Raw genomic sequence first — 72,089 nt, forward strand, 5'->3', positions numbered from 1 at the left:
ATAAAGTGTAACCCCCTTAACATTTGCTGGGCTCCCCATGAGCTACCTGCTCATGACTGACTACCGGAACGTGTGCAGAGCACTCACCATGTGCACTGAATACGCTCTCTGAAACCACAGAGCACATTCCGGCTCTAGCTCCTCCTTCGCTTTATTTCTCCTGCTCAGAACCTCTCACTTCTCCCGAACGCGATTGCTCATTGTTATGTCCGAAACCGTGGTTCTGTGCTTTTATGTAATTGTAATTTCCTGTTCTCTCTGCTTCCTCTCCTGCCGATCTGCACATCTTTTGTGGTGACGAGGGCAGTTTTTGTTTAGTTCACATTCTGTCTGGAGCAGGGCTTTGCCTTCGTTGTGGAGTCGAGCTCTGGTTATAGCGGTGGTTGTAGCTCTGGTTATAGCGGTGGTTAGAGCTCTGGTTATAGCGGTGGTTAGAGTTCTGGTTATAGCGGTGGTGCTGCCAAATGTGAAATCACAAGACCCAACAGGATCATGTCGTCTTCAAGGTAATTAACTGCATTCTGGAATAGAGAACAATAATAAAGGAGCAAAAGATATTGTATAAAAATACAATATCAGACAACAGTATAAAAATAAAAATGTCTGACATCAAAAAAATGAAAAGGGGGCATATACAGAAACAAAAAAAATGCAACTTAGAATAAAGATAAAAATTAACCAATTGGAAACAAGCCAAACGACACTGACATACTGCTTTACACCCACTTAATGACCAAACTTAAAAAAAAAAAAATCTAATAGCCAGATAACACATTTTTAAAAAATGGTGAAAAATTGAAACTTTTATGTACTACTGGTGGGGATATAAAATAGTATAGCCACTATGGAAAACAGTCTGCAAGTTCGCTAAACAATTGTGATGGTTTGAAGGAGAAATTCCCCTAGTAGGCTCAGGTATTTGAATGCTTACTCTGGAGAAATAACTGGTCAGCAATGGCCTTCACAGGCAAAGCAATGTTCTGTGTCCCATTTCCTTTTTGAGTTCTTATTCTGAATAATACACATGATCATTTCTTTGTAAATTAGCCCATTTGTAATGATGGAAGCTCTTCCACATGTAATTTTGGTGGACTATCTGCGGCAATATTAGTTCGCACACCTTATTTGCTACTTAAGTGGAAATGCAAACCTTCTGTTTAGTTCTCTTGCCATTAGTCACCTACTGCAAGGGAGAAAAAAAAATCTAGAAAAATATAGTCTTCCTGAATCCCAAGAGTTCATAGTTTGATAATCATAGAATCCTTTCAGGCCCCTCTGAGAACTTCAGCCTCTGGGTTTTTCCCCATCAGCTACTGTGCCTCATCACCACAGAGGGAAATGACCAGCAACACCATGAAGCTCATGGCATCTGTAACATCTTGACTAAGTTTACATAATCTTGCTATTTCAAAAAGCACTGAAATACACCATAAAATACTTCTTAACTCATTTAAAAAATAATTTATTTGTAAGGATAAAAATGTTACTAAATAGTGACCTGAAAAGCAAAAACAGAGAAATCGATTGTTCATTATTGATGCAGAAATAAATTTAAAAAAAAAAAAAGAAAAGAAACAATGATTCTGCCAGGCATGGTGGTGCACACCTTTAATTCCAGTAACCAGGAGGTACAAGCAAGAGGATCAATAAAAGTTCAAGGTTATCATCAGCTACATAATGATATCAAGGCCAACTGTGGCCACTTAAATGCCCTGTCTCATACACACACACACACACAAATCTAACAGTTTTTATGTTGTGCTTTTTCCTATTTTTTATAAAAAGAGTTTTGTTTTTATAATTTTATTTTATTTTTACTTCTAGTAGATTGAAATCTTTGCTGGGCATAGTAGTCTGGGTTGGCATCTGTGGTCCCTTAGAGTCTGCGTGACGTCTGCCCAGGCCCTTCTGGCTCTCATAGTCTCTGTTGAGAAGTCTGCTGTGATTCTGACTTGTGGGCCTTTATATTCACTTGGCCTTTTTTCCCTTGCTTTTAATATTTTTTTCTTTGTTCCATAGGTTTAGTGTTTTGCCTAGAATGTGACATGAGGAGTTTCTTTTCTGGTCTAGTCTATTTGGTGTTCTGCAGGCCTCTTGTATGTTAATGGACATCTCTTTCTTTAAGTTGGGAAAATTTTTCTTTTATAATTTTCTTGAAAATATTTTCTGGACCTTGGAGCCTGGAATCTTCTTTTTCATCTATTCCTATTATTCTCAGACTTCTTCTTTTCATGGCCTCCTTGAGTTCTTGGATGTTTTGTGTTTGGAACTTTTCCGATTTTACTTTTTCTTTGAGAGATGTATCAATTTCCACAACTGTATCTTCAGCACCTGAGATTCTCTCTTCCATTTCTTGTATTCTGTTGGTGATGCTTACCTTTGTGGTTCCTGATCTTTTCTTTAAGTTCTCCAGCTCCAGGGTTTTCTCTGTTTGTGTTTTGTTTTTGTTTTTTTTTTCATTGATTCTAATTCTGTCTTACACCATTTCCTTCATCTGTTTGAATGTGGATTCCTGTTTTTCCATGATGGCATCTATTTTTTTATTCATTTTCTCTTTATGTGTCTTTATCTGTGTGGCTACATTTGCCTGTAATTTTTTAAGAGCTTTGTTCATTTACTCTTTATTTGCTTCTATTTGTGTGGATATTTCTTTGAAAGTTCATTTCCTCTTTATGTGCCTCTAATAACTTGATAATCATAGCTTTAAAATAATTTCCTGTGTTTATGATGAATTAAAATATCCATTGATTTTGGGAGTTGCTGGTAAAGCCATGATGTCCTGATTTTGTTGGATGTGTTCTTATGCCAGCCTTTAGCCATCTGCTTATCAGTAACCTTCGTTGTTTGTTCCTGGAGTCTGTGCTTCTCACTGGGTCAGTCTGTCTCTGGGTCTGGGGTATTCTTCAGGAAGATGAGAGAGGTCCACCATTTCGAGAGTGGATGTTGGTGTTTTAGCTGTAGTTAAGGGAGGAAGGTTGCAGGCCCATGTGCTCAAGCACTGGTGTATGTGTGGAAATGTGCCTTGAGGGAGAAGGTGCTAGAGCATGTAGATGCCTGGAAGGGTGGGGCTTAAGTGCAGGAGGGAATGCTGGCACTGTTCATGGGCACAATGCACATGCACAGGTGCTCTGAATACCTCAGTGGCCTACGAGCCTGGCATACTGTCCTCCTGGTATTCAGATCTGTCTGGGCTCCTGGAATTGTTTGCCTGGACTCCACTGGTAGACCCACAGAACAGGGGCTTCAGTGTTGAGAACACTGTCCCAAGGATCCCTATGTTGCCCACAGTGGGGGTGTGGGTGAGAAGGATCCATGTCTGCCTGCTAGTGTAGAGGGACCTTGGATCTGGGGCTCTGCACACACTCACTTGAAGGTATTCTCACTAGCTTGTGAGCATAATCGGAAAACACAGGGCTTCCCCCATTCTCTACTCTCAGATTTGGGCCCACAGGGGCAAATGAGAGTGTAGGAGATCCATCAGCTCAGTGGTGTCCACTGTTTGCCCGCTGGACAGGGAGACCCATACTTGGGACAGCCACCTTTGCTATCTCAGTCAAAATACAAGTATCCATAGGTGTGTGTGTCTATTTGTGGGTCTTCTCTTTGATTCTATTGATCCACCAATCTGTTTCTATGCCAATACCATGCAGTTTTTATTACTATACAGTTTGAAATCAAGGATGGAGATACCTCCAGACAATCTATTGTTATATAGGATTGTTTTACCAATTCTGAGTTTTTTTCTTTTTCCATATGAAATTGAGAATTGTTCTTTCAAGGTCTGTAAAGATTTGTGTTGGTATTTTGATGGGAATTGCATTGAATCTATAGATTGCTTTTGGCAGAATGGCCATTTTCTCTATCTTGATCCTACCAATCCATGAGCACAGGAGATCTTTCCATCTTCTGATATCGGCTTCAATTTCTTTCTTCAGAGACTTGAAGTTTTTTTTTTTTCAAACAGGTCTTTCACTTGCTTAGTTAGAGTCACACCAAGGTACTTTATGTTATTAATGGCTATTGTAAAGGGTGTTGTTTCCCTAATTTCTTTCTCAACCCTTTTGTCTTTCATATACAGGAGGACTGCTGACTTTTTTGAGTTAATTTTGTATCCAGGCACTTTGCTGAAGGTGTTTATCAGCTGAAGGAGTTGAATTTTTGGGGTCACTCATGTATACTATCATATCATCTGCAAATAGTGATACTTTGACTTCTTCCTTTCTGATTTGTATCTCCTTGATCGCCTTTAGTTGTCTTATTGCTCTAGCAAGGACTTCAAGAACTATGTGGAAGAGATACAGAGAGAGTGGGCAGCCTTGCCTTGTTCCTGATTTTAGTGGGACTGATTTAAGTTTCTCTCCATTTAGTTTGATGTTGGCAATAAGCTTACTATGTATTGTCTTTACTATGTTTAGGTATATGCCTTGTATCCCTGATCTCTCCAAGACTTTAAACTTGAATGGGTGTTGAATTTTGTCAAATGCTTTTTCGGCATCTAAGGAGATATTCATGTGGGGTTTTTTTCCTTCTGTATTTTAAAGGTCTATAAATATTTCTAATTTTAAATGTGCAAAGATGCTAATACAGTAATAAATAATTGGTAATTGTAAACATTGTTCTGAAAAATGTACATTTTCAAAGTAATAATTTTTACTCGTTTAATAGTTTTAATTCAAGCCAGACATCTGTATTCTAGCACACAGGGAGGCAGAAGCAGGAGAATCTCTGAGTTCAAGGCCAGCCTGGTCTACAAATTGAGAATAGAATTATTTTCTTCTGATTCAGAAATCAAATATTTGACCTGCTTGTAAGACTTTTACTCATAAACATTTATTGTAAGTCTTAAAAGAACTCTTCCTTCACACTTGAACCAAAAATTTTACACTTATCTGACTAACTCCCTAAGGCCAACTTGTAAGAAAAAAATTTTTTTCTGATGAACTTGAAACATAGATATATTCATTCACCTCAGCATCTGAACATATCCATTTGAAGAAGACTTCAGAAATATGAAAACAAAGCAATTATCAATCTAAGACCACTTAAGAAATACAAAGTAATCACAATAGAAGATATGAGCTATGGGAACACACAGAACGGGTTGGCATGCTAGTAGGTGGGGCACAGTTCTGTGCCTCAGTTCTCTGCCTCTGCAGTAGGAAAAGTAACAGGCCTCTCTTGTGGTTTGAGTAAGAATAGCCCCCATAGGCTCATATATTTAAATGTCTGGTTCCCGTTGGTAGACCATTCAGGAAGAGATAGGAGGTGTGACTTTGTTGGAGGAGGTGTGTCACTGCGGGTGGGCTTTGAGATTTCAAAAGCCCTCACCATTTCCAGTTAGCTCTCTCCCTGCCTCTGACTTGCCAATTGGGACTTAAGCTCTCAGCTACTGCTCCAGCGCCATCCCTGCCTGTCGACTTTCATGTTCCTAGCCATGATGATCATGGACTGACTCATAAAACTGTAAGCAAGCCCCCAGTCAAATGCTTCTTCTATAAGTTGCCTTGGTTATGACATCTTTTCACAGCCACAGAAGAGTAGTTAAGACACCTCCTTGCGCTTACTCTGAGAAACTGATATACTTAGATAAGACAGGCAACTTGATAATTGATGTCCACTACTAGGATACCTTCCTAGTCCTACTGTTAGAAGAGATGAATGGCTATGTAGCATGCAAGACATTCAGTACAGTGAATGAGGAAAAAATGTAATTTTTTTTATTGTAGCGTTATCCTCATCTGAACTTCTATTTATAGTCTGCCAGCTGGAAAATTCTGATCCTGAGATTAGATAAAGGAAGCACGATGGTTCCAGTACAAGCCTAGGAACTACTATTATGGAAAAACACCCACACAGAAATAATAATTGCTAAGGCCCCACACCAGAAAGGTTGCTGTATGTTCCATCTGTCTCTTCTGGGCACAGAATTGAAATTGAGGACTATCTTTTTTTAAACAATGCTTAGATTTAATGATTTGTTATTTTATAAAAATACACAATGACAAGGTAACTGCTGAGTGAGAGATAGCACAGTTAGGCTTTCTATTGTTGTGATAAAATGTCATGACCAAAAACAACTTGAAGACTGACTTCCACTTCCACTTTCACTGGTGGAATTGAGAGCAGGAACTCAAGGTGGGAACCTGGAAGCAGGAACTGAAGCAGAGGCCTAGAAGAATGTTGTTTACTGGCTTGTTTCTCATGGCTTGCTCAGTCTTCTTTCTTACATGATCCAGGACCACCTGCCCAGGGATGACACCACTCAAAATGCTTCCCCCAATATCAATCATCAGTCAAGAAAATGTACAACTGACTTATCCACAAGCCAATTCTCATGTATGCATTCTCTCAATTGAGTTTCTCTCTTTACAAATGGCTCTAACTTGTGTCAAGTTGACAAAACCTGAGCCAGCACACAATCAATAGGCCTACATAAAAATGTTCTACCACTAGTTTTCAAATCTTAAGAATCAGAAACTGTTGAACAGTTGTGACAAGAGATAGTGTGTCTCATTGACCTTATCAAGTTCATTCCTGTCTTCATCCAGATTTTGAAGAGTTGTCTACTCTCCTCTTCCTTTTTTCTGTAGTCCCATGCCACTCTGTAATAGAGTGCCTGATAGAATAAGGTCTTTAGTATTGATTGCAGCCAGTGTGTGGCACTTTACCACAAGTAGCAGTTTTAGCATTTCAGGAAGATGATTTCAGACCATCAGTGATAGAGACTGCAATATTCTAAGCTGGTTAGAAATTGGGGTGTGTGGTGTCTTAGTTAGGGTTTCTTTTGCTGCAATGAAACGCATGACCAAAAGCAACTTGGGAAGGAAAGGATTTATTTGGCTTACCTTTCCATACCATTGTTCTTCATTAAAGAAACTCAAACAGGGCAGGGGCCTGGGGGCAGGAGCTGATGCAGAGGCCATGGAGTGTGCTGCTTACTGGCTTGTTCATCATGACTTGCTCAGCCTACTTTCTTTCAGAAGCCAGGACCACAAGCTCAGGGATGGCACCATCCACAATGAGCTGGGCCCTTCCCCATAAATCACTAATTTTAAAAATGCCCTACAGCCTGATTTAATGGAGGCATTTTCTCAACTGCTGTTCCATCCTTTCAAATGACTCTGGCTTGTGTAAATCTGACATAAACTATCCAGCATAATTGATCCCTTGTTGACTTGACAAACACACCACTGGAGCCACAACCTTTCCTTCCTCATTCAGCCCCAAGATCTCACATTAAAAACATAACTAACTTTACAAGGTCTTTACAAATTCAAACACTTTAAAGATTCAGTCTTTTTTAAAATATGCAGTCTCTTTTTAAAATCCAAAATCTCTCTTAAAAACTCAAGGTCTTTCAGCTGTGGGCATCTATAAAAAATCAAAATTAAGTCAAATACCTTCTCACTTCAAGGGGGAAGAACCAGGGCACACTCACAATCTGAACCAAGCAAAACCAAACTCCAACAGCATAAATAACTCAATGTCCAATTATCTGGGATCTTGGCCTTCTCCAAGGAGCTTGGGTCATTTCTCAAATTTTGCTCTATGCAGCACACACAACTTGTTTTCTAGGCTCTACTTAACTCCACTCCGTTGCTGCTGCTGTTTTTGGTGGTCATCCCAGGGCACTGGCATCTCCAAAACTACTGGGGTTCTGTGCTGCAACAGGGCTGCACTTTCACCAACAATCTTTCCTGGGCTCTCTTTAGGGACTCCAGCCCTACGACACAGTGCCAAACCTCAGCTGCAAAATGACAGGACTTCATGTATTAAGCAATATATTTTAATCTCTCTAGCTCATTTCTTCCAGCTGTGCAGGAGTCATAACGTGTGAGAATTCTATTCTTCATTATGTAAATTACAGCATGAACTACCACAGCATCCTAAAACTTCTACAATGTTTAACGTCTGTTTCAGTTAAAATGTGGAAAATATAAATGCTTAATTCGGTAAAATATTAAATGTAGATTTCATTTTTTATTATTCCAAATCAAATATCAAAAATATAACCTTAATTTTATAAAAGTTTGAGGGTTTTTTTGTTTTAAACAGGCAGATCTCTGTGAGTTTGAAGCCAGCCTGCTTTACAAAGTGAATTTCAGGACAGCCAGAACCATTACACAGAGAAACCCTGTCTCAAAAATACAAACCAAAAATAATGAAATTATTTTTCGTTTCCTGAGGTCCCATTTTTACTAGTTGATATTAGTGCCTGTACTAACAGTTTTCTGTTCAGAAAGTCTTTTCCTCTGTCAATGAGTTCAAGGTTATGCCCCACTTTCTCTTCTATCAGATTCAGTGTAGCTGAACTTATTTTGAGTTCTTTGATCTATTTGGAGTTGAGTTTTATACAAGGTGATAAGTACAGACCTGTTTGCATTTTTCTACATGCAGCCATGGGGCTGGAGAGGTTAAGAGCACAGGCTGTTCTTCCAAAGATCTTGAGTTCAATCCCCAGCAACCACATGGTGGCTAACAACCATCTACATGCAGCCATTTAGTTGACCATCACCATTTGTTGAAGATGCTGTCATTTTTTGAATATATATAGTATATTTTGGCCTTTTATCAAAAATCAGGTGTTCATACATGTGAGGACTTATGTCTGGGTCTTCAATTCAATTCCATTGATCTAAGCATCTGTTTTTATGCCAATACCATGCTGTCTTTATTACTATAGCTCTGTAGGACAATTTGAAATTAAGAATGATGATGCATATCTCCAGTAGTTTTTTTTTATTATTATTATTCAAGATTGTTTAGCTATCCTGGGTTTTTTGTGTTTCCAAATAAAGCTTTTGTATAGCCAAGGACACTGTAATTTGGACAAAGAGGCAGGCTCCAGAATGGGGAACAATTTTTGCAAACTACACATCGAATAGAGGGCTAATATCTAAAATATATAAGGAACTTAAAAAAAAACTGAACATCAAGAAAACAACCCAATGGATACAGATTTAAACACGGTGGTCTCAAAAGAGAAAAGCAAAATGGCTGAGAGGTACTTGAAGACATGTTCAACATCCTTCCTTAGTCATCACGTAAATGCAAATCAAAACTGCTTTGAGATTCCACATTACATCAGTCAGACTGGCCAAGATCAATAAAATAAATGCCAGTTCATGCTGATAAGGACATGGAATAGGGGGAGCACTCCTCCATTGCTGGTGGGCGTGCAAACTTGTACAGCCTCTATGGATATCATTGTGGAGGTTTCTCAGGAACCTGGAGATTGATCTACCTCAAGATCTAGCTATACCACACTTGGAGACTCGAAAGGCTACATCCCATAAAGAGGCCCTTGCTCAACCATGTTCACTGCTGCTCTGTTCCTAACAGCCAGAAACTGAAAACAAAGTAAATATCGGTTGATAAGTAAGTGGATGAAGAAAATGTGGTACATTTACATGGTGGAATATTACTCAGCTGTTTTCTATTTTAATGAATTCAACCATGAAATTCACAGTTAAGTTGATGTATATAGGGAAAAAAGAATAATCTTTTGTGAGGTAACTCAGGTCCAAAAAGACAAATGTAATGTATGTTCACTTGTCTGTGGATGTTAGATGTTAAGTCACTGATAAGCAGGCTATCGTCCATAAAACCACAAAGGTTAGGTAGAGATCACCTTTGAAAGGGAAAATAGAATAGATAGTTATGAATGTATGGTGGAGGAACTAAAATGGGAGAACCAAATAGAAAAGAGGAGAAAAGAAGGGCTGGGAGAAGGAATATGGGGGTGAGCAATTAAAACGAAGGGCCATTTGAGGTGTGGCATGGCAACCTAGCACAGTAGACACCTTCTACTGTGAAGGTGACCTAAATGGAATGGTCAAATAACCATGGAGATGAAGCACCAACTGGACAGCTCTCATCGCTAAATGAAGACTCAAGTTCCAGGAATGGGTTATAGGTAATCAAGTTGATGGCCAAAGGGGCCCACATGGAAACTCCCAAACAACCTTGGCTATTCCCAAGGCTATTGGTTGCTTTCCAAAAACACAAAAACAAAGACAACTGAAGATGAGGGCTGCACAACTCATTGAAGGTGAAGAAATCAAGCTGGTACCTCCATAGAGCCTTCACCCCTACTGAGTAGCGTTCACAGTACTGGAAGGTGCTCTGCACACCTCCAAAGAGCTGAGAGTGAACGTGATCACACGCTTCTAATCTGGAAGCTATCTCTAGTTGATGATCATTCACAAATAATAAAAATAGTTTTTTGTAAGAGTCACACTGGGGTACAAACAATTCTTAAAGCCCAACTAACACAAAACAAACTCAATGGTATTTGGGGGAATTTCTTTTTTCTCATAATGCTTTGTCTGGACTTTTTCTTTTCTTACCCTACAGGTCTTTCACTTATACATTATAGTTTTCAGTTATGCGTTTTATGGGATTCCTGTATTTGCCAGTGTGTGTGTGTGTGTGTGTGTGTGTGTGTGTGTGTGTGTGTCTGCATCCATATGTGTTTCTTATGATTTTTCTTTGGCTCCTTGTTTTCTTGTTTGTTTGCTTTGTCCTATTCTGGTTTGTTTGTTTGTTTGTTTTCTTATTTTATTTTATTTTTTAGATGGCTGTTTGTTTTCAGATGAGAGAGAGCAAAAAGGTATGCGGAATCTGGTGGGTATGGAAGATCTGGGAGGAGCTGGGAGAGTGAGAACCCTAATCAGAATACACTGTATGAAAAAAAAATGTTTTGGGTGCTAGAGAGATGGCTCAGCAGTTAAGAGCACTGACTGTTCTTCTAGAGGACCCGAGTTCAATTCCCCCCACCCACATGGCAGCTCACAACAGTCTGTAACTCCTGTTCCATGGGATTAACACTCTCACACAGACATACATGCAGTCAAAATACCAATGTACATAAAATAAAATAAATTAATTATTTATTTTTTTCAACAAAAAAGTAGGGAAAAGTTTGATATTTTATCACTGTTAATACATGTTGTAGTTATGGGCAGCTACCTTTTTCTTGGTGTTAACAGAATGATAGAAGTCATGTTCAATTTGTCTCTCATGTTAATTGAAGTACCAATAGAAAACCTTGAGAAAACTCATTTAAACCTGACTTCATATTGTCACACAGGTTCACAACAAAAAGAAAATCCGTAGCTATTTTCTGCTATGTGTCAGTTATATACTAATTTTATCTCATACATTTAGTAATACTTTTGTATTCCCTTTGTCTTCTAACTTCCTCTCAGCTCACAAAGGTTTCTATCTATTCCAGTGAATTATTTTCCCTAACCAAAAATGAGTACAAATACAGGTAGAAATCTCAGTTTGGCATCTACCATGCAGGGATGAAGCAAGAGAAAATTCCAAGTTTGGGTACGTCAGCAAAGATCCTATAGAATTTGCATATTTTGCTTAAAATGTTATCGATTTTCTGGTTATTATTGTTCACGATATATTACATGTTATCATATATATTATATATATATATATTTCACCTTTACCTCACTGCACTCAGAGTCACACTTTAAAAGCAAGAGCAACAGTGTTGTCAAAGCCATCATTTGCTTTAGACTAAAGCACTATGCCTTCCAACAGCTGAAGTCTAGCTCATAGAATGAAGACATTTTCCTTGTATTGGGTAGGTGCACTTTGATGTACCTGAGAATTACTTATAAAGAAGATCTTTCTAACTGAAAGGTACTGTCAATAAAGTTTAACTTTTCCCTAAAAAATATTTATGAAAATGATAGTTAATTACTTCTCCTGCATATCTCATCCTAAAATCTGGTTTATGGAGCAATGTGAACAAATATTCATAAGAAAACTGTCTAGCTGTATGTTTCACATAACCTAAAGCACTTTCATTTTCTACTTACCTATTTGATCTCCATATGTGAAAGACAGGCTTTCCTTAAAATTTGCCACTAAATGAGAAATCTTCATATCGGTAGAATGTCATGTTTTTCATTTACAGTTTAGAAAAAGCCAAACAGGGAGGGAGATGAATAGGGAGGAAGACTTGAGAAAGAAGCATAGAAACACAACTATTTGTCTGGCTGCACTTTCTAAAATGACCCTTTCATCTGCTGAAGATAAAAGGAAGGCTCTCCTGCCTTCCTTTATTTGCCCAAATGCGTGGAAGACAGTTTCTTTCACCGCAATTGCTATTTGTGTTTTGTTTGAGCTTCTTCAACAAATGCAGTAAGCCCTGACATTTTCCCATCAGTAAACAGAGTGAGCCTGGCAAAAGCCTCCCTTTCAGGTTGACTCCCGGGCATGTTGTTTACAGTATTTGGAAACCTGGTAGGGCCTCACTCCAGGAGGTAAGCCTCTCCTTTTCAAACATACATAGGAACACACTTTGTGATGGCCACTGGCTTTTCCTTCAAGCAACAAAACCATTCGCACAAATGTTGCTTGCAATTCCCTACAGTCAACCAAGTAATGGTTTTGTCACTTTCTGTCTGTGGCCAACAGTTTCATTATGTTCCATAATGGCATTGGAACATTAATCGCTGCTTGGCCCAGTTTTATTTTAAATGACACAGCAGAACTGTTACATGAATGCCTGACCTCAATCCACCCAGTCTGTGCCACCTCCATTCAGTGGGGCCTAATGTATTTCGGTTGAGGGTACCAAAACATTGTCTCAGAGGGATCTTCTGCTGATGCTTCTGTTAAGTTTGAGCCGTTGGCCCGCCTTCCTGCTCAGTGATTTTTCTCCCTGCATGCCTCTTCCTGCTCCTCGTGTTCACTGCAGCAATCAAGCTTAGCAGCACAGCATACTTTGTTATATTTCCTTCTTTTCGGAGATTTCTCAAGTAGCTATTTAAGAATATTAATTTACACTGATAAAATCTGTTTTGACCAAGCATAGAAATTAGGTGAAATGATTAGACTAGAGAATTTTGTAAAACCAAAGCTAGAGTCATTTAAGAACAAGAAATGAAGACTAGCATCATAGGAGATACCAGTAACTCTGGTCACCTCCTTACTCTCTTTAGCCTCTGCATTTCTCCACATCAACTCCCTTTCCTTCTCTTAATATCTGACGTCATGAAGTCATGCCATATGTAGCTCACTGGGTACTTACAACCAAATTCCATTTTCTGAGGTGTTTCCACCACCCAAGCCCATTCTGTCCATTTGATACCCAGGACATCAACTAAAAACAAGAAGTTTCAGTAACCAAGGTTCTGTCTTGATGACAGAGGAAATTGTCAGAGAAATTAAATGTGCTAGAAAGATCAAAAAGCTATTTCTACTAAGATATAGGTTCTGTTACCCCCTATGTAAACCCAAAACCACATCACATTATAATAGTCTTGTCACAGAAGACTGGAATTTAGCCTCCGCTTTGACATTAACATCTGTTTTAAAAGGAGCAGAAAGGCAACATTTTAAAATTAAGAAAGTGTGCTGAAAAAAAAAAAAAAACAAGAAAGTGTGCTGGAATTTTTGTTTTGTTTGGGGGATTGTTTGGGTTTGTTTTGTTTTGTTTTGTTTTGCCAACGTGACACAACTTAACATAAGCTAGGTCATTTAAGAAAAGAAAAATCAGTTGAGAAAATGCTCCCACCAGGTTGGCCTATGGGCAAGTCTACGTTAGTTTTTGTTTTGCTTTGCTTTGCTTTGCTTTGTTTAAGGGTTGGTGGTGGAGGGCCCATCCCCTTGTGAGTGATGTTGTTGCTAGTCAGGCGTTGTGTGATAAAGCAAACAGAGCAAGCTATGGGGAGTCGTCCAGTAAACAGTGTTCCCAAGAGTTTCCGCTTCAGTTCCTGCCTCCAGTTCCCACTTTGAGTTCCCGCCCTGATGATTTCCTTTGATGATGGACTGTGATGTGAAAGCATAAGTGAAATAAATCCTTTCCTCCACTGAGAAGTTGTTTTGTTGTTGTTGTTGTTGTTGTTGTTGTTGGGTTTTTTTTTTGTTTTTTTTGTTTTTTTTGTTTTTTTTTTTTTTTTTTTTTTTTTTTTTTTGCTCATGGTGTCTTATCACAGGAATAGAAAGCAAACTACGAGAAATCCAGCCCTACTGGGCTAATTTTGAAAGCATCCCAGGGTGCTGAGAAGAGATGCCTCTCGCTTTAGCTCAAGATACATGAGCATATGTAGCTAAGATGTTTTTGCAGTTACTATGGATAAGCAAACATTGATAGTTACCTTGCTTAATACATTTACAATTTATAATTCTAAGGGCATATTCAGCCTGAATATGCTGAAAAATAATATTGCTCTTTCCCCCCAAAAGACCCTTGATAAGTCAGCAAAGGAAGTTTGCACCACACAGCAAACACATCCCTAAAGCCCTCTTACACTCTACACACTTGCCTTTGCATCCCCTCACCCACAGCCATTCCTTACACCATTTCCCGTCAAGGGCCATCTTGCCTTCCCTACACCTTCCTTGGCTCTTCCTATTCTGGTAGGTCTACACTCTCCAATCTGTTTTGTTTTTTTTTTTTTCCTCCACATCCTGTTCAACAAGCTCATATGCCTCCCCAGTAAATTTCTAAAATGTAAATTCTATGGACATAAGTACTCAGCTTCTATGAAAAACTCTTTCCTTCCAGTCCAAATAACATGGAGAAAATGACTGTACGGTGCTTTTGTTTCCCTGTGACTTTCTCATTCATCAGCTGCCACACACAGGGATAAAAGTGGCCCTCCACATTTCTGGGTTTAAATGACAAGAAAGGCTTCAGATTCAAGACATGACCAATACTTTCTTCAGACTCCAGTTTGCTCTATGTGAAATGCAGCTTTCAAGGCAGCACAGAAAGAGCATTAACAACCAGCACCTGTGCAGTCCCATGAAGTTCGGTCAATCCTGTGACATGGTGTTGGGATCATATCAGTTCTAAACAATGTGTTTTTGTAAGTGGTTGTTCAAAAATGTTATGTTTGGGGAGACAAAAATAGTTTATAGAGAAGCAGAAAGACACATATGGTATAAGCAAATATTAGCCATATAATATAGGATAAACATACTAAAATCTATAGTTCTAAAGAAGCTAAACAATAAGGAGGACCCTAGGGAAGAGGCTGAAACCTCACTGAGAAGGGAAAACAGGATAGACCTCAGAAGTAGGAGGAAAGAAGGAACAGGACAGGAGCCTTCCGCAGAGGACCTCTGAAAGACTCTACCCACCCAGATATCAAAGGAGACACTGAAACTCATAGCCAAACATTGGGCATAGTGTCAGAAGCCTTATGGAAGAAAAAGGAGATAGAAAGACTTGAAGGGGACAGAAAATCCACAAGGAGAACAACAAAGCCAAAATACCTGGGCCCAAGGGGAGCCTGCAGAGACCAATATTCCAACTAAGAACCATGCATGAAGAGGACCTAGACCCCCTGTTCAGAGGAAGCCCATAGGCTGCTCAGTTTCCAAGTGGGTTTGCTAGTAATGGGTACAGGGCCTGCCTCTGACATGAATTCAGTGGCCAGTTCTTTGATCACCTCTCCCTAGGGGTTTCACCCTTGCCAGGCCACAGAAGAAGATGATGCAGTCAGCCTTGATGAGACCTGAGGAGCTAGGGTCAACTAGAAGGAGACCCTCTCCTCTCAGGGCACTAGGGAAAGGGCATATGGGGAGAAGAGGGAGGGGACTGGGAGGAGACAAAAGAGGGTGCTGCAGTGGGGATACAAAGTGAATAAATTTTAATTAGTTAATTAATTTTAAAAGAAATAATAAACTCCACTACAGGAGAAAAAAAAGTTCACAGAAGGAGATGAGGGACTTAACCCTCTGCCAGTCTTCATACATCTTTTGCTGCAGTTGGTTTGGAAACAGTCTTACCTTTAAAATGAAGGCATTTTACTCTGTATTGAAGGCTGAGTTATTCCTGACTTTACAATATTTTAGTGCCTATCACAAAGTCACCATCCTTTCATTCACTACTTTCCTCTGAAAGCAAAACACTTTCTGTTTCTTGAATATTTTACTAATTCCTATAATTAAAAATTCTTATTTCCCCAGCTGACTCATGGCAACATCTTCCCTTTTCAAACATCCCTCTTTCTTGTTCCCAAATTGCGCATGGGGGAGGTGGGGTAGAAGTTGAATAATATTGAGAATTTAAGTGCATCTGTTGCCATAGGAACGGGCAGCCACTGAGTGTGGAGAACCACTTGTGGCTGCGATATATGCAGGAGACCTATTACCAACCCTGGAAACTAAATCCATAAACAGTGATAAGAGTGTGCCCATTCGGAGAAAATTACTTACTTTGTAGGGAGGAGGCAGGAAAGCCAAATGAAGGACAGGATCGTGCCTATTGTCTAACATGCCTATTTCATAGAGGTCGTTGGAAACAATGTGAAGCAACCTTGACTCCAAGAAGATTGTCAAATGATCATCTCCTAGTTTTCTTAGCCTGTTTCCCTGCAGGCCAGGTAATGAGGGCAGGGTAAATATGGTGCCTCCCTTCCCTTTAGCAAACCACTGCCAAACGGCTGCCTCTTTTGCACCACAAAATTCTGAGTGATGGGCAATTCTAGTAGTTCTTGGCCACTTCAAAAACAAGCAAACAAAAAAAGCCTCCATTAAATTCTTGGCACCATGGAAAGAAAGCTGTTGCTACATTTCTCATTCTTCTCATTAAACAATTCAGTAATCGTTGCTTGTCCTCTGGGTGAAAAAGATGGGAGAGTATCTTTAAGAGTGTTGTCTTCCCGTCATCTTAACAAAAAAAAAAAAAAACTGTTAACAGAGAAAGTTGGTCACATCCACACTCTGATTTTAAAAACAAAAAGCAAGAGTAGGGAACACCATACACAGCAGCAATGTGGCTGTGACAGTGCTGGCAGTACAGAATGTGACAAAAAGGCAGTGAAAATCTGAGAATTTCCAAAAGCAGCCTAGAGTGACAGGCCTGAAGAACAAGGGTTCTCTAGAGAAACAGAACCAATAAAATGAAAACACACACACACACACACACACACACACACACACAATTTATTAGTGTGGCTTACAGGCTGTGGTCCAGCTAGCTAAGAATAACTGTTTTCCTGAAGAAAAGTCTGAAAATCCAGTAGTGTTTGGTCCACATGGCTGGATGTGTCGGCTGGTCTTTGCTATTCATCAGAATCCTGATGAAGTAGACTCTAATAATTCCAATGAAGGGATGACCTTGCCATCGAGAGTGAGGGAAAGCAGGCAAAAACCAAAAGCTTCCTCCTTCTATGTTTCCTATAGGCTGCCACCAGAAGGTATGGCCCAGATTTAAGGTGGGTCTTCTGACCTCAAATGGTCTAGAGTTAAGGTGAGTCTTCCCATAGGAAAAAATTCCCTCTCTGGTGTGCCCATCTGCTTGGGTTTTAGTTCATTACAGATGGAGCCAAGTTAACAAGCAAGAATAGCCATCACAAGTCACAGCACAGGAACAAAGCTGTGCTGGACCTCTATGGCCTTCCAGATCCAAGTATTCTCAGGTATGAACTGGGCCATCGGTGAATAAAACAGTCAGAAACCCAGTCAAGGAAAGAACGCACAACCAGAAAAAGCAAACACAAGGATGTGGTGCCTCACAAACAGCCTCCAGGCCCCAGACACTGGTGTCCCTACAGATGGGGGTCTCAGAGTGGGAAACTCTACAGAACACTGAGTTGCACAGAGATGGGCAGCAGCCTTCCTTCTATGGAGCGCTACCCGCCTGCACACTCAACCACACAAAACAAAAGAGGAAGCGGGAAGTATTGTTCCTTTTGTTTTACCTTGCATCTGTCCTGTCCTTTCTTTTTTTCACCCCTAAAGGGTAGACCCCATAGCCAGCAGTAGATGGACAATACAAAATGAACTCAACAACATCTTTGGAGGTTCTTTGTCACATAATATTAGGTCAGGGTGGTTTTTTTTTTTTTTTATGTTACAGATCCTTTGCATATTTGGTTTTGTGTTTTTATAAGATTCCTGTGGGACTCTCTATGTCTGCATGTGTTTCTTATGCTTTTTCTTGGCTCTTTCATTTGTTTGGTTGTTTTGTCTTATTCCAGTTTGTTTGGTTTTGTTTTATCTTATTTTAGTTTATTATTATCTTTTTATGCCTGTTTGTTTTCTACTGAGAGACAGAAAGGGTATGGGTCTACATGGGAGGGTGGTGGAAAGGAGGTTAAGTAAAAACTAAAGGCATAAAGCATCTATTCAATAACATATCAGAAATCTCCTAAATTTAATAAAAGAAATAGCCATACAAACAACAAAAAAGAGAATCCTCAGGTAGACATGATTAGAGAATAACATCTCAAAACATACATAGTCAACACGTCAAAGGTACAAAGTAAAGGAACAATATTAAAAGCTGTTAGGGAACAGCACAAACTCACCTTAAAAGGGCAGACATACAAAAATAACACAAGATTTTTCTTCAGCAAGCCTAAAATCCAAGAAAGCAAAAATGATAAATTCCAAGCCTTTATATTAATTTACTACCAACACCACTCAAAATTGTGAAGATTACACTTAAAATTAATGGAAAAATAAAGACATTGAAAGACAAGTACAAACCAAGACAATCCCAGACAACTAAGACAGCGTCATAGAAAATGTGCATTATCTATGGAGGAGGTCAAATGGCAGTCATTGAGAACATAGCAAAAATAATTTAATGCGAGAAAAAGATGAGCATAGGCGAGCTAAGAAAGAACTCACCAGGTCCATTGTAGAAAACTAGCCAACCGTTCATACTAATAGAGTTTAATAAACAGAACAAACACTAATATAGCCAATGGGAAAAATAACTCCCAAAACACAGGACTGACTAAGTCTCTCAGTAATAATCTAAAATGCAAGTGTCTTCAGTGCCAATTAAAAGACAAACTGTTTGACTGGATATAATACAAGATCCAACAATCTCTTATTTCCAAGAATTACAACTCACTGAGAATGAAAAAGAAAATAGCTTAGTAAGCTAATAGGAACAAAAATCAAGCTGACATAGCTATTCCGATAGATAATAAAGTACACTGCAAATCAAAATTAGAACATAAAAAGGACACTAATCAGAAGAAGGAGAAAAGAGGGAACAAGTCAGGAGACTGACACAGAGGACCTCTGAAAGGTCTGCCCTGCAGACTATCAAAGCAGATGCTGAGACTTATGGGCAACCTTTGGGCAGAGTGCAGGGAATCTTAGGAAAGAAGTGGGAAACAGTAAGATCTGGAGAGGACAGGAACTCCACAAGGAGAGCAACAGAACCAAAAAATCTGAGCACAGGGGTCTTTCCTGAGACTGATACTCCAACCAAGGACTATGCATGGAGATAACTTAAGACCTATTGCACAGATGTAGCCCATGGCAGTTCAGTATCCAAGTGGGTTCCATTGTAATAGGAACAAGGACTGTCTCTGACATGAACTGATTGGCCTGCTCTTTAATTACCTCCCCCTGAAAGGGAAGCAGCATTACCAGACCACAGAAGAAGACAATGCAGCCATTCCTGATGAGAGCTAATTGACTAGGATCAGAAGGAAGGAAAAGAAGACCTCTCCTATCAGTGGACTTGGGGAGGGGCATGCATGGAGGGGTGGAGGAAGGGAGGGATTGGGACAGGAGGAGGGAGAGAACCATGGGGGGGGTGATACAAAGTGAGTAAAGTATAATTAATAAAGAATTTTTTTAAAAGCCACTAATAAAAAAAAAGCAGCAGTTCATCAAAAAGAAACAACAATTGTAAATCCATATCATCAAATGATTGGGCTCCTATTTTCTTTTTTTATTTTATTTTTAATTACACTTTATTTACTTTGTATCCCCCCTCTAGTTCCCTCCCTCCTCCCCTCCCAACCCCTCCCTTCCTCTCCCTTCTCCACACATGCCCCTCCCCAAGTCCACTGGTAGGGGAGGGTTTCTTTTTCTTCCTTCTGATCCTAGTCTGTTAGGTCTCAATGCAGTGGCTGCATTGTCTTCCTCTGTGGCCTGGTAAGGCTGCTCCCCCCTCAGAGGGAGGTGATCAAAGAGCAGGCCAATCAGTTCATGTCAGAAGTAGTCGCTCTTCCCATTACTATGGAACCCACTTGGACACTGAAGTGTTGGGCTTCTATTTTCATTAAACATGGTCAAAGGGGCATGAAATGTCAGATAGGTCCTGATACAATGAGACTTGGACATTCCTTTTTTTGGTTTTTCATTGATTTATTTATTTGTTCATTTTTCATCCCAATCACAACCCCACTTTCTCCTTTCTTCCCAATCCCACTCTCCCACCCACTTCCCTCATACCCTCTTCTCCCCACCCTACTACCCCATCCCCAGGTACGAACCTACCCTGGCACATTAAGTCACATCAGGATGAAGTGCCTCCTCTTTCACTGAGGCAAGACAAGGCAGCCCCGATAGTAAAATGGGATTCAAAGGGAAGCAATAGAGTCCAAGTAAGAGACAGCCCCCATTCCAGCTGTTGGAGGACACACTCGAGCACTAAGTAGCCCATCAGCTTCGTATGTGACGGGGCCTAGGACCAGTCCATGCATGTTCTTTGATTGCTGGTTCAGTCTCTACCAGCCCCCATCGGCCCAGGCTAGTTGCAGGTCGTCTTGTGTTGTCCTTGACCCCTCCAGCAACCTCCACCCCTCCCCTAACTCTTCTACAAGACTCCCTGGGTTCTGCCTAATATTTGGCTGTGGATCTCCAATTTCCCTTCTCTCTCCCGGTCCTCTCAGTCCCGTCGCTGCTCTCATTTCAAGACTAAACTCTGCCAAAAAACACAGGCTGAAAACCAACGTAGAGACTGCGGAATTAATCAGTACACCAGTCGGATTAAACAAATGACTAAATATTCCATCCTACAGATATGGAATACATATCCTGCCAAGAAACAACGGCACTTTCTCTAAAATAGATCAGTTCCTAGATCACAAAGCAAATCCTAATAAATACAAGATAGTCAAGATGATTTTTGTGTCTTATAAAAGAATGGCAAAATAAAGCTAGAAATATCAGCAAGAGAAACAACAGAAGTATAAAAACACTTGGAGAGAGAACAGCACACACTTCAATGTAAGTAAGTCATAGGCCATGATGGTGTATGCCTTTATTCCAGCACTTGGGAAGCAGAGACATGATTTCTGTGAATTCAAGGCCAGCCTGGTCTATAGAGTTCCAGGATATCCAAGGCTACACAAAGAAATCATGTCTCAGATAAATAAAAAAAAAAAAAAACAATTAAGTGGAAAGTAAGTTATTAAAGACATCAAAAATGAAATTTTAAAGTACTTAAATAAAATTAAAATAATAGCACCCTTAATCAGAACCTCTGGCTTATGGCTAAGTCTGTTCTAGGAGAAGAGTTTGTAGCTATAAGTGCTTATAGTAAAAACATAACAAAATACCATAGAGATATTTCAAATAAACAAACTAATACAAAACAAGAAAAAAATCAAATACAAAAGAAGTAAATAGCAGCCAGGAATAATAAAGAATAGCATAAAATAATAAAATAGAAACAAAATATAGAATCAATCAAACAAAAAAATCTTGATTTTTGAAAATATAAACAAATTTGTCAAACCTTTGCAAAACCAGCAAAATAAATAAATAAATAAATAAATAAGACTCAAAGTAATAAAAGTAGAGTTCCAAAGGAATACAAAAAGTACTTTGAAAATTATATTTTAAAAACTGACAAATGCAGAAGAAATTGACAATTTTCTATGAATATGTGACTCATCAAAATAATTCAAGTTTATATAAACAACTTAGATATGTAGCAAATAATAAGATAAAGTAGTAATAAAACATCTTCCAACAACAACAACAAAAAATGCCCAGGACTGCATGGATTCACTTTTTTTTTTTTTTTTTAATGCAGTTTATTCAGGAACCTTGAACAATCTTCTGACCCTGGGGAAAGCCAGCCCACAGCTTATATAGCCTCTGGGTAGCCAACCCCAGCATGCCACGTGGGCAATGCAGATAGGTCCACATACATGGAAGCAAGCCAGATCCTCAGCCTTAGCCAAATGTGGAGTTGTTTGTGACAGAGAGCACTCACCATCAGGAAGGTGGATTCTGTAAAACCTTTAAAGAAGAGCTGACACCAGGGTTCCTCAAGGTGTTCCAGAGAATAGAAACACTTCCCAACTCATATAATGAAAGCCATATTAACCTAACATCAAAACCAGATAAGGATGCCAAAACCACAAAAAAAAAAAAAAAAAAAAAAACTGCACACCAACTTTCTTGATAAACACAAATGAAAAATATGTGCCTAAAATACTGGCAAACTGAATTCTCAAACAGAGAGATCATACACCATGACTACATTGCTCTCAGCCTAGGGATGGAAGGCTGATTCAACACACATCAATAAATATCAATAAATATAATGTGGTATATAAATAGCCTATAGGGAAGAAATCACACAAATACCACAATAGAGACAGAAGGGGCCTTTAACAAAGTTCCAGATCCTTTCGTGATAAAATACCTAAGGGAAGCTGGCACTAAAAGGAAAACATCTCAACATAACAAAGACTATGTACAGCCAACATATAACCAATGTTGTACTAACTGGGAAAAATAGAAAGCATTTCCTGTAAAATAAGGACTGTAACAAGTATCTTAGAGCAGTAAGGCAAAAGAAAGAAAGAAAAGAGAAACAAACAGAAAAAGAAGACGTCAAATTATCCATATTTTCATCACAGAGATTTGTTGTTGGTGATAAAATAGGTGTTTATCATGGTAGTATTTTTTAATCCACTATCACAAATAATAAGACACAGACACCTGTTAGATTTTTTTTAATTTATTTACCTTTATTTTGCGTGCATTGGTGTTTTGCCTGCATGTATGTCTATGTGAAGGTGTCATTTCTTGGAGTTACAGACAGTTGTGAGCTGCCATGTGGGTGCTGGGATTTGAACCTGGGGCTTCTGGAAGAGCAGTCAGTGCCCTTAACTAACACTGAGCCATCTCTCTAGCCTTATATTTTATAATTGCCTTATTTACCTTGGGCTGGGCAGGTATTTCACGCACACTGTCTCAATAACCTCCCCATCCACCTCCCAGCCCCCATCTGCCTTAACCATTCTTATCTGCTGTTCCTTCCATCTATTATCTTATAAAGGCTTGCTTATATTTTTTGTCTTGGTGTTTTCTCCATCCACGCCATCCTGAGAGTCCTTCCTCCCAGCCCATGTGGTTCCATAACTCGTTGTGTCACCCTCCTTCCTCCTCTCTTCCTGTCTGTCTGTTTCTCATGATTCTCCTCAACCCAAAGACGGGGAACCTTAGCCACCCCTCCCCCATTCTCCTCTGCCCAGGTTTTAGGCCTTTAACCAACCAAGCAGGAATGATGTCTTAGGCAGGCTTATACAAGGATAGGTGTATTCAGGCAGTAAAGAGATCTTGGCAGCCAGTAATTAGCAACAAAATACATCATACCAATCCACAAGAGAGATTCTATACTTAAAGACCTTAGATCAATGGTTCTCAATCTTCCTAATGCTGTGACCCTTTAATACAGTTCCTCGTGTTGTGGTGACCCCCCCCAATAAAATTATTTTGTTGTTACTTAATAACTGTAATTTTGCTTGAACTGTAATTGGCTATGTGACCTCATTCTAGAAAAGAGAACACATGTCAGCATCAGGAACAATAAAGGCCATGCTGAGTGGGCCAGGGCAATTTGCTAAGAACAAAACCAGTGAGGTCAACTTTAGAGAGAAGTACACATGTATTTTTACCCACAAGGTCTGCTATACCACCAGCTTCAGTGAGGTAGGTTCCTGAGTTCCCGATTGCACCTGTTAATTGTGCTGGAACTGCTGATGGCTCCGAACTTCCTAGATTGCTAAATAAAATAAATTACAATAAACTGTTAATTTTTTCAGTAAGAAAGAAAGAAGGAAGGAAGGACGGAAGGAAGGAAGGAAGGAAGGAAGGAAGGAGGAGGAGGAGGAGGAGAAGAAAGAAAGAGAGAGAGAGAGAGAGAGAAAGAAAGAAAGAAAGAAAGAAAGAAAGAAAGAAAGAAAACCCTTTTGAAAATGTTAGAAAACCGTTAAGGCTTCTGACAATGTCTGATAAACTTATTATAGTCCAGTGAAAGAATCCACAATTGAGCCCATATGTGCTCATGCATGCCCATATTCTCTGAACTCAGGACCCTGAAGGAGGAGGTTAGAGGGTTCAAGACCAGCCTGGGCTTCATGTAAGACCTGTAGTGAGACAAAAACAAAATAAAAACCAAAACAAAAAAAGAACCTGTTTTAATCAGGACAACGGGAGGGCCATAGTCCCTGTGAGGAAGTGCTGTGACACGGGCGGGGGGGGAGATCAACAGATGGTTTTCTGGCCTCAGTTCTGCCTCTGAGGTTTCAGATAGGAACTGTCTGCGCTGCCAGTTATTCTTGAGCATGGATGGGAGGGGGCAGTGCTGGGCACACTGAAAATATTTTTATTCTTCAGTCTGGACTCGTGTTGATCCTTCTTTGTTAGGGATGGGAAAACACACCATTGATGTACATCGCCTTTATCTTCACTCTCAATGACGCTTCACCAATATCTTACACATTAACACTTTTAGTTGAAGTCTATAAAAGAATGTTGTTTTCTTCCATTTTTTTTTTTTTTGTAATTAGTTTACAATGTACCAGGTTTCTTACTTAGGTTGGCTATTGTCTCTTCCTTGAAACGATGCCAGCGTTACATGAGCAAGCCTCAGTAAAATTAATTAGTCATAAACACGTCTTGTCTCTTCAACAAATTTTAAAACCAAAACGTCGTGTCACCATTTCTCATTGTCTACTGTGCTATTTTTAAACCGGCTGTAACACAGTCTTCACAAAGGGGCTGTAGGAAAAGAAGTGAAAAATTCAGTCTTGATCAGAATCAAAATAAGGCCAAGCGGGATAAAAATAAAAGCGCTCTCTCTCTCTCTCTCTCTCTCTCTCTCTCTCTCTCTCTCTCTCTCTCGGAGGTCTGTCACAGATGGTTTTCCCGCTTACCCACTGCTGTCAACCTTTATATTGTCATGATCATATACTAAGAAGAATTGCCCTCAATTACCCAGTCATTCATGATACAGGAGTGCACCGCATCTGACAGCCATAACATAAAATCAACCAGTTTTGCCTGGATTTATGTCTGCTGTTCTGTGTCTTTCCCCAACAACACACGTTTATGAAATAGTTACCAATTAAATGCAAACATTCAAGTAGTTTCAGCCCGATCAATGATTTAAAAGACAATTCCATACTGTGTACTCAAATGACAAAAAAAAAAAAAAAAAAAAAAAAAAAAAAGACTCCCATTCAGCCCAAGTTCAAGTGCTCTAACATACACATATATGACCATACATGCATGTGGTCATATAAGAGCTTCAAGGTGAGTGGTACCCTGGTTTTCCTTTTGAGAGTTTCCCCTCGCTCTTACCAAAACCACTAACTGACTTACGTTACCAAGTAGAATTTACAGGTGTGTGAGACCTTAACTATCACCCGACCAAGCACTGCCGTGTGTTTTTTGCCGTGTGTGGTTTTGGGGTCTGTAAACACACTGTGTGCTTGTGTGTGTGGAAGCCAGAGTTTGATTTCAGGTGTCTTTCCTAGGTTTCTTTCTACATTATTTTTGAGGCAGGGTCTCCCACTGAACTGGATAAAGCTGACCAATTAGGCTAGGTTGACTGGCCAGTGAACTTCAGGCATCCATTGCTCCTCCCCACACCAGAGCTTTGGCAGTAGATAGGTGCCTCCGTGCCATCTTTTTACATGGATGTTGGCCACCTAAACCCTGATCCTTAAGCTTGAGCTGAGGGCACTCTACCAGCCTAGCCTCCAATAACATATTTTGAGGATAAGAAATAAACAAAATCCAAAATGTCATCATTTTAAATATTTCCACCACCACAGAAATATTTCAGAGATGCAGTAGGTATTTCTAAGGATTCTTTTCACTTGGAACGAAGCCTGCAGAGTGATTCATCCTTGTCTGTCAGCAACAGGGAGCATAATGTTAAGAAGAAGAATATATGTGTGCCTAAGACACAGCGAACGCTTCAAATAGGCGAATTATATCCTAAAATAACTGTACATTTAATGATGATCATCAGTGAGGTAATACCAAATTAAACAGGAATAAAAATTATTATTCCACATGTGAGATGTACCAAATGTACTTCTCATCCTACTTCAAGAAATATTTATCAGCTCTTCCACAAAGTTTTTTCCACTTAAGGGATCAATAGCAGAGTCCAAACGTCATATGTAAATTACTGGCAAAATAACTTAGTAGTAAGAGTGCTTGCTGTACAATCTGAACAGCCTGAATTTGACCCCAGACCCACTGTAGAAGGAGAGAACCTTACATAAGCTTTCCTCTGACCTCTACCTGTGCATCATGGCATGTGTGTGACTCACACACATATAAAGTAATAATAATAAAATAGTAATGTAATGTAAATAAATTTAAGTATCAGCATGCAGGAGACAGAGGCAGGCAGATTACTGTGAGTTCAAGGCCAGCCTGACCTGTATATCAAAGTTTCAGGCCAGATAGTATGAGCCTGTCTCAAGGAAGGAAGGAAGGAATAAAGGAAGGAGGGAGGGAGGGAGGGAGGAAGGGAAGAAGAGGAGGAAGGAAGGAAGGAAGGAAGGAAGGAAGGAAGGAAAGAAAGAAAGAAAGAAAGAAAGAAAGAAAGAAAGAAAGAAAGAAAGAAAGAAAGAAAGAAAGATGGCTCAGCAGTTAAAACCTCCTTCTCTCCCAAAGGATCTGAGTTCAGTTTCCAGCACACAATCAGAGGCCTCACAACCACCTGTGACTCTGACTCCAGGGTATCTGACACCCTCTGCAGACGTGTGCTTGTCAACACACACACACACACACACACTTAAAAATTTTTTTTAGCAGCTGCGGTGGTTTGAATAAGAATGACGCCCAAAGGTAACCTTTCATTTGATTGGTTGGTAGTGACTCGGGAGGTTGCAGCGGGTTGGGGTGGGCAGGGAGAATTTAGGATTAGCTAAATATTTAGGAACTTTCCAGAGTTGCTGAGGACTTTTCCTCAGGTTTGCTGAGTCATTATATTTAGCCCACGTGTTAACCTTTAAGATGAATGGCTGCCTGCGAGCTGTGGTTTTTCCAGAAACTGTTTTTCTATGTTCCGAAAAACAGAAACTTAGTTAGGCAAAGTTTAAAATGAAGCCTGTCATGGAGTCAGATTAGCCAAAAGATTGGGGCCTTCTGGAGGTCTCTTGGGAGCTTTGGAGTTGTTAGACCAGCACTCAAGGAGGCAGAGGCAAGCAGATCTCTGTGAGTTCGAGGCCAGCATGGTCTACAAAGTGAGTCCAGAACAAAGGCTACACAGAGAAACCCTGTCTCAAAAGAAAGAAAAGAAAAGGGGAGGGGAGGGGAGGGGAGGGAAGGGGAGGGGAGGGGAGGGGGAAAAGGGGAAGGGGAAGGGGAAGGGGGAAGGGGGAAGAGGGAAGGGGGAAGGGGAAGGAGAAGGGGAGGGAAGGGAAGGGAAGGGAAAAAGGAAAGGAAAGGGAAAAAGGAAAGGGAAGGGAAAAAGGAAAGGGAAGGGAAAAGGAAAGGGAAGGGAAAAGGAAAAGGAAAGGGAAAAGGAAAGGGAAAAGGAAAAGGAAAAGAAAGGAAAGGAAAGGAAAGAAGGAAGGAAGGAAGGAAGGAAGGAAGGAAGGAAGGAAGGAAGGAAGGAAGGAAGGAGAAAGACTTCTACAGGTGCATATATTTGAATGCTTAGTCACAAGGAAATGGAACTCTGATAGAAGGGTTAAGAGGTGTAGCTTTATTGGAGGGAGTTCACCACCAGCTGTGGGCTCTGAGGTTTGAAAAGTTCGTGCCAGGCCCGATTTCTTTCTCTCTCTGACTCTCTGCCTCTTTACCTACAGATCAAGATGTAGCTCTCAGCCACGGCTCCAGTGCCTGCCTGTAGGTCACTATGCTCCTCACCATGATGATAAATAATGGACCAAACCTCTGAACCTGTGAGCCAGCCCCAAGTAAATGCTTTCATTCACGGGGGCTGCTGTGGCCACAGTGTCTCTTCACAGCAGCAGAGCACTGACTCAGACAGAAGTTGGCACCAGGGAGTGGGGCATTGCTGTGACAGACCTGACCATGATGCTTGTTGGAGGAATGAGGACTTTAGGACTTTGGATTAGGAAAGCAGTTGAACGAGTTAAGTGGGGCTTGATGGGCCATGGAGGTCAGTGGTGCTGAGATTGTAGCCCAGCTCAAGAGGTTTCAGAGAAAAAGAGTATTAGTACATGGCCTAGAAACCATTCTTGTGATATTTTTGTTTTCTGCCCTTGTCCCAGGGGAAAAAAAAATCTACCTGAAGCTAAATTGAAAAGTTTTGGATTAACAGCACTGGCCGATGAGATTTCAAGACACCCTAGTATTAACTGTTGTTTGGTTGGTGACCACTTTTTATGCAGACCTATAATGAAAAGGAGCGAGCTAAGAAAGAAAAATAGAAAATGTTCCATTTGAGAGAGAAGCAGCAGGAAGTGTGACAGAGTTAAATCCAGTGCTCAGAGAGATTAAGAAAATCCTGAGGGTGACTAGAATAAACAATGGTTACCTCAGGACAAGACCCCACCCAGATAAACTTGGGCAAGGTAACTGAAGAAAACCTTAAGCAGTGAAGGAAATGATTAACAACAAAAAGGTGATGCAGATATAACTGAATGAGGAGGCGATGTTCCAGTCCCCAGAAAGCCAAAGAACATGGCATCTTAGACCACATGGTTCTAGCTTCAGAGTCAAGGATACAAAAAAAAGGAGCTGCAGTATCTTCCTCAGAGGCTAAGGTAAGCTGCTGAGGCCTAGCATGTGTCAGGTTATCTCTACATAGAGGCCCAGAGAGGTGTTCTTCGAAGCTGTAAAGGTGAAGTCTAGATTGCCTTGGAAACCCCAAGATGTTGGAGATACTGGAGTCGTGGGACACCTGCCAAGGAAAGCTGCTAACAGGGTGTAGCACCAACCCAAGGTAGAAAAGCATGTTGCAGTCAGCAAGGCTTGAAAGGAGTCGGAAATCTGAAGAGCGCTTTGATGCCAGACATGGGGATGCAGAGCTTGGGGTTTTAGGTCTCACTTTGATCTTGTATTTACTCAATGTGCTCCTTTCTTCCCCTTTGGAATGGTAATGTATATTGTATGTTGAAAGTATGTGATCTGCTTGTTGATTTTTTGCAGGGTTGAACGTTATTGTCATGAGTCTCAGAAGAGATTTTTGAACTTTGAGCTTTGAAACAGTGTTGACTCTGCTGTAGACTATGGGGACCACTGGTGTTGGACTGAATCCATTTTTGCATTATGATATGGCTACAAGCCTTTGGGGGCCAGAGAGTGAAATGTACTACATTTGAATGGTTTGAATAGTAATGGCCGTATGAGCTCATGCATTTGAATGTTTGATCACTAGGGAATAGTGCTACTTGAGAGGGATTAGGAGGTTTGATCTTGTTGGAGTGTTAGGGTCCAAAAATCCATAACAATCCAAGGAAGCAGGCACGTGAGTCCACACAATACAAGATCTTTATTTGAATTAGGCAGCAAAAACAGACAGCTCAGGGCCAACAGCACAGACTCAGGAGCTGACTGTCTCTTTGAACGTTCATCTTGGTAAGTATTAAAGCAGATGAAAAAAAAATTTATTGTAGTTGGGCCACTACTGATCAATGGGGCCGCAGAACAGACTCGGGAGCTGAACTGCAACCCTCAGCCAGAATATTACAGAGTTGTTAAGCATGAAAGCCATAAACATATGTGCCAAGTTACAGTCACGGTTTTTCATCAATCAGAATCATTTGTTCTTTCATGGTTAGGAAGAATCACTATGTTTTGAGGAATAAAAGAATAAGAAATTAGCTGGCCATCTGGAAAGCACCCCTAGAGCCTTGAACTTAATGTTACCATATGATCAAAATGGAGCCTGATAACAAAATGGCAGTACTTAGGACACATATCATTATTTGATCCCAACAGCAGGGGCTGTGGCCATGTTGAAGTAAGTGTGTCACTGGAGGTGGGCTTTGGAATTTTGAGAAGCCCAAGCCAGTCTCTCTCTCTCTAGGTGTGTGTGTGTCTGTGTGTGTCTGTGTATCTGTGTCTGTTTCTGTTGCCTGCAGATATGAACACAGAACTCTTAGCTTCCTCTCCAGCACTTTGTCTGCTTGCATGTCGCCATGCTTCCTGCCACAATAACAATGGACTAAACCTCTGAAATGAAACTGAAAGCAAGCACCAATTAAATGCTTTTTTTTTTTTTTTTTTTTCTGAGTTGCCAGGATCATTGTGTCTCTTCACAGCAATACGACACCGACTAAAACAGTATCCCCAGAAGTTAGTTGTGGCAAGTCTGTTGTGGTATTACACAACCATTTTTTTTTCTTTTCACTTGATTTTCTGTTTCACAGAACATTATTCACATCTAGCACTGTAATCTGGCCAGAAGTTTGTGACGGGATATCACAGACTATAACTGGGAAGCTATTGCTTTTATATCGCTAAAGGGACGTGATGTGCACTTCAAATTACCTTCTCAATAACTGTGTTTATTTTAAAAGCCCGCAGATTAATTAGCACTTTCATCAGCCTTTGTCAGAGAAGCTTCTTTTTGAAGTTGTCAGAGAGCACAATAGAGACTCAAAACAGGCCATTTGGGGAATAAATGACTGTTGGATGCTCAGTCATAAATGAGACATCTAAACCATCCCCTCCAAGGCATACAGTGCATTACTGAAGAAGAAAAAAAAAGAAACATAGGAGCCAGCAGAAGAAGGGAGAGTCTGTGGTGTGGAACACTGGCTTCTGCACATGACATGGCTGTTGCATTCCCTTTTTTACTCATAGTATTTTTAATTGATTATTTGGGAATTTCACATCATGAACCCCAATCACACTCACTTCCCAGTCCTCCCAGGTCTGATCCTCCAACCAGAGAGGTTCCCTTCCCCCCAGAAAAAAGAATTAGAAAGTCCAATTCATGCTGCCATATGTTTACTGGAGCATGGTCACACTCACTTGTGGCCAGCCCCTTAAAGAAAACTAAATCCTACCCCACCCACACCCCCATCAGAAACCATCTGTTCTGGAGAGATACACTTCAGCATCCTTATCACAATTTTTAAGAGTTCTCATTGGGGCTGGAGAGATGGCTCAGAGGTTAAGAGGACTGGCTATTCTTCCTTAAAGGTCCTGAGTTCAATTCCCAGAAACCACATGGTGGCTCATAGCCATCATATAATGAAATCTGGTGCCCTCTTCTGGTGTGCAGGTGTACATGCAGGCAGAACACTGTCTGCATAATAGGTAAATAAATCTTTTTTTTTAAAGTTCTCTTTGAATATAGAATGTCAGAGAAACACTTAAAGAGATGTTCAACGTCCTTAGCCATCAGAGATGCAAATCAAAATGGCCCTAAGATTTCAAATTACACCCATCAGAATGACTAAGATCAAAAACTCAAGTGACAACACATACTGGAGAGGTTGTGGAGAAAGGGGAACCCTCCTCCATTGCTGGTAGGAAGGTAAACTTGTACAACCACTCTGGAAATCAATCTGGTGCTTTCTCAGACAATTAGGAATAGTGCTTCCTCAAGATCCAGCTATACCACTCCTAGGCATATATCCAAAAGATGGTCAAGTATACAACAAGGACATTTGCTCAACCATTTTGTAGCAGCTTTATTTGTAATAGCCAGAACCTGGAAACAACCCAGATGTCCATCAGCAGAGGAATAGATGCAGAAATTGTGGTACTTTTACACAATGGGATACTACTCAGCAATTAAAAACAAGGAAATCATGAAATTTGCAGGCAAATGGTGGGATCTAGAAAAAAATCATCCTGAGTGAGATATCTCAGGAGCAGAAAGACACACACGGTATATACTCACTTATAAGTGGGTACTAGACCTATAAGATAGGATAAACATACTAAAATCTGTATACCTAAAGAAGAAAACAAGAAAGAGGACTCGAGGAAAGATGATCAATCCTCACTTAGAAAAATGGGATGGACATGGGAAGTAGGAGAAAACAAGTAACAGGACAGGAGCCTACCACAGAGGGCCTCTGAAAGACTCTACCTAGCAGTGTATCAAAGCAGATGCTGAGACTCATTACCAAACCTTTGGCAGAGTGCAGGGAATCATGTGAAGGAAGGGGGAGTTAGTATGACCTGGAGAGGACAGGAGCTCCACAAGGACCAAATCTATCAGGGCACAGGGGTCTTCTATGAGACTGTTTCTCCAACCAAGGACTGTGTATAGATATAACCTAGAACCCCTGCTTGGATGTAGCCCATGGTAGCTCAGTATCCAAGTGAGTACCCTAGTAAGGGGAACAGGGACTATTTCTGACATGAACTCAATGGTGGGCTCTTTGACATCCCCCCCCACCAAGGGAGGAGCAGCCTTTCTAGGCCACAGAGGAGGACATTGCAGCCAGTCCTGAAGAGACCTGATAAGCTAGGGTCAGATGGAAGGGGGTAAGGACCTGCCCTATCAGTGGACTTGGAAAGGGGCAGGGAAGAGATGAGGGAAGGAGGGCAGGATTGGGAGGGAATGAGTGAGGGAGCTACGGCTGGGATACAAAGTAAATAACCTGTAATTAATATAAAAAAAATAAAAATTATTTTAAAAAGTTCTCTTTGATGGCTTTCTGTCTAGGCTGTTACTTTGGGGAGGGGGCGGTGAAGGGTAGGAGTTGTCATAGAAGCCTTCTATGTCCCTCTTTCTCAACTGTGAGTCTGACATCATCAATACCATGGCAAGAGTAGCTTCCTTTCCCTTTACAGTCAGTGGGAGCACAGTTCATGGACTTACACACAGTTTCTGGCAACAGCACTGACTGTGGACACCCACATCATCTTCAGTGTCAGCTCCTGCCATGGACCTCAGCAAGATCTCTGTGGCAATATAGACCACGTTTATCAACACAGTCCTATACTGGTGCACAGGCCTTGAACACCATTATAGCCCTTAGCAGCAGCACAGGCCAAGGACATCAACATGGCCTCAGGTGGCAGTGCAGGCTACCCATATCAACATGGCCCTCTGCAGCAGCACGGCCCATGAATATCAACATGGGTTCAGACTACAGCACAGACCAAGGACATTCCTATGGCCTTTGGTGGTAACACAGGCCATAAACATCAACACTGACCCTGGGTACAGTAGGAACATGGACCCAGACATTATCATGGCCTCAGATGGCACAGGCCACTCACATCAATATGGCACCTGGGCAGCAACATAGCCCATGGACATCAGGCTGTCATACTCTTGAACTCACAGTAGCTATGATTACTTTTACAGAATCTCTGTAGGATTGAGCCATCAGGATAGACATGGGGAGACACATGGCTGAACCCCACCACTGTCTGAAAATATATAGGCTTAAGAGATGATGAGGTTGGGTAAGATATTTTCTTCAGTTGTTTAGATACTGATCAGAAACCCTCACCTATGTTTCTATAAACTATGCTAATAAAGTTTGTTGACTCACACACAAGTCATAAACAGAGAAGGCAGGCTAGTGAGGAAGAAGAAGACCAACAGGAGTGGGCAGGGAAGAGAATAATAGGGAGTTAATATAATTAAAACACATTATGTAGCTGTACAAAAATCATAATGAAACTCATTAGTGTATAATTATTTCCTTTAAATAAAATATTTTGAAACTAAAACTCACCTAATAAGGATAAGGAGAAAAACTGTAACACACAGCAAGCAAGATACTTCTGAGGGGTTGTGGAACCTATAGAAAAAGATATAAAACTTATACCTGTAAATTTTAGGTCCTGAAAATGATGAATATCAAAATATATATCTGTAACTGTTTATGGTGGTTTGAATAGGAATAGCTCCCATAGACTCATGTGTTTAAATGCTTGGCCCAGAGGGAGTGCCACCATTAGGAGGTGTGGCCCTGTTGGAGTAGGTGTGTCACTGTCACCCCAGTCTTTGGGGTTTCAGATGCTCAAGCTAGGCTTAGTTTGGCATTCCCTTCTGCTGACTGCAGAACGAGATGCAGATCAAAAGGTAGCTACCAGCACCATGTCTACCTGCGTGCCACCATGCTTCCCACCATAATGATAATGGACTAAACCTCTGAATTGTGAGCCAGCCCCAATTACATGTTTTCCTCTATAGGAGTTGCTGTGGCTATGGTGTCGCTTCATAGCAGCAAAATTCCCAACTAAGACATTGTCACTTGAAAGACATTGAAGCGTTCTGCCCACCAGTAATAGCTATTACAATGGAACTCATTTAAGACTAAGCACCAAACTATCAGAGAAATTCTACACCCAATAACAATCAGAACTAACTTTAAGTGTGTGTGTATGTGTGTGTGTGTGTGTCTGTTTAACCTGCTCCCTGACATTTGACATACAATTGCCTCTCCAATTCCTTGCCTCTAATTAGAAGTGGAGGAGAAGATCATTCATGGACCAATTGACCATATTATCTGCTCTCTGTTCTTGGTACTATTTCCCTTGGAATCTTCAAGTTCTACCTATTGGCCTACAGAGTTGAAACGGCTGCCTTAACTTCATTCATAAATCTCATTCTCGTTGCCCAACTGTCAAGAATTCACTCTTCGTACAAAATATGAGTTAGTTTGCCCCACTATCATGCATACTTCTGAAGACCCTGGCACTCCCAGGCCCAGAACCAGGGCTTTGTGATGGCCCACCCCAACACCTGCCCATCGCTGATGAACTGCTGGAGAGGAGTGAAATTGGGGTGCATGATGTGAAATTCACACACACAAAAAAAAAAAATCAGTGAAAAGTTAAATCAAAAAGTTAAAAGAAGGATGGTTAATAAGAAGAGGGGAAAAAAGAAACATGAGGTGGAGGGGATGAGACTACAGCAAAATAAGTGCCTGAGATGAACACTTAAGGATTGTTTAAGAGGAATCAGCATTGCCAAAGGAATATGTCCCTAAATTTTTCAGCCAATGTATATCTGTAAGTTTCTCAACCTAAGAGTTTTCTTAAATTCTTCAGCCTAAAGTGCTTGGTACCTGTGCAGTCTCACTCAGTCCACAATAGTAACTACCAGAGTATCAGCATTTTCTTCTGCCAAGTTCTCAGTTCCCACACTGAAACATTAAAATGAGCAGATAACATCGGCACAAATAGTGGGTTGTATTGAAGGGAACTAACCAAAGCTTAGCCAATCAAGTCTTTTATAATCAATAGTAAGCATATCACGTCCTTGCCCCAAAGAAAAACACCATCTGTCTATTCTAACACTGTTTTCTGTACAAACATTCATGAAAAGACAGACCAGAGCAAAGGCAGTGTGTGCCTGTGTTCACATTATGTTCAGAAACATAAATCCATAGAGAAATATCAGAGCACTCCACACACACACACACACACACACACATGCACGCACACCACACGAAATACATATGTCAATATATGTGCTAATAACCCTTTATTTCTGTATCCTGGGCTTCTTTAAGAAAAAAAAATTGTGAGTGATGTAAGGATGAAGTCAAAAGCTTCACTGAATTTCATCTTCCCTCCAAAGATTCAGCCCCCACCATTCTGCTGCCAATTCCCTCCTTAGTGATTGAAGAGGAAATGCTAAACTCTGGATTCTCTTCACCTACCTCCTGCTTTTTCTCTACCCCACATCCCAGGCAAGGCATGTGCTGCAGTTTAAGTGCATGAGAGAGCCCAGAAGGGCAACAGGGACAGAGAAAGTCTTGAATCCCTAAAGATAGGACCAAAGAACAAAGCATGGTGCAGTGTAGACTTTCAAAGCTGGGGATACTAAACTGACAACATAGAGGTAGAGGAGAGGACACAGAGCTTTGCCCCACACACACACCTGCCAAACCATCAAATAAGATCCTTGCAGCCTGATAGTGGGAATGGTCAGTGTTTGATCATTTTCCTTCTGCCACCTGTTAACCAGACCAGACTTCTCCAGCCCACGTTGCTTGACTATGAAGGTATCCTGAAGCTCTGGGCTGGTCTTCAGGCCTGGCAGAAAAATGATCTACAGGATTCCTCTCATTCCATTCAAGATAGCCATTGGCTTTCTCTTACGGGCCTGCAACAGGGTCTCTGCTTTGCGTATCTGAGGGGTCTCTTGTTGCTGGCTTCATCTGCCCACTTCAGTAACAGGGGCTGCAGCTTACACATGCTCTGGACTCTCAGCTGCAAGGCCTCAGAGCAGAAGACGGCTAAACACCTTGAACACCCAGAGTGAGCCCATGTTTGGCCTGGTTGTACCGCAGTGTACAGAGCTTTTATGTCCTGGGACTCATCCAGAATTTGGTGGTCAATACAGCTGTGGTCCAGAGGAGGCTCGTTCTGAATTGCTCTCCACCTTGGCTCTTAGACACTCACCCTTTTGTTGCAAGGTCTGCAGTACAAGCTGGACCCAAAGGTCCAGCCCAAGGTCCTCAGTATCTATGTGGGGGTAGGAGGGCAAGGAGATCTCCTGCACCTCTGAGCTTGGCCTCAGGCTACTCAGAGAGCCATAGAAGCTTAGCTAGGTCTGAGAGCCCCACTGTTAGCCCTCCTGCCTTGTTACCCCAACAAGGGGCAAAAAAGCAAAGTTCAAAGCTAGTTATCCTTCCATAGGGAAAACGGAGCCCCAAGCGACCTGTAAGCCTATTTCATTTGCATACACGACGCTTCCCTTTTCTATGACCAAACATGTCAAATAATGATTATAAAATAAATATATAAATACTGGCTGTAAAATAAATAGGGGCATTTATGGAGCGGGAAAGAAGACTCAGAAGTTAAAGGAGCATTGGCTGGTCTTCCAGAGGACCCTGGTTTGAAGCTCAGAAACGACTGTACCTCCAGTACCGGGACACCAAATACCCTCTTCTGGCCTTCACCCCTGACGATTATCCGAGTTGTGTACAGACATAAATGCAGGCAAAACTATCATAAACATAACATATTTATTTTAATGTATAGTTATGGAGAGACAGGACAGAGTGGAGCAGGATTAAACAAGGAGAGGAAGAGAGTTATAAGGGAGGGAATCCAAGGGGGAATAACTAACACTAAAGCCATTTGAGAGGTCGTATGGAAATCTACTGCCATAGGAGCTTCTCAAAATATGAACAGATGTGAAAAAAATCTAAACGGAGTCGCCACATAACACGGAGACAATGCCCCAACTAGACATCTTTAGATGAAACTGCCAGTGCCAGGAACTAGTTACATCTAATTGAGTTGTTGCCCAAACGGGTCCCATGGAAACCCACAAACAGCTCAGGCTATTGAGGCAATTGGTTGCTCTCCACAAACCCTGTTGCCGAAGATAACACTTACATATCTCATTGACCGTGGAGAAGTCTAGCTGGTACCTAACTAGGACCTTTACTCCTATTGAGTGCTCGTGGTACTGGAAGAAACTCTGCATGCTACCAAACGAGAAAAGTAAGTGACAAAAATAAATTTAAAAATTTTTAAATAGGGCATTTAGTTATTAGGGTGGGGTCCCATAATTAGATCCTCATATCTTTATGGTGAAAGAGTCTAGAAGACATAGAAGGGGGAAAAGATAGTTATAGCATCATAAGGAAGAAGAAAGAAGAAATACATTAAAAGATCTGCATGAGCAGAAGGCTCATGCAGTTTGTGAAGAGTTTTTTCAAATAAGACAAGTAAAGGGTTAAATTATGCTTTGAAATAATTTGAGAAATAAGGTGAGAAATGGGCAGAGAAGTCCCAAAGTGAAATGAATTTATCCACTTTTATCCCCCCAAAACAATTCCACTAAAAGGGGCTTCCACTGAGGACCTGTACTAGTAAAATTCAGTAGAAGAGAATTATAGTCACAAGTCCCCAGACTTTGTTGGAAGATACTTCTCAAAACATGGCAGAATCATGTCTCGGAATGCATGTGTGGGTTTTTTTGTTGGTTTGTTTGTTTTTGTTTGTTTGTTTTCATCTGTCTTTTGTCACAAGTAAGACAATGTCACAAACTGGATGAAAAAAAAAAAACAAACAGGTTTATTTTGACTCAGAGTTCTGGTAGGAAATACAGCTTTTTCACTGTTAGCACATGTGACACAGGACCTCACATGATGAGAGACGGGGAGTATGTCTGTATGTTTACTTAGACTCTCTTACACAGGCATTCAGTCATGGGAGCTCATTTGTGCTCTGGAATCTGGCGTGAACTTGCTTTGTATTGTCAGCACAGGCCATGACCGCCCCGCTTTGGTTCGCTCCATCTTTCACTTGGAATTAGGACCTCTGCATAACCAGCAAGTGCTCTTAATTGCTGGGCTCTCTGTCCATCTTTCCATCTCATTCTAATCTTGGACTTCGGGGTAAGAAATACAAATCACGTTGGTTTGTAGCTCAGCACCAGGTCAGTCTTGGAGCTGCTCCCACTTGATTTTGGAAACTAGTTTTTCACTGCTTTGTCCTCCTAAAACCGAGGCTTTCGTCATACTCCAGTTCTTCAGTAACTGGGATTCTTAAGTGACGCTACAACACGTTGATGGCTTTTTCTTCTCTTTGGCTGATCCTAGACTTCTCATCTTTCCACAGTTATTTAAAACTTACTGTCGGCTTCCTTCTTCTAACAAACCTGACCTGAATCTGCCGCATGGGATCTTGTCCATTATCTGATCTGTTCCTACTTGATTAGGTACCCTGATCTCAAGTTGAAAACTTTGCAGCAGTATTTTGTCCTAACTATCCCTCCTTTCATTTTAACTGATTTTTATATCTGTATTCTTACATTCAGTACATCTATTTGTGCCTAAAATAACTCATAAACTTAATTCTTGCCTCAAATACAACATCACACACACACACACACACACACACATACACACAGTTATTGACTGACTGATTAATTGATCAATTGGTTGATGAGAGATAAAATCCAGAGCTTCATGCATGTTGGACAAGTCCTCTCTGATTTAGTTAACTTCCCAGCTCCTATAATTCTCTTCGTCGATTTTCTAGTGTCACTAACTCAATTTGCAACTCATAAATTGTAGTGGTTACTCCGTGTCTAAACAGAAGCTCACTTCAGAGTCCATGCTTTGACTTGTTGCTCTTCACCACTCCCCAGACTTCTTGCCCAGGTTATTGATTAATCAGTCTTTGGGTTGCTGCTACCAAAATTCTCTATCTATTTTCAGAGTTATCTACCAGATCAGTTTCTCGTCACCTAAACCTTATGCTCATCATATTCTTTAACGCTTATAAACAGCCAAATCGGGGCCTCAGGCATCTGCCAGTGTGGTGAGGGTGAAGATACAGACTACCTGCTGGCAAACAGAAACGAGAGGCTACAAGATGGATCAACAAGAGCTGGGCAGTGGTGGCACAAGCCTTTCATCCCAGCACTCAGGAGGCAGAGGCAGGCAGATCTCTAAGTTTGAGGCTATCCTGGCCTACAGAGTGAGTTCCAGGACAGCCAGGGCTACACAGAGAAACTATGTCTCAAAAAAAAAAAAATGTAGATCAACAAGGATTCTGCTTATACATGGTTGTAGATATATTTTAAAAAAAATTTTAACCAGGAGGGCTACATATACCTGTAATTACAGCCCTCAGGAAAATGAGCAAGTAGGATGAGTTCAATGCCAGCCTGGGACTTAGCATAATGCTCTCTCAAAACACAGACAAATAAACATTATAATCTCCCTAAATGAAGAGTGAGAATGAACAATTGTCTGTTTAGAAGCAACAGTTCTGAGTGTATAAGAGACATATTTTTTCACAGCCCTCTTGCTGATGTCTAGATTGAGAAAATGGTATTACAAAAACTGAAAATGATAAAAATAAGTGTATCACTAAATCTCTACCTAGACTTAGTAGCAAGTCCTACCTACAGTGGAGCCTGAGACTGAAAAAAACACAAGGTGAAGCCTTTTAGAAGGATAGCCATGAGCTTGGGACTCATGACATTAATGACAATCTTAGGTGACACACAGAAAAGATAGCATCTAGACAAAGCCATCCAGAACCATCCGTTACTCCTAGGACAGACTCAGATCTCTGGACACCAGCCTCCTGGAAGTGAGCCCCGTGGGGCACTGGTTTCTCCACCCATGCTATTACGTTAAATCGTATCCTTTCTGTCCAGTTATATTTCCACATGCTTCAATCATGCTATCCTTTACACCAAGGCTCCATAACACCCCCAAGGCACTGAGTCAGAGGAACTGAGCTCTCAGCTCTAGGGTTCAGATGCTGTGTTCAAGTGCACAGTGTCAGGATGAGTTAGATTAGGTATCACCACCTGTGTCTGCTGCAGACTCAAATGCACCCTCAAATGCAGGGTGGAAAATCCACATCTATTTCAAAATGTGATGTGTGCTGAGGATATCCACGGAAATGAACAGAGTAAGGGTCGGCTTTATCCTGTTTTCACATTCTTTATATAAAACACCACTAGAGAGATCAGGTAAGTAACCTGGCCACAGATGAAATGTCTTATTTTACACCATAGGCAGATTTCATAGGAAAATGTGTTAAACACAAAGTTTACTATAGGTTACAAAATCGGAGAAGCTAAAATCCATAGGCACAAGAGGGTGGGACTTGGAGGAGGGCAGCGAGAGGGTTATGATCAGGATGTAAAGTAAGTAGGCGGGAAGGGACTACAATCAGGATAGAAAGTGAATGAATAAAGTTTTTAAAAATTTCATAAGCACAAAAATTCAGTCTGAGCATGTAGTTCGGTTGGTAGAATGTTTGCCTAGCATGGATGAGTTCAATACTCAGCCATGTAAACCTGAAATTGTGTCACTCAGGAAACACAGACAAGAGAGTTGCCAAGTTTAATGTCATCTCAACTATATAGCTAGTTTGAGGCAAGCCTACACCAGTCCTTGTCTCAAAGGAAAGAAGTAAATGATCTTATATCTTTAAGTGTAACAACAACAAAAAAACAGCACTTGGAAATAATTGTAGAGGAATGGAGATGTTAATGTTGGAGGGTACAAAATCACATTAAACCCTGTTACTTAAGTGTTTGATATTGTTTAGTTTCTGGAATACTTAAAAATTCGAGTTTTTATTTTCTGGCCATACACACACATATCACATATCATTTGAAGAAAGAAGTATGCCTGTTTAAAATAGATATTTTTCTGTATTGATTTTGCTTTCTTACCCATATGTCTAGGAAGTAAAACTGCAAATTTTAGAATAGCCTCTCCCCTGTTTAATACGATATCATTCATGAAGTTTAACACTGAGGATTCGCATAAAATCCTGCAGCTTGTACTCTGCACAAAACACAACTAAACCAGGCCCGTCAGCTGCTCACTTCCGCAGTGTTTGCATCTATGCAATTAGATTGCCATTGGGCAGAAGAGCAGAAACGAGCCTCTAAGATCAAAGAAAACAGAAGGTCACTCAGCCCAAGATCAAAGTGAGCAAAAGAGCACGCTTCCAAAGTGGGCAGCGGAAGAATCATTTGGCACTGAGTAATAGAATCATTAAAATGAAAAAGGTTTAAAATTACCTGATTTACTCTCCCACCCAACAGAGAAGATTTTTTTTTTTTTTACAGCACTCAGCCTCAACTTGAACTGTATCTGTGTAAGGGTCTCTGCATAACACATTTTCAGAAAATATGGGCTCAAATGTGCTTTTTTTAGTATCTACTTTTTGTGTATGGGTGCTTAGCAAGCATGTGTGCAGTGCCCAGGGAACCAGGAAAGGACATCAAATCCCCTGTGACTGGAGTTATAGACTGTTGTGAGCTACTGTACTGTAAAAGCAGCTAGTACTCTTACTAGCTCACACCTCCTCAGCCCCTCAAATGTGTGTTTTTTAATAAGCCAACATATAAATCCCCCTGCAGGTGGGAGAGGGGTAGCTCTGTCACACTGAGCTGGGTAACATAAGGCTAATATTTCTACCACCTGAGCACCTTCCACATTCCTTAATGTGGGTTAAACTGCAGCCATCAAGGGAGCTTAACAACGAAAGGCTGAGCTCCCTTTGCTGGGAATCAGCAAAGCTCCAATTCTCCTCACCTCGGACGGCGCCTGGACACTGGAAACTTCAGTGTCTTTCCTGTAGAACCAGAGTTGAGAATCGTCACGTCTGAAAAAGGGTTTTCTTGCCTGCATTAGTTTTGTCCCCTTTACAAAATAAAACCCTCCCCTCTCTCTTAGTTGTTCCTCCACTGACATAGTTCCCAGATGCCCACACTTTACTCCTGGTTGTTAGCCACAGCGCAAATTAGATTGTTTTAATCTTTATATTATGTGTGTGGGTATTTTCCTGCATGTATGTATGGAACTGGAGATATAGTTGTGAGGCTCCGGGCTGGTGCTGGTAATTGAACCAGGGTCCTCTGGAAGAGCACTCAGTGTTTATTGCTGAGCCATCTCTCCCACAGTTGAGCTTGAAGGGTACAATCGGGAATTTATCTGGAGGACCTACCAGTGAGAAATAACTTCTCATTTTTCACTGTCTAAGTTGAGTTCATGTTAGCATAACTAGGCAACCCTCAGCTTGGTCTGCAAATCCTTTTCAGGTGAATCAGTGCTGAGCCTTAAACATGAGCACCAAAGTTTATTTTATCCCATGTAATGTTCATCTTGTTAGATTACTTCCACTCACCCTGAGTTACGAATTTCTAAATTAACCATTATTCGGTGTTTCTGTGTATGTAATAAACTGGGGCTAGTTTTAAGATACAGCAAGTAACACCTTTCTTGAGCACAGACCCTGAAGGACACCAAAACACTCAGGAATTGGACACTGACATTTCAATGCAATATTTTAAAAGTTAGGAATCGATGCAAATAAAATCCATGATGAACAAAATTATCAGAATTGTAAATGCAACCTTTCTTTGCTTGTTCCAAGACCTGGTGATACCATGCAATGGAAGAGTCCTTTCTCAGCAGCACAGGCTAGGCCTGTGTGTCTCCTGGACATAGCTCAGTGAACACATTGGGCTGACAACGACATGAGACCTGCGAACAAAGCGGTGTTCCATAACACCGTCATGATGTCTCTTTCCAGGCTTTTGCTCCTTTTCCCACTTCACCCATAATATGATATGGGAAGAAGTTTTGGCATGTATGTGAGGAGCACACGTTCTCCCTTTTGCTGAGCACTTTAATAAGGTACCTCATGCTACTAAAACAACACCTTTCTACCTCCCCAGATTCACTACTTGTAAATTAACACCCACACAAATGCTGACGAGGATGTGAGGAGAGGAGAACCCTCGTTCATTGATGCAGACACATTGGAAATCAGTGTAAAGAATTTTCAAAAGGCTAAAAATAAATCTACCAAATGACCTAGGAATACTACTCCTTGGCATTCAACATGCTACTCCACAGATATTTGTTCAGACATATTTATTGTGGCTCTATTCATGATAGCTAGGGAATGGAAACAACCTAAATGTCCTTCAACAGACAAACGGATAATGAAAATGCAGTGCATATAAACCATGAAATACTATTCAGCTGTAAGGAGAAATGAAATCATGAAAATTCCAGGTAAATAGATAGAACTGGAAAATATTATATTAACTGAAGTAACTCCAACACAGAGAGACAAATGCTTTCTCTGATTTATTTCCCTCATTTGTTGTCGTGTTTTCCTGTTTGTGCCTCCTAGCTCGAACTCTTCAGATGTGAGTATATAATCTGGAGCAACTGCAAAAACCAGGAAAGTAAAAAGAGATGGGATGAAGGAGGAATGCCAGACAGGTGACTAGCAGGACACTTCTCTGTGGTCACTTCCATCACCCCTTATCTTGTACCTAGGAGATACTCTTTTAACTTTATAATTAGACATAATAACTTACTTCACATGTAGGGTAACGTTAGAAAGCTTATAGTGTTCTGTAGTTTGTATTGTCTCTATACTTCACACATACACAGGAAAAAAATCAACAATGGTTTTATTTATTTCCTTACAGCAATACATATACAAGAGGTTTTTTTTTTTTTCTTCAGAGTGCTACACAGAATCAAGATGCGGAAATCATGAAATGATGCTATGCCACTAGTCCAGGAGAGATGAGGTAACTTGTCCTAGTTTGATACCAGTTGGGAATTTAACAATGTCTCCAACACCTTTTTGGCTTGGGTTCCAGGTTGGAATGTACTCCTTTAGAATGGTGCATAAGTCATCTGACTGAAGATGTGGAGTATCAAATACTCAATGGAGGTAGTAAGATAAGAAACACAGGAAATTGCTGGGGATGGCTGAGCAAGAAAATGAAAATTTAAGACTCTTCATCAGACAAATGCTATGGTTTACCGTGATGCCTTGCAAGAGAGCTTAGAAAGAAATGAAATTTCTAAATACTAAACCCTAGTACCCCAGAGGCCTAAGAGATAAAAAGAAAACAGATGAAAACAACAGAGAGAAGATGCTCATTAGAAGAAGAAACCTAGAAAAATGGTGCACTGGAAACGAAGTAAAGAAAATGCTTCCCAGAGGAGAAAAAAAGGAAGTATCGAACACTGGGTGAAGGGCAAGTGAAAGGAGAGGTAAGTGTAACATATTTCATGAACTTTTTAAAATGTTTCAGTTTGCATTAATCATTAATCATACAATATAATGTTTCATTGTGATGTTTTCATGTGTGAGAAAGAGATACGCTGAAAAAAAAAGAGAAACAATAAAAAAGATTCTATAGACTGCAGACGGTTAGACTCAGATATGAGCTAGTGAATAACTGGAAATGTCTAAACAAAAAATGCACACTGCTCACAGTGATACATTCTAGCCAGTATTCTGAAGAATAAGGGAAGTTAAAGCTGGCTAAAATGGCATGTTTTGTGTGATATGTGTCTAATGCAATACAGAATCAGAGAGGGGAAAGTGTTAGAGGAACCTGTGTTCCATTGCGTTAGTAGTCTTCCCAGATCTAGAACAGCAAGTTAGCAAAAACCTAAGTTTCCATAGAGTGAAATCAGTGGCCCTTTCAGCTGGATTCTGTGTGTTACTTGAAATAAAGAAAGACACTGGGGAAAAAGAAATCTACTTATTTTCAATATTTCTAATCCCAGAGCTAAATATACAGTTGAGATGTCCCCAGCTCCTTTCTTTAAAAAAAAAAAAAAATGCACACACATCTTATTGTCTACCCTGCAGAATTCTGCCTGCTTTATGTTCTGAGCTGTAAATTCAATGTGCTGACAACAGACATGTAAAGTGAGCCATCATGTTGTTGTATTTGTTCCAAGACTGCTTATTTCTTGCCACAGAGAAAAAATTAAAAGTCATTTATTTCTCTGTACTTCATTGAACAAATTGAATTTAGAGACAACAGTAAAATATTAACAAATTCTACAGGGGAAAAAAAACATTTACAGCGAGATCCAAAAAGAATCAACTGAAAAGAGTGCTAAGGTTTTTGATAGGTAGGCTTTGCCTCTTAAAGCAAGACTTTTCAGCCCATTTAAGTGGGCTTTTCAGTTTAAATGAGAGAAGCTCATTTAAACTGTATGTGTATATCTACACACAGAATTATGTGTATTATAAGTTTTTGTAGATATAGTGACTAGTATGATTTCTTACTGTTATTTTATATTCCTCCCTCCCTCTTCTGTATCTACCTCCTTTTTTCCTCCCTAGTCAGATCACTTGTACCCTGAAATTGCCATCTCTATTGCTTTCCAAGACCCCTAGCCTGGTATAGTTCCCTGTTTTTCCTTTCTGCCTTCTGCAGTTATTTCAGGATATGTATTCACATCTGAAGAATTGGAGCTAGGAGCCTCTGGTGAGACAAAACATGTGATGTTTGTCTTCCTGGATCTGAATGACCACGCTCAAGATGATCTTTTCTAGTTCCATCCATTTACGTGCAGAGTTTGTGGTTTCATTCTCTTTACAGAGGAATAATATTCCATAGTGTGTGTGCAACAAATTCCCATTATCCATTTGTTGGTTGAAGGAAATTCGGGTTGTTTCCATTTCCCAGCTGTTATTGAATAGAGCATCAGTAAACATGGCTGAGTGTTATTTGTGGGGTAGGATATCAAGTCCTCTGGGCATGTGCCAAGGAATGGTATAGCTGGGTCATATGAGAGATATATTTTTAGCTCTTTTTTTCTTCACAATTTATTCATTATATATCCCAATTGAAGTCCCTGTCCTCAACTCCCCTCAGTTCCACCCTCCCTCCCTCTTTCCTGTATCCCCTTTCCCAAGTCTCCTGAAAGGGGGAGTTCTCCACTATTGTGATCTGCCCATAGCTTGTTAAGTCTCATGAGGACTGCCTGGATCCTCTTTCTCCATAGCCTGGCAAAGAAGCCAAAACCACATAATGGAAAAAAATACAGCATCTTCAACAAACAGAGCTGGTCTAACTGGAAATCCACATGTAGAAAAACGCAAATAGAACCATGTATATCACCCTCCACAAAATTAAAGTCCAAGTGGATCAAAGATCTCAACATAAAACCAGATCACTAAATCTGTTGGAAGAAAAAGTGGGGAAGAGCCTTGAACTCATTGACACAAGAGACAATTTCCTGAACAGAACACCAATAGCACAACCTCTAAGAGCAACAATTAACAAATGGGACCTCATGAAACTGAAAAGTTTCTGTAAAGCAAAGGACACGTCAACAGAACAAAATGGCAGCCTACAGACTGGGAAAAGATATTCACCAACCCTATACTCAATAGAGGACTAATATCCAGAATATGTAAAGATCTCAAGAAATTAGACACACACAAAAAAATCCAATTTAAAAATGGGGTATAGAGCTAAGCGGAGAATTCTCAACAAAGGAATATAGAATGGCAGGGAAACACTTAAAGTAATGCTCACCATCCTTAGTCATCAGGAAAATGCAAATCAAAACAACCCTGAGATTCCATCTTATACCTATCAAAATGGCTAAGATCAAAAACTCAAGTGACAACACATGCTGGAGAGGATGTGGAGAAAGGTGAACCTCCTCCATTGCTAGTGAGAGTGCAAACTTGAACCACTTTGGAAATCAGTCTGGCACTTTCTCAGGAAATTGGGAATCGTATTACCTCAAGATTCAGCTATACCACTCCTGGGAATGCACCCAAAAGATGCCCCACCATTCGATAAGGACATTTGCTCAACTATGTTCATAGAAGCTTTATTTGTAATAACCAGAATCTGGAAACAACCCAGATGTCCCTCAGTGGAGGAATGGATACAGAAATTGTGGCTCATCTACACAATGAAATGTTTTTAGCTTTCTGAGAATTCTCCACACTTATTTCCATAGTGGCTGCACCAGTTTAACATCTCAGGACATGGAGTAAGGGATTTCTATGCACTGCATCCCCTGTAGCACTTGTCAGCCGTCCTACTGAACTTTGTCTTCCTGACTGGGGTAAAATGAAATCTCAAAATTGTTTTCATTTGTATTTCCCTAATTACCAGATACAATAAAAATTTGTGATATTTCTTAGCCATTTTTGTTCTTCCTTTTGAAAACTCTCTGTTCAGGTAACGGACCCATTTTTTCAAATGGATTATTTGTCAGATTTTTGTTTGTTTTGTTTTCTTTTTCGCTCTTTGTTTTTTCAGTTCTTTATATATTCTGTATATTATCCCTCCGTCCGTGTGGATAACTGTCAAAGATTTCTCTCCCATTCTCTGGATTCTCTTCACCTGGCTTAGTGTTTCTTTAGCTGTCCAGAGCTTTTTGATTTTTATGAAGTTCCTTTTGTCCATTGTCAACTGTTGACTTTAATTCTTGGGCAAATGGAGAAGCTCCTTTCCTACACCTATATCATATGGGGAACTGCTTATGTTTTCTTCTTGTAGTTTCAGGTTTCATGTTTATGTCTTTCATCCATTTGAAGTTAGTTTTTGTTTAAGATGATAGACACAAGTAACATACAGACTGAGCAGGATATATTTAGCATAGTGTGTGTGTGTGTGTGTAACAATGAAAAAAAAAGAAGCCATGAATTTGAAAAAGAGTAAGAGGTGGTATATGGGAAGATTTGGAAGGAGAAATAAAGTAACTATGCTGTAGTCTTAAAAACAAAGAAAAAGAAGAGAATAATCAAATACTTAAATAGTTACTGTTTAACATTAATTTATTTACCATTGACTATGAGTAAGCATAGGTAGAACTGAGTTTATTTCTTCTTTAAGATTAATTTCTAAGATGGATTTAACATCAATTTTATCTTTTATTATAATGGAAGACCACAACAGAGTGTTTTTTTTTTTTTTTTTAAGGGGAACAGAGACTGTCTCTACATGAACTCAGTGGCTGGCTCTTTGATCACCTCCCCCTGAATGAGGTGCATCCTTACCAGGCCACAGAGGAAGACAATGCAGCCAGTCCTGATGAGACCTGACAGTCTAGGGTCAGATGGAAGGGGAGGAGAACCTCCCCTATCAGTGGACTGGGGGAGGGGCATGGGAGGAGAAGAGGGATGGAGAGAGGGATTGGGAGGAGACAAGGGAAGGTGCTACAGCTGGGATACAAAGCGAATAAATTGTAATAAATTAAAAAAAATATTTTTTTAAAATAATATATTTGTAAAGAAGGGGGCTAAGTGTTTAACCCATTGATTAGTCTTTGGGATATGTCTTAGTTAGAGTTCCTATTGCAGCAAAATACCATAACCAAGACAGCAACTTGGGGAGGGAAGGACATCTATTCATCTTAGACATCCATCACAAAAAGAAGTCAGGACAGGAACTCAATCGGGGCAGGATGCTCAAGGCAGGAACTGATGCAGAAGCCATGGAGGAGTGCTGCTTTCTCCTCATGGCTTCCTCAGCCTGCTTTCTTACAGAACCCAGTACCACCAGCCCAGAAATGGCCCCACAATGGGCTGGACCTGCCCCCATCAGTCAGTAATTAAGAAAATGCCTTATATCTGGAACTTAAGGAGGCAATTTCTCCACTGAGGCCCCCTACTCTCTGGTGACTCTAGCTTGTGTCAAGATGACATAAAACTAGCTGGTATAGGACATGTCTATTGTTTTGAGTGCTATGAGTATGTTGGTTGATACAGTTACAAGGGAGTTGATATTATAGTGTCTATTTGCTGAATGAGGTATTTTAAAGATTAAGGGGAAACACCAGTCCCTGGGAGCTATTCCTCCACCTTATTAACTTTCCTGAATTAAGAAGACTATTAGAACATAATTGTGCCATCTCTCTCCATGAGAATCTGTTTGGCAGCCTGTCTAAGCATTCCCAGATTGATGATCCAACAAAGCTTAGAACATCAATACTTAAAATTAAGCTTTTGAATTAAATTCTCAAATGAAGTTAAAAGATATGAACAGAACAATCTTACCCTATTCCTGTGGTGTGACAGCAGCAGTAACTGAGATTGTTTTCCACCTCAAAACAAGACAACGATTTCCCTGCTTATCCCTGATCCCTCTTCTTCACCCCATTTTTTCTGTCAGTAAATCTTATCAGACTATGTTTCTCCAGAGATCTCAAGTCTGTCCTCTGCAGTGCATCCTAGTTACCACTACAATCCCACTGTTACAAAAACATACACTATAAACCAAATCTTTCTTTTTAAGATTTTATGGTCTTCCATGTGTAGACAAGTATAGGCTCACTCATTAATAGATACAAATTGTCTTAGACTTATAATTCTGTAAGATTTTCCGTGTGCTAGCTTTATATTTCAGAGTTGAAACTACTGATGGTCTTTTTAGGTTTTTGTTCCAAATTTAAATTTATTTTTTTAGTTTCTGTACTTTGTACTTTGAATGTTATATTAACTGTGTAAGTAGCTAGAAAATTTTATGAACCCATATAACTTTGTTTGCCCAATTTTTCTTATGTGGTATATCAGATACAGGAACCTGCAAGAATAGAAAGTACATAAGTATTTGCATAGTGAGAATTGGGGTTTCCTTTAAAAGCCAGATGTGTTATGTGAATACGTTTCTGTTTTAATCCCAGGTGTAGGATAGGGGGCTGCTTCAGTCTGCCCATAGCTGTTAACTATGGTTGTCTCATGCTCTAGGAGGGGTGAGATTTTTGTCAGCTGCAGATAGTTTAATTCTAGGAACTCTGGAGAGAGCATAAGCGGGAGTGACCCAAGAGGCCTGCGGCAGCTGCTCATCCCTGCTCTCACCGCTGCTGGTCCCTGCTGCTGTATTTGCTATTGCTGGATTGTTGGTTTGCTGGTTTGCTGGCTTGTGAATGTTCTGACAATGAAATTGGACTTGCCCCTAGGAACCTAATCAGCAGAAAGTAGTCTAAAAAGGTCTATGGCCCCTCTTCCCTCTAATCTTCTTTCTCTCATACCTAGTGTTGGGGATTTGGAAGTGATTCGGGGGCAATAAGAGTTGGAATGGTGGTAGATATAACCCAGTAAAGTAGACCAAAAAAGTATGCCTACATATCTGTACTAACTTAATGATTTTTCTGACTTCTCTGTTTTTATACATAATGAAATCACATGCTAGTTTTTAGGTGAAGCAGTTATTTTGTTATATTGATCAAAAAATGAATGAGAATGACAATATAGCATGTCAGGAGTGCTTTTAGGCACATTCTAAATTACATATACAAGTTCTGAGCGTCCATTATCTGAAATACTAGTTATTAGAGGGACTTAAGAAATATACACAGGTATACATATTCATATTCATACATGTGTACATATATGTGTCTATATTACACATGGCCTCAAGGATATATGTAATTTGGTACACAAAACTAAGTTTCATGCTGCAAACTTTTCCCCTGAAGTCATCATGTTGTTGCCTAGAAAGTTTCAAGGTTGGGAGCATTTTGAAGGCAATGAGGCTCATCACTATACCAACACAGCACCAGCATTTTGAATTTTAGATTTCAGGCTAAGGATCTGCATCGTGTCTAAAATCATCACCAAGATAACTAGTAAAAGCCTTGAGGAAAAAAAATTCTAATTAAAAAAAAAAAAAAAAACAAAGACTTGAGAAAGAGAAGAGAGAAAAATCTTACTCCATTGTTTACAGCTCCTCTGTGTTTTCCTGTGACCAATGAGTACCAATCCACTAAGCTCTTCTTCCTCCAGATTCTCCAGATGTTGTTTATGTAACAAATTAGAACTCAGTCCAATATTTTCCGATGCTGGTATTCTGTTTTTCATATGTGTTGGACCACCTTTTCCAAAGAGAACATAAGCAAGGTAAGGTCAAGATAATATCATGCCTGAGCTCCTGACACAGTGCTGTGTACTGGGCTAGCCATTTCCATTGGTACAAGCAGGAGGAGGAGGTGTCTTCACCATGGAGCTTGTTTCGTTGTATTTGTTACATTCAAATCATGACACATCCAACTTCCTAGTAATCTTGCACTTGACACCTGAATCAATTCTTCCAGTCATCTGTCACAGCATTTTGACGATGATAACTGATGTGCATAATCCATTGTTATTTACAATGGTTTTATCTTATCTGACCATTTGCACATTTCTTAATTGTGAGATACTGTATTTATGAAGTATATATGAAAATCAAAACTAAAAGATAACTTTAGAGCAGGCTTTCTTGGACTTTGTTTTGAATAATGAGGAGTCATTAAAATACTCTGTTTAAAAAGCAGGGTGATGGGGAAGACACCAGGAGGTGGTGGCACACGCCTTAGTTAATCCCAGCACTTGGGAGGCAGAAGCGAGTGGATCTCTGTGAGTTCAAGGGCAGCCTTGTCTACAGAGTTTCAGGATAGCCAAAGCTACATAGACAAAAACCCTGTCTTAGAAAAAATAAACAAAAGTGGAAAGAGGTCTGGGAGATGGCTGTTTGTGTGAGAGCCAGTTGTGAGACAAGGGGTTAATTCCAGTATCACAAGAAAGAATGGGGTGAAATGGTTCAGCAGGTAAGAGTGCCTGCCTAGCCAGTCTGGTGATGTGAAGTCGAGCCTCAGAAACCACGTGGTAAAAGGAAAGAAGAAAGTTGCCCTTTGACCATCACACATGCACACACATGTGAACATGCGTGTTGGTATGAAAATGGAGACCCACACACAAAAGCATTTTTCTAGAGAAGACTATGACAGTGATGACGGTTTCCATGGTAGAAAGAGAATGAAAATGCTTCAGCAGTTCTTGGGGATTCACATTGAAGCACTGGGCTGAATCTTGACTGGCTTAGCATTTCTCAACAATATTATTTGTTGCATAACATTTAATCTCATCTTTCAAACATGCTTTAGAGAATGCAGGTTATAAAACTCATAATTCCATTTCCTCTTTCTTAAAGGTCAGATTTTCCACAACATGGTTTAGGGGTTAATTAAACATCTTAAAACCCTAAGGCTGTTGTGTCTACAGTTCTCCTTTGGGATCTGTTGTGCAGGTCTTGCTAAACCTTTAGAGTCCAGGGAACCAACCACACAATCTATATATCCTGAAGTTCTTTTTTATTTCTTTTTTTTATAATTTATTCCCTTTATATCCCGACTGTAGCCCCCCCATCTCTTCTCCGTCCAACTTTCCCTCCCACCTTTCCCCATTCCCCTCCCCTAGACCACAGAAGGGAGGAGCCCTGCTCCCCTACCATCTGACCCTAGCCTATCAAGTTTCATCAGGACTGCCTGTATCCTCTTCCTCTGTGGTGCAATCGGTTAGCGCGTGGTATTTATATATTCCTGCAGTTCTTAACCAAGAGTCATTTCATTCGCCAGAATTTTGGCTGGCAACCTTCCATTGACTCATGTGTTTCTCAGATGTTGTTGCTTTTCTCTGGTTCAAAAATGGTAATACTTAAAATAATCTACCCAAGAATGCATCTACCAAGGGATGCTGTAGCTTATACAGGGCTACTGCTCACACATGAAAAGAGAAAGAGGTAAAAACAATGGAAAAGAACGTCTAGTCTGATAAAGAACAAAACCTTCTGGACATACTTAAAATATTAAAATATAAAAATATCTAATTTGCAGCTGCCTCTATTGCTCTATCTGCAAAAACAGAGAAAGACAGTAAAAGCATAGAGCTGGAATAGGGCTCTGGATGCCATAGCAACGGCATCTTCTGTGGTGGCATTATGTACCACCTGGCATGCTCCTGACTAAAGTGTAATATTTTGTCTCAGGATTCACCAAAATGGTACAAGGCATAGACATAAAACAACAATCACATTAAAGCAACCTACCAGTTGGAGCATGAGGCATCAATCATTTTTATTTTCCTAATAACCTCTTCTGTGCTACCAGGTGTTAGCATCGTATCAAGATTTATGAGTAGAGCCAAACTTTGAAGTATTAGAAAAGTAAAAGAAAAAGAAAAAAAAAAAAAAACATGTACTATAAACCTGCTAAGAAGGCCTTACTGGAATGTTTTTCAGTAAGAAACTCTAGCTGACTCTTCAGTTTATGTAATAAACAGAAGGGCTGAAATAGAGGAAACCGAAAAGAAGACTGGCTGTGGCCCTGGGTCAGTACCCTCTACCTCCAAACACGGGGCTTTTGGGGCAGAACTACATGGCACGTCACAGCATGAGTACTGAACCACCCACAAAATGAAAGTCTTGATGATCTTCTATCTTCAGCTCAGAATTAGCCCTTTCATGATTTAGACAGTCTATCCAAATAGAGAAGTACAGGCTTAAACTCAACCCCAGAGAGACTGATATGTATTCAGCGAGCATCCATTCACGGAGAAGGCGTTGGGTATAGAGCACTGCAAATGTTGCAAAGCGTATATACATTGTTGATCAACAAACATCTGTGGCTCCCTCCTTTAAGAACACATGGCGTTCACACTGCTTGCTTACTTTGAAATTAGGTATGGACATATTCCTTGCTTGGACCAAGGGGATGAGAGTAATAGCAAAGTGTGTCACTGTCAGGCAGGCATTGTAGAGACAAAGCATCACTTGCCAAATTGCTTCCCTCCTGCTTCTCTGATCGGGGAAGCACGTGTGGAAAGAGTCTGGGCCACTTTGTGTTCTTGAGTCATTCCCTGAGACAAGCCCTGCTGGCCAATGTGAAACGAGAAATCCAAAGGGGAAGATCCCAGTTGGTGCCAGGGAGTTGGGCTGTTGTTTACCACAGCATAATTCAGCCTCTATTGTCTTATTAAAAGAATAATAATCACTTTTTTATTTAACGTATCAAGTACATGCCACATTAAATACTATTCCACCTTTGCTTTAGCACAGTTTCACCACTGAAATGTCTTTAATTTCACTTAGTAAGGAAGAAAATTGGGTGTGAGAAGGGCAAAGCAACTTGTCCAAGAGGAAACAAATGGAAAATGACTGAGCCTCAAGTCAAACCAGGTTCTGAATCAATGCTTTTCTACCATCCATACAGCCCGTTCTTGAAAGATTTTCTAGTCAGATTAAATTTTTAAAATATGTAACACAAAATTGTGATGAAGCCAATGTATAACTCCTACCAAAAAAAAAAACCTTCAATTTTAAAAAAAAAGTCTGTCCATAAATACAATTATAAAAACAATTTCTTGGCTATTTTTTGTGGTCCCCTATGAATTCTTGGACTGTCTTTCTAGGTCTGTATAATAGGCCATCAGAATTTTGATGAGTATTTCATGGAATCTGTAGGTTAAATTTTATAGTATTATCATTTTCATAATATTAATTCTGAGAATCCAGGAACAAGGAAGTTCTTTCCATAGTCTTATGTCTTTCTATGTTATTTTACAACATTCTGAAGTTTGCATTGTAGGAATCTTCACTTCTTTGGTTTGATTTATTCTCTGTTACTTTGTATATTGGAGCTGTTATTAATGATTTTTTTTCCTAATTTCTTTCTCTGAGAGCTCATTGTTGGCATACTTGAAGGCCATTTTTTATATTGATTTTCTATTCTGAAACTTCACTGTAGCTAGTTATTAGATGTAAAATTTTCTAAGCAGGAAGAACACAGCTGTGGGTATGACAGCACCTAACCTCAATTTACACTACAAAAGTATAAGGACAAAGACAGCACGGTACCAACATGAAAATAGACAGGTCAGTTAACAGAATAGCGACCCAGAAATAACATGACAAACCTGTGTTCACCAAATTTCTGATAAAGAAGGCAAAAGCATGTAGTGTAATAAAGATGGCCTAGTCAATAAATGGTTCTGGTAGAAATGAAAATGGAAAATCCACCTACAGAAGGATCGAATTAGACCCATATCTTTCATCCTTTACAAAATCAACTCAAAGGAAACCAGAGATCTTAATTTAAAACCTGAAACACTGAAGCTTCTAGAAGGAATATTTCTCAAGAACCACTCTGGAAAGAACCTGGGAGCCACCACGCTTGTGAGATGCTCCTCCCTCCCCCACCTTCCCTTCGGCAGCTCCCATACCTACAACCAGGCCCAGCTCCAGAGCCGTGGTTTTGAGGACATCTTTGTCTGGTCCACTTAAAAGGCCCATTCACCAGTTTACCCAGCCTAGTTCTAGCCATGCAGCGCCTGCACTGGCCTAATCTATGGAAAAACAGATCAGACAAATAACCAATGACTAAAATATACATTCCCAGGTCAAGTTATAAAAGCAAAAACAACCTGAATGATGAAGCCAGCATGACATCTATTAAAATGTTCCCTAATGAGAAACTACCAAGATGAGCCCCGGGACATAGAATTTAAAAGAAAAACCATAAATTTTATCAAAGAATTTGAGGAATTTTAAGAGGACATGAACAGACACTTCATTTAATTACAAGCAGGTAACAAGAAATGCCTTTGTGATGTTTGAGAGAATACAAATACACAGCCAGGCTAAGTGATATTTGAAAACCAAATTCAATGGATAGAAATATGCAAGAGAATACAAGCTGAAATGAAAGCTGAACTGAAAAAACTCAGTATCCCAATTAGAAAAGATAGCTGGATGAATAAGCAGGAGATAGAATGGGAGAACGTGAAGATAAAGATAGAAAATTTAGACAAAATGAGCAAAGAATTCAAAAAGTGGGGGAGGTTAAAGCCCAAGGAAGGAGCACTCAGGAAATGTAGAACACCATCAAAAAATCAAATCTTGGGAAGACACCCACGGGCGCCACTACAAAGAGCAAGTATGTGGTGGAGAGATGGGAGAGAAAGAGAGACCCTCAGAAGAAGGGAAGAAAAACTGAAGGAGCCAAAGAGGTCAAGAAAACCAGAAGAACACAACCCACAGAATAAACTAAGCAGGGCTCAAAGGATCTCGCAGAGACTGAAGCGGCACCACCGAGCCTGCATGAATCCCAGCTAGGGCCTCTGCAAACATATTATGGTTGTTAGTCTTGGTGTTTTCGTGGGATGCCTAACAGTGGGAGTGGGGGTGTCTCTGACTCTTTTGTCTGGTCTCGGGACCCTTTTCTTCCCTCTGGGTTGCCTCACCTAGCCTTGCTATGAGGGTTTGTGCGTAGTCTTGTTGTAACTTGTTATGCTGAGCTAGGCTGATACCCCTGGGAGGCCTGCTCTTTTCTGAAGGGAGATAGAGAAGGAGTGGATCTGGGGAAGTGGGGGAAGGGGCAGGAGGGGCTGAGAGAAATAAGAGAAAGAGAGACAGCAGTGTGTTGTAGAAAAGAAGAATAAAAAATTAAATAAAAAACATACATGAAAGTGACATTATACAGACTGAGCAGGCTATATTTAGGAATATATATGACACATGTAACTACAATAATAAAAAAAGAGGACAATATTTGAAAGAAAGCAGGGGGTATATGGGAGGGTTTGGGTGGAAGAGAAGAAAAACGGAATGATGTAATTATATTATAGTCACAAAAGTAAAAGAAAGACAAAAATCAAATCTTTGAATTAGAGACGTGGAAGAGGGATAAGAATCCCGGGACAACAGCAGCAAGATCATAGAAGAAAACTTCCCCGAAACTAAGGAAAGAAACACCAGTACAGATACAAGAGGCACACAGAACCCCAACTTGGCAAGACCAGAAAAGGGTCTCCCCAAGATATGTCGTAGTTAAAACACTAAACGGACAGGACAAAGAAAAAATACGAACAGCTGCAAGAGGAAAAAAAATGCAAGTCCCAGCATGAGAGACAGACTCCCAAGGGTTTTCTCCTGACCTACCCATGCGCTGTGATGTACACGCACTCATGTACCCACACTCCTCCCCTCTCACACAGAGGGGTTCTGCAAAGTCTGTCATCGCGTGTGTTCAGAAGGTAGACGTATTCTGAGTCAACGCACAAGCGAGACGGTGTCTGTTATTCTCTTTTTGAATGTGTAATCTTCAAATCTGCTCACAACTAGCCATACTAGTTCCCGGAAGTTCTTGACCCTCACAATGCAGAGTGCCCTTATCTGTCCCTGTATCCTCACCTTTGTTCTGCAGTGGTATTTTTGGAAATATTTTTGTTTCATGATGTTTTGTTTGAGCTTTTTTTTTTTAACCTTACTGGTCTTTTGCTTATATTATATGGTTTCCAATTTTGTCGATTTATTGTATGTGGGGGGGGTGGTTTGTTTGTTGCTCACACTTTTTGTTTTCTGTTTGTTTTATTTTGTTCTTGTTTGCTTTATTATTTGCCTGCTTGTTTCCTAAAGAGAGAGAGACAGAAAGGTGTGGAGTTGAATAGGTAGGGAGGTGGGGAGGACCTGGAATAAAATAAGGGAAGGGAAACAAATCAGAATATATTGTAGGAAAAAAAATTTACAGAACCAGGGACCTTTTCTATTCAGCTTGAAACGTACACCAGGGAACAGGACAGGGTACTGCTAGCACCTAGTGACAGGAGGAAAATTCCCCCATGTCCAGTGTCATCAGGCTAAGAAACACTACGGAGATTCACGGGACCTGGAAGAGCTTTTTCCCATGAAGGTGATTTTCCTCTGCCCTCTCGTGGCAGAGATCTGCACCGCACGTACTGTTAGAGCCGAGGCAGGCAAAGTCTATTTTGAGACAAAGCGAGAAGCAGAGTGATGTCCATAGGGTTCTGTCATTAATGGAGAGAGGCTGTGTATAGTGAAAGCTCTCCTTGTGTTTGTCAAATAATGGCGAGAAATACTTGAAAGAAAGCAAAACGTTCTGTGGAGCAGGGAAGGGTACAAGGGAAAGGCATGGTGAATAAGGGAATATTTCTGAAGCATATATTTCCTGTCGTTTAGAACTTTTAATGGAGCTGGAGAGATGGCTCAGTGACTTAAGAGCACTTGTTGCTCTTGCAGAGTCGTTTCCCAGCACCCACGCGGTGGTGCGGAGCCATCTGAAACTCCAGTCACAGGGAAACTCACACAAAAGCAAAGTACTTTTAATTATAATTTAGAAATACACACACACAAAAACACACTCATAAAGACCAAGCAGGCTATATTTAAGATATATATGCATACAAACATACGTATATGCGTCTAACTACAGTAATGAAAAGAAAAAGAGTCAATATTTGAAAGAAAGCAAGGAGGAGTATATGAGAGGGTTTGGGTGGAGGAAACTTCACGTTACATTCACCAGTGTCAACCTGAAGCAGCTTCTCCACATGAAAATAGGATGGTTCGGTGCACACCTCGTGCCGAAGACACTGGGAGCAACGCCTTGGGTGGACAGAGTTCCGTGTGGAGGTGGCAGTATGTTTTAAGGACAATATCATTAACCAGATGGTGGTGTCGCATGCCTTTACTCCCAGCAGTCATGGAGGCAGAGGCAGTGGTTCTCTGATCTGCAGAGTGAGTTCCAAGACAGCCAGATCTACACAGAGAAATCATGTCTTAAAAAAAAAATTAATGGCACTTGTTTTCACTTGCACCATGTGTGTGCACACATACATATATACAGGTACTAATAAAAATCATGTGGCATGGATGGGGCATAGCACTCCTGAGATGGTCCTGGACACCCAGAGGCCCTGGGCACCACTAAAATGAGCAAGTAAGTGGTGGTTAGACAGAAGAGAAAAAAGAACAGTGCAGGCACAATGAAGAGAGGTTGAACTAGAGATTCGAGGATAGTGAGGAACAGCCTGATGGGAGTAGCCAGAGCTGCCACCTGAGGCCATGGTAAGGTCCTGGCCTGAGCTGCCACAGGGGGCCATGTCTAGGTCCGTGGCCCTGCAGTGCAGTAGGTCTGTTACCACCAAAGGCTGTCCCTGGTTTGGGTTGCTACCTGAGGCCAAGTTGATGTCTGAGGGCTGTGCAAAGTTGGCCCCACCCCTCACTATCTGAAGCACTCTGGAGAACTGGCCCCACCCCTTGCCTGGGCATCATGGAGGAGCTGGTCCCAAGGGCCTGAAAGCAGGAGAGATAGCCCAGCCCCTCACTGGCTGCAGCAGTCAAAAAGACCTGATCTCATCTCTCGGTGTGCAATGGTGCAGGGTGGCAGGAGAGATGCCCGTCCCTGGCACACCTTGTCACCCATGGCCGAGGTAGCCTGAGAGAGCTAGCCCAGAAGGTGTGAGAGCAGGAGAGTTGTCCCTGCCCCTCACCAACTGCAGCACTCAGGAGAGTAAGCCCCACCCTTTGCCTGGACAGCACTGTAGAATTTGCTCTGGTGGCTGTCGTGAGCCAGCATGGAGATGGGAGTGGGGGAACTGGCTCTTCCCCTGTCCTGCTGCAGCATCTAGTGAGATAGCCAGGGCAGTGCTGGAGAGTTCTCCCTGGTGGTGTGGGTGTGGGAGAGCTGGTGGGCTGAGCTGCCCAGCTACTACCCAGGCCCAGATCCAGGGCTTTGAGTTGGCCCACCCCATCTATGAACTGCTGGAGTGCATGAAAGGGCTGATCCTGCAGGATCTCCACGATGCAGGGCAACAACAGGATAGACAAGAAGAGTCACAGTGAGGACCCAGTACTGAGAGTGTAGCAGAATCCAGAGGCCTCAAACCAGACCCATGATTCATTGCAATGAACATTTGCAGGTAGAGATGTGTGGACAAAAGGGTCTACTGTGGGACTCACTGTGACACGCTACAGCTTCCACAATGAGATGTGGCTTGTTGTTGCTGTTGTTTTGTTTTCTCTGGGGGGATTCTAAAGGGCAGAGGGGGATACAAGAGCATGGAGAGATGAATAGGATTGGGGTGCATAATGCAAACTTCACTAAGAATCCATACAAAGTTTTTTTTTAAGAACAAAAAAAAAAGATCATATGGCATTTTACTCACATCGTATTCACCATGCATGTATGCACACACACACAAAGAGAGAGAATAATCATAATAATAAAGTTTAAAAGTAAAAATGCATGTTATCATACCACATGCAGATAAAAAGAATTTACCTTTTTTCTGCTCTTACGCTTCTATATTAGGAAGCATTGACTAAAGACTTCAGTGTAGCACTGTATGATAGAATAGGATCCCCCATGACAACTTCTAATTCATGCTTAGTTACAGGGCTTAAGATGTCACCTTCCTCCATTCTGACCACAGCTCTGTGCTGTGTGTAAAGATGGCCTCCGTGTACCGGGCAGGGAACTGAAGATTGGTACCTCTGTGACCTCTTCTGGCAAAAGGTCTTCGTGTGTGCTCGTCCTGGGAACTGAGGCTGTGCCTATCTGGCGTGGTGTGCCACCTTGTGGGAGTTAGAATTCGGTGTACCTGAACACATGCCATCGGAGCTAGGGCACAGCAGAGTCACGCTCCCCACAGGCACATGTCTTCTCTCAAATAGAAAGCCAACCCCAGTCAAAATGGAAAGGCACGGCCATTCTCCAGGGAGAGTCATGCTCATCCCTCAGCCTGGCAAAATCCAGAAAGCCTTTCAGACCCATGCTACAACCAGGGAGCCCCAGGGCACTGATGTCATTGGACAGCCCAGGTCAGCATCCTCTGTCTGGTCCAGTGGGACACCGACTTCCAACCATCCCTTTGCCCTGCTCAGTGCCTGATGCACTCTTTACTGGAAGAGACTTACTCCCTTAAAAGTTACGTTTGCAATTACGCCTCCCATTCTCCCCAACTCCGAGATACTCCCCGAGCCAGAACATCTAATCCCTCCCTTCTCAAGTCCTTGCAGGCTTTGCAGGAATCTTGCCAGGCCACTGACCAGACTGTGAAGGGAATCTTGCCATCCCCCACCTCTGAACATGCTCACCAGTTCCAGCCAGGAGACTTGGTTTGGATAAAGAGTATCCCTCTCCAGACTCTGGAACCTGCCTTAAAGGGACACTACCCGATTATTCTCACCATCCCAACTGCTGTGAAAGTGGCAGGTGTCATTCTCTGGACTCATCACTCCCAATTCAAGAAGGCCACTGAGGACAACAGATGGGCCATACTTGGACTGTAGACCCCTTAAAGATAAGGTTGACTCAAGATCATTAACCCAGAGTGCTATACTGCATTCATCCCTTTGCATTCTCTCTGCATAGGGACGGGAGCCTACAACCTTCCCCATCCCCCTATCTGGACTTGGGAGTTAAGAATAACAGACACAGAGAAGATAGACAATATGGCTACAGATGAGCAACCCCTGTTCCATATGGACCTTTGTTCTTTAATGGCTGCTTCTGGGAGCTGATTGGACTACAGAAGGGACAGTTGCGGAGACCTATCTTTTGAGAGAGAAGAGCAGACAGTCTCCATCCACCTAGTCCCCGTGGCTGACCACCTTAGTCAGCATTAGCCAGCAGTTCTGGGTGGTATGGCCACATTTCAGAGAAGCTGTAAAAGTGATCCTACACAGTGCACTAGTAAGAATTCTGGTGATTTGGGGGTGGGGGGAGTTCGCTCTCTTTCAACATCCTAGACCAGGTGTGGTGGTGGATACCTGTGATAGTCAGGAGGCTGAGGCAAGGCGATCAGAAATTCAAGGACATCCTTGTCTGCATAGTGATGGGAGGAAGAAACAGGTGGATCTTGGAGTTGCAGGATGGTCTGGGCTACGTAGTAAGTCTCCGCCGAGCCACAGAACGGGAGCAAGAGGCAGGGGAGAGGAGGGAGTCCCCGTGCTTCTGCAGTAAGAATTACATTTGACCAGAGGACCTTGACTCCTGTTCGGTTATCAAATGCTGCCACATCTGTTTCATACGGTGCTGGGGATCAGTCCTACAGCTTCTTCGTGCTGCTGAAGGCGCCTGCTACCAAATGAGTGAATTCTCTAATCCCTATGACTATTTCTTGTTTTGTTTTTCATCACAGCACCCACTACTTTGTGCTGTAGAATGTTTACATTTATTTTACTTTAAAAAAAAAATAAGTTTAGGGGCTGGAAAGCTGGCTCCGTGGTTAGATCACTCGCTGCTCTTAGAAACATTCTGGGTTTAATTCCCAGCATTCACATGATCACTTATAATGGACTGTAACTCCAGTTGCAATGGATATGATACCTTCTTCTGGCCTCATCAGACACAGCACCCACATATCATGCTTACATACATGAAGGCAAAATATTCATAAATACATACATAAAAATAATTTGTGTATCATGACACATTAAAATTTTATTTAAACATGCATAAAAATAACCTAATTTTATTTTACTAAAGTATATATGTGTTCGTGTGTGTGTGTGTGTGTGTATGTGTGTGTGTGTGTGTGTGTTTGCACATTCAAAGATAGAGAACTACTTTTGAGAATCAGTTCTCTCCCTCCCTTGTGGATTCTGGGGGCAAACCCAGGTCACTGGCTTCTGCCACAGCATGTAAGACTTATTTTACCAGTTGAACCATCTCACCCACCATATTTTTTGCTTCTTGCAGCAGTGAGTTCTGAGCCATCCAGGGTTACATGCAGAGGCTCCATGTCAAAACAAGCATCCAACCATCTAGGGCATAGTGCTGCACAGCTGTATCCCCAGCATGGAAGAGGTGAAGGCAAGAGGATCAAGAGTTCAAGAACAGCCTAAGCTATAACTCAAGGGCTAAGCAAGCTTGGGATGCAAGACATTTTCTCTCAAAAACAAAAAGAAAATCATCCACAATGTTTACCATTTACTGAAGTGTTAAAGCATAAATAGAAGGAAAATACCATGTTCCTTCAGAAGAAAAAAAATGCTAATTATCACCCTATAACTCTGCCCCAATATCATACTCTCTTGCCTGCTAATGGAAGAGAGTTTCTCTTGGGTTTTGCTTCCCGACGTCACCCTCAACTCTGAACTGAGTGCATACCCATTTAGATTCCCAGAAACCATGAATGAAACAGCTGGAGGAGGGCAAGGTTAATGCCAGAACATTTGGAGAGAAACCATGTTTGGCAAGTACCAAATGTTCTGAGTTTCTTTTTCTGGGCATGAGAGTTGACAGCCTTATTCATGACCAGGGATGTTACACAATTGGTGCCATCTGGCCAGAGCTGTAGCATCTCTGATGGCACATTCTCCTGTTAGTAGAGCAAAACCAACATAGTGGCACACACATCTGCAATCCCACTGGGGAGGATGAAGCAGGGAAATCAGAAACTCAAGGTCATCCTCGGCTACACGGCAAGTCTGGAGCTAGCTTGGAATACAGGAGACCCGGGGGAAGGGGTTAACATCCAAGTATAAATCCCTGAATAGTTTTGTATTCTGTCAATCTGTAAAGGCAGGTCACTGTGGGCTACAGCTCTTAGGCTCTAGTGCCACCTAGTGGCACACTCGTGTTACCTTGAGACTGTCGTCCTCAAGGCGGCTTTAGGGCTGTGAAGAAACACCCTTCCCAAAGAAACTTGGTCTTCATTACAAATATTTTAAATTTGACATCAGTTACTTTACAGTTCAAAATATTGATTGTCTTTCTGCTTAACAGGGGTTGGAAGTTGACTTCTAGTGAGACTCATTCTGAGAGGAATTTTAAATCTTCTATGAAATCAGAAGAGTGCTCACTGACACCAATTACCTAAGAGGATTTCAAGGACATTTGAATCTTCTAACTTCTCTTAATGCTTGACTCTGTCAACACAGCATCCTGCTTCTCTAAATATATTTGTAATGAAGACTTAACTGTGAATTGAAATATGCATATCTCGTTTATTCCGTTTTCACAAGTGATTGCATAAAAAGAGAGCAGGATAGAGAATACATCAATAGTGGAACAGAAAACAAGCCATCTATTGAACAAGATATTCAGCTCACTGATTGTTAATACCTTCAATGAACAAGAAAAGTGAATGAGCACAAGCAAGCCATACTTCATGTGATCTGGTGCAGTGAGCTCATGTAAGTAAACACACAAAAGACATTGGTCATTTTAATTAAAATGGGAAATTAAACCACTGTGTCAGTTTTTCTTGTCATGCCCTGGCTGCCTATGGCACTTTATACAAGACTCTTTCACAGCTGGTTAATATTTATTCGTACACACACACATATATACATATACATACATATGTAGCTTAGAAAATAATAAAGTGAAACTAATACTGTGGAAAGAAAATGTGGGCAAAGGAAATAAAGTGAAAAGGATTTGGAATGTCTTCCTCCTGGGCCCTCAACAAAAAGAAGCTTGGGGAGGAAAGGGTGAGTTTTGCTTACATTTCGATCACCAATTAAGAGAATGCCCTGCAGCCTTGTCGACAGCCCAGTCTAATGGAGGCATTCGTCCCCTCCCCACAGATGACTGGAGCTTTATGTCAAGTTGACATAAAACTAGTGATTGCAGGACCTAAGTGGGTAATCTTGTCCTCCTTCGGTAACTGCCTCAGTGCCCCCATTTCAGTCCCTACTGCAAAGACTCATCAGATCTCATCCACACAAAATTTTCATGTCTCTCATTTTTGTTACTAAGAATATTACAACAGCCATGCTTGTATCCTTGAAAGAAAAAGAGGACTGGAGTCAGTTTCACTAGGGAACCATTCACTGTACTGTAGACAAGTTATCCACACTCTTGAGCCTCAATTACCTCCTATTTTGGATAAGAATAGTAACATCTGCCTCATAGAGCTGTCATCATTAAATCAGTGAATACAAGACCTGGGGAGATGGTTGACTCGGTAAAGTGTTTGCCTTGCCAGCACAAATACAGATTGACAGCAGCTAGGTGTGACAGCTCATGCCTGAACCCCTGCACCTAGAAGACAAGATTGTAGGTCCTGGGGACTCACTGGTAGCCAGTCTAGCTACAATGCTGAGCTCCAGGGTCAGCAATAAAGCAATAAGGTTGAGGAGTGGAGAGATGGCTCAGCTGGGGGATCTGCTTATCTTACAAGTATGATGAGCTGACTTCAGTCCCCAAAGCCCCCAGAGAAAGCCAAGTGCAGCAGTAGGAGTCAGAATCCCAGCTCTCATACGGTGAGGTGGGGCAGAATCTTGTGAACCAGCTAGCTGGAAGTACACATGGCAGAAACAAACAAACAAAAAATGCAAAAGAAGATGGAAGGAGAGAACTGATTCCTGAAAGCTATCCTCTCTCTTCCTCTCCCTCTCCCTCTTCCTCTCACACATGCACAGACAAAAACACATACACATGCACACTCACTCTCGTACAAACACACACACACACACACACACTCAGGTTGGTGTCCATATCTGGCCTCCACTACCCCCCAGCCCTTTGCAGGAGCAAGCACACACACAATCATCCAATACACACAGAGTGGAGTGGAAGGAGGGAGAGAGAGAGTGGTGGATAGAAAGACAGATAGATAAAAAGACAGAGACAGAGGCGGGTGAGAGAGAAAACAAGCAGTTAACGTTTAACAAGCTCACAATAGTATCCAACACACGCACACGTTAAACAGTACAAAACACTCTAAGTTGCTGCCACGTACTTCCTCTCATGCAAGAGCATCATTGCTTACGTGGGAAACCAAGGGTTCAACTACTTCCTTTTTACTATCTTCCTTTTCCTTTCTTTAATTTAATAAGGTCTCAGATGACTGTGAGCTTCAAATCCTCCTGCCTTCATTGTGTACCATCATGACCAGTTCTTGAGGTGCTGGGGACGAGCCCCAGGGATCCAAGCACGCAAGTCAAGCTTCCAAGACAATATCGCCTATTTTCCTTTTTTGTTTTGAAGAGGAGTCTTCTCTATAACCCTCAAACCCCCCCCCTCCTTCTACCACAGCTTCCTGAGGATTACAGATGTGCAGCAGCATGGCCAGCACTGAGTGACTAAAGTTCACTTTATGGCGTCACAGGGAAGCATTGGGGTATAGTATTCGGGGGCTGCGACACTTCACTCTGTCAGAATAATGCCATGTGTTACCCGGGTTCAGTTAGTGCACTGTGATGTCATAACTTAACATCATGATGGCATAATTCATCGCTGTTATGCCACAACCACATGGTGATGACACAATGGGGCGTATTATTGATTCAGTGAAACAATGGAGTATTATGACGATGTGACGCATTGTGAAGCACTACGGTGTCATAGTGGGTATTCTGGTGTCCATTGGGCATTGCGCTATCACCAGAGCTCTGTGGTATCACAATATCACACGATGGCACAGTGGAGCCTTGAAGCCTCTCGCTTTCCCTTTGTGACATCACACTGAGCCGTGTGATGTCACAATTGAGTGTGGTCATGACACAGTGGTACAACGTGATTGCCTAATGCAATGCTGTGATGTCAAATGGATAATAGAATCCCACAATTCACAATGTGGTGTCCCTGCTTAAATGTGCGTGTACGAGTATGTGTGAGTATGCCTGGTGCACTCAGAGGCCAGTAAACGGTGTTTGATCCCCTGAAACTGGACTTAAAATCGTAAGCTGTCCTGTGGGTGCTAGGAATAGAACCCTGTAGGCTTAAGGCTATTGTGTAATTCAAATGCTTTCTGCTTTCAATCCTTGTTCTGAGAATCTCCTGTCTCAGTGTTGTGTTAACACTGATCCCCAAATGTCACCTGATATGCCAAGAAAGCATATTACTGCCAGTCACTGAGAAGAGAATAGGGCTGGACTTCCTGCCAGCCAGGGGAGGAGATGTTAGAGAAGGAAGTAGATTGAGCCATGGCAGAGGTGTCATGGCAGAGGAGGGACCAGGAGAGGGAACTCAGCACAGAAAGCTACAAAGTGCAAATATCTCTGGGACTTATGCTGGGAGGAAGCCAAATTAGCTTAGAGGTTTAAGAATAGAGTAATAACTGTTCAGTTATTGTGTTGTGAACCTTATTATTAAACAAATATAAAGGAGCCTCAATTATTTGTATGGTAGCCAGCTTAAGAAAGAAACTGAGAAACAAACACACTTTTATAAAAATAACCTTAACAGAACCCAGGTCCTCTGGAAGAGCAAGTGCTCTTAACCTCTGAATCATCTCTTTGTCTCCCCTTGTTCTGTTTCACATTAGATAAGTATAAATGCTCACATTCTAGCTTTTGTAGATGTGAAGGGGTGTTCTATTATCCAAATCACTGCCAAATATTGGCTTGTTGATCTCTGTGGTAGTTTGAATAGGAATGGCCCCCATAGGCTCATATATTTGAATGCTTGGTCATTAGGACATGCTGTTGCTTGAGAGGGATTAGGAGATGTGGCCTTGTTGGAGGAACTGTGTCACTAGGGATGGTCCCAGAGTCTCTCTCTTCCTGCTGCCTGTGGATGCCAGTGTAGAACTCTCAGCTAGCTCTCCAGCACCACGTCTGCCTGCACGCCACCATGCTACCTGCCATGCTGATAATGAACTAAACTTCCGAAACTGTAAACCAGCCCCAATTAAATGCTTCCTTTGTAAGAGATGCCACCATCATGATGTCTCTTTACAGAACACTGACTCTGACGAAGCCCATCTGTAGTAAGATTTTTTTTTCTCTCATCACAGTTAGGTACAGATGTCACTTCCTGAACAGGACCTCAAGGAATGTATGCCTCACTTCATAGGACTTCATAGCATTCTCTGTGCGCAGGTTTCCATGTGCCAAGGCCAGAATTCATCAGAAGTACTTGAAGCATATTGATGTTACTTTATGAGTCAGATGTTAGCTATCAAAAACACCTGTAGAATTGAGGATAGAGCTCGGTGGATGCACAGGGCCTAGGTTCAAGCCGCAGCATTGAGGGCATGGAAAAGATGTCAGGAAAGGTGGTCCATAGCTGGAAGCAGATGCAAGAGTAAGAGCACAAGGTCCTCCTCAGTTACACAGTGATCCTGGCTACGTGTGAGTGTCTCAATAAATTAAAAAATAAGACTTGGAAAATGACTCTATAAAGTACTTGTCACACAAGCATGAGAACCTAAGTTTGCTCCTCAGAACACACGTAAAAAAGTTAAACTTGGTGGTACCCCTGTCCCCACCCTCCCAAGAAGAAAGTGGATCTCAAGTCTTGCTGACCAGCTCCGTGAGAATCTGTCTCAGAAAGTCTGTTCTGACTTCCACACATATGCATGGCCTGTGTGCCCTCCCTCCTTCCTCAACATCATATACATACACACATAAGATGAAGTGATTGAGGAAGAACGGTCTGTTTTACACACCCACACACACAAAGACTTCATAGACACTTAAACTAGGACATTTTGACTTAATTCTAAATTATCTTCATTAGCTTAAACAGGTTAAGGGTTATGATAAGAGATAAAACAAAGATAGTTATGCTAAGGGGTTATAAGGAGAGGAACGTGTTAGAATTAGATTTATGGGTAAGAGAAGGGTAAGGTGTATGGGTTAAGGTTATGGGCCTGGATGGTAGATGAATTGGTCAGCCTGGTAGGTCTCCCTTATCTGCACCACCAGGGCCAGCACTGTTCCCGATAGGCCACCCAATGTCACCATCAGCAGGAAGCAGGGTCAGCTCTCCTGAGGCCCTCAAGGCCAGCTCGCCCACACCCATGCCCCCAGAGCCAGCTCCACTGTGCTGCCCAGTCATGGTGTTGGGCCCACACTTGTGTTATAAAGAAATGAAAGTCTGAAATCATTTGGATTTACCAATGAAGACTCAGGAGCCAGATGCCTGGGTAAAAACCTGATAGCTCAGAGAGGCAGCGAAAGCACCCAGCTGACCTTCCTACCCAGCTCACATCCCAGATGGAAAAAGCCAAAAGCCTGCTATCCCAGCTGATGGACCAGGAGGAAATGGCCTCCTAGCTCACCCAACAGCCCAGAAGGAAAAAATAAATAAAATAAAAATAAAAATAAAGCTAAAAGCCAGAGAGTCCAAAAGTCAGAGAGCTAAAGAGCCAAAAGCTAAAGGCCAAGGATCTAAGGAGTTCCTTCTTTTTCTCCACGCTTTTTTTTTTTCTGTTGTTGTTATTATCATCCATTTATTACAATTTATTCCATTTGTATCCCGACTGTGACCCCCCTCCCTCGTCTCCTCCCAATCCCTCTCTCCTTCCCTCTTCTCTCCTTATGGGCCCCCTAGTCCACTGATAGGGGAGGTCCTCCTTCCCTTCCATCTGACCCTAGTCTATCAGGTCTCATCAGGACTGGCTGCATTGTCTTCCTCCCTAGCCTGGGAAGGCTGCACCCACCGGGGGAGGTGATCAAAGAGCCAGCCACTGAGTTCATGCCAGGGGCAGCCCCTGCTCCCCTTACTAGGGTACCCACTTGGACACTGAGCCTAAAGGCTACATCTGAGCAGGGGTTTTAGAACCTCTCCATGCATGGTCCTTGGTTGGGGTATCAGTCTCTGCAGGGTTCCCAGGGCCCAGGGTTTTTTTGTTTTTGTTTTTGTTTTGTTTTGTTTTGTTTTTTGTTTTTGGCCCTGTTGGTCTCCTTTTGGAGCTTCTGTCCCAAGATCTTTCTATCTCCCCCTTCTTTCATAAAATTCCATGCATTCTGCCCAAAGTCTGGCTATGAGCCTCAGCCTCTGATTTGATACCTCCATCAGTAGTCCTTCAGAGGCCATCTGTGGTAGGCTCCTGTCCTGTTCCCTGTCTTCTGCTTCCATTGCCATGCTGTCTTAAATACCTCTCTCAAAGTCCCTCCTAACTACTTAATCCCTGTCAGCTGGTTTCTCGCTCCACCTCTTCACCTACAGTTAACTTTATTAAAACCTGTGTGCAGAAAGCTCTTGGATTAAAGGTGCAAGGGCTGAGCCACACCATAATCACCTGTTTGCAATAAACAGAAAATCCCTGGATTAAAGGTGTTAAGGCTGAACCACACCAAACAAGAGACACATTTTTACAGTTCATATGTCAGGCTTCACAATGGGATCACAATGGCCCTGTGAGGGCCTGGGCAAGCTCTCCCACTCTCACACCCTCAGGGCTGGTTCACACGTACCTTTGCCGTCAGGGACAGCTCCACTGTGTTGTCCGGGTGACGTGCAGGGCCCACTCTCCTGAGTACTACAGCCAGTGAGAGGGCAGGGCTAACTCTCTCATGACTCCAAGACCAGCTCTCCTAGCTACTGCAGGTAGTGAGGTGGTAGGGGGTAGCAGGGCTGACCCCACACCCACACCACCTCTTGGCAGCTCTCCTGCACTCTCACCCTTGAGCCGGCTCACCTGCATCGCCTCCACAGGTGTCAGCTGTGCTGTGCTGTCCAGGTGAGGTACAGAGCCTACTCTCATGGAAGACAGCAGCTAGTGAAGGCAGAGATAGCTCTCTGGAGCTCATGACCCCGGGGGCAGCTTTCTGAGGGAGGTGTCACTCCTTGGCAGATGAGTGGCGGGGCCAGCTCTCCTACACTCGTGCCCTTGGGGCTGCCTACCCACACTCCCATCGTTACCAGGGCCAGCTCTACTGTGCTGCCTGGTGGAGGTACAGAGCCCTCTCTCCCAAGTGCTGCTGCCTGTGAGAGGTGGAGCCAGCTCTCCAGCATGCCACAGCCAGTGAGGGACGGGGCCAATTATGCACATCCCCTGGACGGCCACGTGTTGAACATCCCATGTTCTCTAGTGGTAATATGAGCCATGAACATCGGCAGGGATCCCTGCTGCTGTGTAGTCATGGACTCAGACATGGCCCGGGGGGTGGGGTGGGGGGGCATCTCAGGCTGGTACCTACATGGCCCTAGATGGCAGGGTTCACCACTCACAGCAGGCTACTCCTCTCCGCCCTCAAGTCTTCCGTTCCACCCCTCTTCATAACGCTCAAGCTGCTCCGCTTCTCTTTCTCTCCCATCCGACCACCGCACACTCACACACTGCGGTGACTCCCTCTGCAGGCCGGCCACAAGGCTGCCAGGCCCCTGGGTGACAGCTTTGATGCCTGCTGAGCGGTATAGCGGCAAGCTGGTATCTGTGGCCCAGCTGTGTCATGTGCCGGGGGCAAGTCTGTGAGCGGCACGGTGGTCCACATGGTGGTCTCTTCCTCCTCCCATGCTGTGCTGCCGGGGTTTGATTTGATTTGATTTGATTTTTATGAGTCCGAGGCATAAGACAGCTTTGGCCACCAAGCCAGGTATCAAACTAGGATGAACAAAGGATTGCCATCTTCTCTGCCCCCTGACTGATATAAAAACAACACCACCAACAAGGTTGTCTCTTTGCCCAATGCTGGAGGGGCAAGGGAGTCTTTCAGAATTCTTAACATGAATGTAGGCGGTGCCGCCATTTAGTTAATAAAATTGGAGTTAACGTTGAATGCAACCGGCTGCTAGCCTGACAGTAAAAGTAGCACAAAATGATAAAAGTATGTTTAGAGGAATCCCAAGCCAAGTTTATTTAGTCTTTTTTTTTTTTTTAATGAAACCCAAGTCAACAACTCAGAACACCAATTTCTAAAACCAAATATTTTAACATGATATAACCCAACGATATACTAACTTAGTACAAGACAATTGAAACGGTGGTAGGAAAATAGTGGGAACCTTTGTTTCCTGAAGTTAAGCCATACCTTATATGTACAGGAAACCACTGCAAACCACGGCACAATAGCTTTGAACCTGGGCTATTTCAGGCAGTGTTCTTGACTTTGGGTGGCAGTGGAACATTAGTCTGTTGTATTTAGAAGTAAAGCTGCAGGGAAGCCACAAGAGACCACAAAGGGAAAGCTCCCAGAAACATCACGGATACATCACTTTTTTTTTTTAAATCATTTTTGATCATTGATGTTAGATCTCAAACGCGGGACAAATGGCTAACTGCGGTTCCAATTTAACAAATCAGTGCAGACCTGGGTTCTCCCAGCATCCCTCAGTCCCTATCCGTCACAGTGTACAGCTGGTATACCCTGCCCCCAACTCTAAACTTCTCCAGCCCAAGGGCTGGGCTGCTCTTCCCCAAATTGTCCTTCCAGATATAACGTAGCCATTTTGGTTCCCCAGCCTTTTGTCTAGCCCTTACTCTGCTGATGTCCTGGCTGTCCTCTCTCCCCTCATTCCTCTCCTCATATGGCCAGGCTTAGGGTCGTATATCCCTGCCTCTGGCAATGTTCTCCCTTCTATCCACAAGAAACCTTTTCCATGGCTACCCAGGAGTAGCCATGTCCTTCCTTTTGATTTCTTTTTTCCCCCCTCTCTCTATTCAATTGCACGTTCAGAGACTTTATACAGTTACCAATTTTTTTTTTTTCCCACAAC

General features: G+C 41.6%; 1 protein-coding gene and 1 non-coding gene across 6 annotated transcripts in view; one reads left to right on the forward strand and one right to left on the reverse strand.

The window, feature by feature from the left end:
- Positions 1-70,927: 70,927 nt before the first annotated feature.
- On the reverse strand, positions 70,928-71,072 carry LOC132656114 (small nucleolar RNA SNORA48). The gene has a single exon (XR_009594055.1). It is a non-coding gene; the product is annotated as a small nucleolar RNA SNORA48 (small nucleolar RNA).
- A 989-nt stretch (positions 71,073-72,061) lies between these two features.
- Rabl2b (RAB, member of RAS oncogene family like 2B) overlaps positions 72,062-72,089 on the forward strand; it is a 10,049-nt gene continuing 10,021 nt past the window's right edge. The window contains exon 1 of one of the 5 annotated variants that reach the window (XM_021664327.2): positions 72,062-72,089. This exon is cut by the window's right edge and continues 350 nt beyond it. The gene's annotated coding sequence lies outside the window, so the exon portion shown is untranslated. The other 4 variants (XM_021664326.2, XM_021664324.2, XM_021664325.2 and 1 more) reach the window with 4 other exon arrangements.

Source organism: Meriones unguiculatus, chromosome 8 (assembly GCF_030254825.1).
Source record: "Meriones unguiculatus strain TT.TT164.6M chromosome 8, Bangor_MerUng_6.1, whole genome shotgun sequence".
Lineage (NCBI taxonomy): Eukaryota > Metazoa > Chordata > Mammalia > Rodentia > Muridae > Meriones > Meriones unguiculatus.